We start from the raw sequence: 71139 nt of genomic DNA, 5'->3' as shown, positions 1-71139 counted from the left end.
AACATGAACAAGATCAGCATTATTTGAACTTAGAGTGTCCATTCATCTGTCTAACGTGACTTTCCTAATAATTTATACGCCTAAATTAACTCTCCCCACGTTATTGTGCAGTCGGCGTGTGAACCTGGACTGAACGTCATGTTGCTCACAATCCCCAACAGCAGCCACAATACCTTCATTCTGAAACAGGTAGCCATTCCCACCAGTTTCCACCCTACACAGAGAAAACCAGGCTGTCTTCTCGGAGATGGAAGGTGCCTTCTTGTGACTTCACACAAGACATATGGCTTCCCTCCTCACCACTCGAAAACCACGTTAAAGTCCCAAGTGTGCATCATAACAAACGGAGCCACGAGGAGCAACGTGGAGCAGACTGTCTGTGCAGCCCCTGCACCACTTGTTCATCATGTTAGAGCACCAGTTATGAGACAGTGAGGACTGTTGACGCTGAAGATAAGATTAGACAGTGGTTTGCTAGAAAAGCACAGCAGGAGAATCGACATTTCGAGCATAAGCCATTCATCAGGAATCAGCATCAATTATCTCATTCTGGGAATGGCCTCCTCCTGTTCCTGTGAACGCGACTCAAGGGACTGATGGCTTCTTCCTCGTCCGATTGGACAGGGCCAAGGACCTGATTGTGTTACCCCGGTTCCTGTCTGACAGCTCGATGTGCAGACAAGTGTGATGATGCTATAGCTTTAATAGGTCATTTTGTTCTAGTTTCTTTTACGAGAGAGATTGAATGACCGTTACCAAGCTGGCTAGTTAGGACCACTTGGGTAAACAACTAGTGAGACCTTAGGTTTATTTAAATGCGGATGGAGTGGGTGAGGTCAGGGCTCCAAGATTAGGATTTTTGCGTTTTGGTTTCTCAGTAACATCAGAATTAATTGGGGTCTCCACTGAGTTGAAAGCTTTAGTGAATGTCTCCTGGAGCTACTCTCTATGAATTTTCTCTGGGTGCTGTTTTTAAATCCTGAATTGGAGAAATATTTGTCTCATTCAGTGTCCGAATATTCCTTTTTGCCAAGGGCTGTGATCATGTGATTTTCCAGTATTGGAACAGTTCATTAGTAAAAGTTCCTAGATCTATTATTCTGTTAACTTGTTCAATATAATTACATTATTCTAAATTCTTCTTTCTTTGGTTATTGCACTTATCGTGTTTAAGTAAATGGTGTTATGCTTCACACCGAGTTGTTTGACCAGTCACATTGCATCTGGAACAGACACTTTCCATTTACTTTAAAATAAGAAAACATTAGAGTCTAGGTTACCGCCTTCAATTATTGTTGAGGGATCCTGGTGTGACCCATCATGCTAGAATCCTTCTCTTCCTGAGTAATATGTTGGAGGCACTGAATGAGCTGTCCTTGTTCTTCTCCAATAGTGTCAATGGGCTGAACGACTTCCTCATATTTCTGTGAAACCAGTGTGAGGTGCGGAATGAACTCTCATTTTACTGTGGCAATGTGCAGTATCAGTCATTCCTTTATTTGAATGTGTCGGACTCTTTAATAGCACAAGCCTCAATGGAGTCCATGTCTTGCTGCACATGGACACTGTCCAGTTCAGGAGCAGACGGGGGCGTCAAATTATTCAGAACATTGTGGAATCCTCAGTGACCATCCCCACTTCTGATCTTATGGTGTGGAGGGTGAGGGTGGGGAGACATTGACGAAGCAGCTGAAGGTGTTTGTGAAGAGGAAGCTACCCTCAGGATCTCCCTTAGAGGTGACCCAGGACTGAGATGATGAACATCTTCCTTTGTGCCATGTTTGACTCCAAGCACTGGAGAGTTTTCTCTGATTCCCATTAAGTTCACATTTGTTAAGCTCCTTGATGTCAACAGAAGCCTTGATATCAGGGCCAGTCAATTTTACCTGACCCCTTTTGTCAACTTCTTTTGTTCATTCAATGAGCTATGGTATAGGAGCAGCAAGGGTTTTCTTCAAACAGGATTTCTCTTCTCAAGAGTGTTCGACGAGCCAAATGACTGAATGTATTTAAAGAGGAGGTAGATGGGTATTGACCTGTCAGAGAGTTGAGGGCAATGAAGAATTGGGTATGAACGAGGATTTGAGACCAAGAGCAGATCAGTCATGATCTTAGTGAAGGGCAAGGCAGGTTTGGGGAGTGAACGAGATGCCCTGTGTCTGATGTTCTCACATTCTGTTGTTGGAAAGTTAGTGGGTGTTATTTACATGGATGTTCTGTTATTGAATGCTGCCATCAGGGAGACCAGAGGATTTCGCGAGCCAACGCTGGGTGAGGTATGGGGGCTGTATTCATAGTGAATTTGGGTCTCCAACATGACCAATAAATGGAGCACAAATTTCAGAGAGGGGAAGCTCTGTAAAGACAGATGAGGGGCCTCTTTCATACCCAGCTTTGGTTTTACAATTACATTTCTCAAATCACCTCAAAGCGTGTGTGACAGTCTTGAAGGGCCGAATGATCTCCTCCGTTTCTGTGCACCAGGTTATAGAAGTAAGTAGCCTCTAAATACTCCTGCCTAACAGGTTTAATGGCCTGAATGTAACAAAGGAACATGGGATTGAGGGACAGGAGAGAGCCATTAGATACATTGAACCTTCTCCACCAGGCACTAAGGTTGTGGCTGATCAGGTTGTGGTCTCAGCCCCACTTTCCTGTCTGCGTCCCATTATCCATGACTCAATTATCTGTCAAATATTTCACATACGTAACTTTCAATCAATGTGAACAGCGAGGCATGATAAACTTCTAGTGAAGAGGATTCGGATTTGCAAGGTACTTTCAGAATTTTTCGTTATCCCTCTTATAGAGTCAGAGTCATGCAGAGTAGAAACAGACCGGTTAGTCCAATCTGTTCACTCCGATCAGATATCAAATCTGATTTGGTCTTATTTGGCAGCATTTGGCCAATATCCTTTCCCTTTCAGATACTTTTTAAATGTGCGATTGTAACCGCCTTCACCACTTCCTCTGGTAGCACTTTATGTACACACACCACTCCCTGTGTGAAACATTTAACTTCAGGTCCCTTCTAAATCATTCGTCCTCTCCCCTTCAACCTATGCTCTCCTGTTCTGGGCTACCCTACACAGGGGAGCAGAACATGGCTGTTCAGAATAACACTCCAGGGGGAATCACCTCAAACTAATCAATCTCTCCCTAAAGTTCAAACCTCCAGTCTTGGGACATTCTTGTTAATCTTTTCTGAAGACGAGTGAGTTCGTACAGTGGCTCGGTAGTTCGTACTGTTGCCTCACAGCATCAAGGACATGACTTCAATTCCAGTCTCGGGCGACTATCTGCGTGGAGTTTGCATCTTTTCCCCTTGTCTGCGTGAGCATCTGATGGGTGCTCCCGTTTCCTCCCAAAGCTGTATAATTCAAGTGGATTGGTCAAATAGTCTATAGTGTTCAACGATTTCTACTTTAGGTGTGCTAGTAAGTGTAAGGGCATGGGAAGGTTACACTTTGGAATTTTGGTATGGACTTGTTGAGCCGAAGGCCTTGTTGCCACATTGTAGGGATTCTATAAAAATAAGCATGGTAACGATGACAGTAGAGTTTTGTTTTAGATCGTAAACGTTACTCTGATGAGGAATAATGAAGGAGAGAGAGTGCAATCGGCCGTTTCTTTTCGGGCAGATGACATTTTCTCTCTCTCTGAGTTGAATCACACAATAATGTCATTCTCTCCCAAACTGGACCATGTGAGGTCTCCTTGTACATTGTCCAAACTATGTCTCCATCACCTTCCCTGTTCCATGTCGGTGCATCATTGCTGCTGTCATACACAAAGCCATACCCTGAGCAGAAAATGGTCTCGGTCGATTTGAAGATATGTTTATATGTCCCTGCGTCATTAAAAAATAAACTGCTTAATGTATTCAGAATACATAGAACATAGAACAGTCCAGCACAGAACAGGCCCTTCAGCCCACGATGTTGTGTCAACCATTGATCCTCACGTATGCACCCTTAAATTTCTGTGACCATATTCATATCCAGCAGTCTCTTAAATGTCCCTAATGACCTTGCTTCCACAACTGCTGCTGGCAACGGATTCCATGCTCTCACAACTCTCTGTGTAAAGAACCCGCCTCTGATATCCCCTCTATGCTTCCCTCCAACCAGCTTAAAACTTTGACCTGAGAAATCGTCTCTGGCTATCAACTCTATCTATGCCTCTCATAATCTCGAATATCTCAATTAGGACCCCTCTCCTCCTCCTTTTCTCCAATGAAACAAGGCAGAGAGCAGTCAACCTCTCTTCATAAGGTAAGCCCTCCAGTCCAGGCAGCATCCTGGTAAATCTCCTCTGTACAGTCTCCAAAGCATCCACATCTCTGCTATAATAGGGTGACCAGAACTGGACACAGTATTCCAAGTGCATTCGAACCAAAGTTTTATAGAGCTGCAACAAGATCTCACGACTCTTAACCTCAATCCCCCTGTAAATGAAAGCCAAAACACCATATGATTTCTTAACAACCCTGTCCACTTGGGTGGCCATTTTAAGGGATGTATGTACCTGCACACCAAGATCTCTCTGTTCCTTTACAATGCCAAGAATCCTATCCTTAATCCTGTACTCAACTTTCAAATTCGAGCTTCAAAATGCATCACATTGCATTTATCCAGGTTGAACTCCATCTGCCAGCTCTCAGCCCATCTCTGATCCTGACAATATCCCGCCGCAGCCTACAACAGCCCTCTATACTGTCAACGACACCTCCAACCTTCATGTCATCTGCAAAGTTACTGACTCATTCTTCAATGCCCTCATCCAAGTCATCAAAAAAAAATTGCAAACAGTAGAGGCCCAAGGACAGAACCCTGTAGAACACCACTCACCACAGACTTCCTGGCAGAATATTTTCCGTCCACTCCCGCTCGCTTTCTTCTGTTGGCTAGCCAATTCTGTATCCAAACAGTTAACGCAGATACCGGTGTTAAAATAAATGTCTTGCTTTAACAAATACAGAAATTGCTGGAAAAGCTCGGCAGGTCTGTCAGCATCCAGATGTCTTTTACATGATGTAGTTGTACCAGCCTCCACCACTTCCTCTGGCAGCTCATTCCATATACACACCACCCTCTGTGTGAAAAGGTGCCCCTTAGGCCTCATCAAAATCTTTCCCTTCTCACTTTCCCATATGTCCTCTAGTTTTGGACGTCCCTAACCTGGGGAAAAACCTTGACTATAAACCCAATCCATGACCTTTCTGATTTTATAAACCTACACTGCTGTGAAATGTGACTTCAATCAACACGAATGGCTGTACTTTCAATAATCCCGGGCCTAAATGCTGAAATTCAAAATCGACAGCTGCTCGTTTCCATCAAGTCACAATTCTAAAACTAATTATAAGTTTAATCAGTTTGTTCAGATATATTAGGAGTCACTTCTGTGGGATTTACACCTAGATCTTTGTGCCCGGAGGTAGGGACACGAGCACCACACGGCAATACTCATAAAGCTGTAACATTATTCTCCTGTGTGTTTGTTTATCAGCCTATTATGACATGCTGTGACATACCTTTGCAACATGCAGGACATGAATCCACACCTTCTGGTCCAGAGCTAGGAACACTACCAAACAATTTCAGGAATTGGAATCAAACCCAGAGTCATGGCTCAGAGGCAGGGACACTACTCACGACACTACTATACTCAGATTTTGGGTCACATTTTAAGGGGCAGCGTTCAGCTCGGTGTGGATTTATTATAATCAGGTTACCATTACTGAACTACACAAAACGCTTTGTTTTGTTAAACAAGTGCAAGATCGAAATTAACTATGAACATCTTTAATCTGATTGTTGAATGTAAAGTGTAACTACTGGACTTGTGCCTCACTACACACTATACATTCAACAATCAGATATGCGAACAAATCAACGGAACACCCATGGGATCACCAATCTCGGGACTCATAGCAGAGGCAATTATGCAAAGGTTAGAACAAACAGCCCTACCACAAATTCAACCCAAACTCTGGGTCAGATATGTCGATGACACGTTTGTTATCATCAAAAACACGGAAATAGAAAAAACACACCGGATCATCAACGCCACACTCACAGGAATCCGATTCACGAGAGAAGTAGAAAAGGATAGCCAACTCCCATTCCTAGATGTGATAGTACAGAGAACACCGAACGGAGAATTCACCTCTAGGGTACACAGGAAAACAACACACACAGACCAAGTCCTAAACTATGAAAGTAACCACCCCAACACACACAAACGAAGCTGCATCAGGACACTATTCAAAAGAGCTACAACACACTGTAGTACACCAGAACTGCGAAAAGAGGAAGAGGAACACCTATACAAGGTATTCGCAAAAAACAGATACCCGCGCAACTTTATCAACAGATGCCTAAGAGATAGACCACGGAACGAGGACATGCCACAACCAAAAGGACTAGCCACACTACCTTACATCAGGAGCGTTTCAGAACTGACAGCCAGACTACTGCGACCCTTAGGACTCATAACGGCACACAAACCAACAGCCACGCTCAGACAACAACTTACTAGAACAAAGGAGCCAATACCCAACATGAGCAAAACTAATGTAGTTTATAAAATGCCATGCAAGGACTGCACAAAACACTATATAGGACAAACAGGAAGACAGCTAACAATCCGCATACATGAACACCAACTAGCCACGAAACGACACGACCAGCTATCCCTAGTAGCCACACACTCAGACAACAAGCAACATGAATTCGACTGGGAAAACACTGCTATTATAGGGCAAGCCAGACAGAGAACAGCCAGGGAATTCCTAGAGGCATGGCATTCATCCACAAACTCCATCAACAAACACATCGACCTGTACGCAATATACCAACCACTACAGCGGACAGCTGAAACTGACACCCGGAAGCGGCAAGGACAGACCACGAGAAATACCGGAAAAAACATCAAAGAAGCGCTTCGCAGGAGGCTCCACAGCACTGATGATGTCTCCTAGCCAGGGGACGAAACGTTTGCAACTAAAACTTCCAGCTCGGCGAACAGAACCACTACAACAAGCACCCGAGCTACAAATCTTCGCACAAACTTTGAACACTTCAGAGCCTTTGTGAAAATCAAAGCTGGAGTGTGCAGGCCTCCTGGAGAGGGGTGGGCACTTTAAAATTAAACGGGGAAGGTGAGGAGGTGGTAATATAACTCACTGGGCGAGGCGTGGCTGATGGATTTTAGTTTGGATTAATGCGAGGTATTGGATTTGGTAAATCAAACAAGAGTAGGACTTATACAATTAAACGTAGGGCCTTTGGCAGTGTTGTAGAACAGAGACCTTGGCCATCAGGAATAATTATTTAAAAGTTGCATCTCATATTGATAATATGATTAAGAAGGTGTTTTGCACACTTGTCTTCAATGGTCAGACCTTTGAGTATCGGAATTGGGAGATCATGTTGTACAGGACATTGTTGAGACCTCTCCTTGAATACTGAGTCCAATTTGGACATCCTGTCCTCTCATTCCATAGGCACATCACCCTCTGGGTGAAAGAGCTGCCCTTAGGTCACTTTTAAATTTTCCCCCTATTACCTTACAACTATGTCCTCTAGTTTTAGTCTCCACTACCCTTATAAAATACATTGTCTATTCACTTTGATATTATTATCTTGATATTATTAAGCTGGAGAGGATTCAGAAGAGTTTAACCTGGATGTTGCTGGAAGTGGAGGGATTGAGCTATAAGGAGATGCTGAATAGGCTGGGACATTTTTCACTGGAGAGTATGAGATGGAGGGGTAACTTTGCAGAGGTTTATAAAATGACTAGGAGTACAGATAAGCTGAAGGGCTGTTGTCTTTTCCCTAGAGTTGGGGATTCAAAACTGAGTGATATTTTAAGGTGCGAGGAAAAAAGATTTACAAAAGTCAGTGGAAGTTTTTAAGCTAGACAGAAGCTGGTTTGTGTGTGGAATGAACTTGCAGAGCAAGTGGTGAAAACAGGACAGTTACAACGTTTAAAGGATATTTAGATCAGTACATGTATAAGACATTAGTTTGGATGGTGCTGTGAGCAACTGCCCTCTCCTTCCCCCTCCCTCTCTCTGAATGAATCCTTGTTGGTTTTCACTCACTGCCAAAGCCGGTGCAGTAGCGCGGCGAGGCCAGCAGAGGGAGACATTGCATCACTTTCGGCACCACAGAGACTGCCAGACCTGCCCCACACAGAGACACACAGATACACACACAGCAATTATTGGGACACCGCATAGATCTCATCTGACAATTTCAACTAAACATAAATAAATGCTCAATTCGCCTTGTAAACTGTTAAAATATGAGTGATAGAGAACTCCCAAATTCCACTGTTTAAATAAAAACAAAAAATGTATTTTTTAACACTGAAAGTGCATTGAAAGACCCTCTATCTCTTAACTGCTCATGAACCGACTCCAGTTCGACAGCAATATGCTGCTTCTGGGTCTGCCATCCTCTCATATCACAGGAAATTCTAAGCTCTCAGTTCAGAGCAGCATTCAATCTCTCTTAAAGGTACAATACACACTTTCAACTTCATCACATTATACCCTAATGAATATAGATCAGTGGAACCTATCCGGATTTCTCTTGCTCTGTGGTTTGTCAATATTTCATCTACTCTGTCTAGTATATATCAGGATTTTTGTTGCTCCATTGACAGCATGTCATTATTCGACTCTGTCCGTGGGAATATATCAGTGTTTCACTTGCTCACACATGTGTGTGGGGGGCAGGATTTCAGTTGTTTCATGGGGACTGTGACACTATGACAATCTTAATGTTTGTAAATTGTACCAAACCTGCAAGAATTGTAAAGTCTATGGAGGACAGTGTGGAACTCTAACAAGACAGTGACACGCTGGTAGACGGGAATCAATGCAGAGCAGAGTGAGGTGATGCACTTTGGTATGAAAGACAAAGAAAGACAGTTTAAAACAGGCTGTGCCATTATAAAGGGGCTGCAGGAACAGAGAGCGCTGCGTGTATAGGAGCAGCAGCTTTCTTCGGTGGTTGGTGCTGTAAGAGATATACCTTGAGTGTGAGGGAGCAGAGAGAATACAGTGACCCTTATCCTGACAGAGCGGGGAAGGTTATTGAAACTTGTCCTGTATTGCTAGACAATTCTTCAGACCGCAGATACTGCACTGAGCTGGGTGGTGAGCTCAGACCATGCTCAGTGGTTCTGGTGATGTGACTCCCTCTGGGAAGAGAATGGTCATCAACTGTACTTGCCCATTCACCAAGTCCTCCGTGCCCCTGTCGACAAACCGTGGTGTAATTGGCCATTATCTGCCATGTTCGGGGTAAACTGAGCAGGGCAGCTCCAAGCTAAGAAAGCTCAACTGTGTCCCCATTGGTCTGTCAAAGATGGCACCAGTGCCAGGGGTCATGGAATATCCAGGGGCACCTGGGTGACTGTGAGTCCCTCCAGCCATGATCGCTGGGAGAATCGGGCTGGTATTGAATGAGAGGGACACGATGGTGGGGGTGGGGGGGGGGGGAGAGGTGGGGATGGCCAAAGCGTTGTGTTTGATAAGATAGCACCAGGAATCTAGCTTGGCCACGTACAGATAATATCTCTGTCACACTGAATGAAAATGGCACTGAGGCAAATTATTGTTCGAATCAGCCCAGTGAGTCATAGATTCTGTTGAAACTACACCCATTTACAAAGCTGTAGAACACATGCTCATCCAAAACTCTCCATCATTTCACCTCACACCAATCTCCCTTTTGCCCATTTTTCCTGGCTCATGTTACAGAATGTTATCGAAGTGTCTCCGTTTCAGCATTCTGAAAATTGGGAACACATCCGTCCATGACACTGTCTCTCAGTCTCCCCCTCTCTGTCTATACCCCAAACCCCTCCCATGTGATGATATTTAAACTGATTGCCCCGCCATCTCTGTCCGGCAGTGATGTTCACACCCACAGCACCCCTTGGTCATGGCACAACATAGATATGGATCTGTAAATGGGTGGGGGCTGTACGCCCTTTCACTTCCAGCATGGGCTGCAAGTTTCCCCTCACTGGGCAGGGATCTAACACAGTGTTACTGAACAATGCACTGGGAGGGGGGATGTACACAGTCTTACATGCTGGTTGGGTAACTGCTCCTGGTTTACAGATCGATGCAAAGGGGTGGTGTACCGTCCTACATGCTGAGAGGGTAACTGCGCCTGGTTTACAGAACAATGCAGTGGGGTGGAGTACACGGTCCTACATGCTGAGAGGGTAACTGCGCCTGGTCTACAGATCAATGCAGTGGGGGTGATGGACACATCTCTACATGCTGGGAGGGTAACTGCTCCTGGTTTACAGATCAATGCACTGGGGTGGGGTACACAGTCCTACATGCGGGATGGGTAACTGCTCCTGGGTTAAAGATCAATACACTGGGGTGATCTACACAGCACTACATGCTGGGAGGATAACTGCTCCTGGGTTTCAGATCAATGCATTGGGGTGATGTACGCAGTTCTACATGCTGGGAGGGTAACTGCTCCTGGGTTACAGATCAATGCACTGGTGCAGGGTACACAGTACGACATGCTGGGATGGTAATTGCACCTGGTTTACAGATCATTGCATTGGGGTGATGTACGCAGCTCGACATGTTGGAAGGGTAACTGCTTCTGGGTTACAGATCAATGTACTGGGGTGGTGCACACAGTCCTACATGCTGGGAGGGTAACTGCACCTGATTTACAGATTAATTCACCAGTTCGCTGTGCTGTGCAGACTATCTGGTTGAGGTTGATAGATAATGCAATGATGTGGGATGTGCAGCTCCCAGTGCTGGATGGATATTTGTACCAGGTTCACACTTTAGTGCTCTGCTGTGGTCTGCTGTGGTCTGGACAGCTCCCGGTACTGGACAGATATGTAGCCTGTGCACAGTACATCATGTTGGTGGGGTGGATGGGGGGAAAGTTGATGGACAGGTCACGGAGATCCATGGAACAATCTGTCCCCAACATTCTATAACTGACATTCCCCGGAATGTTGTGTCCCCGACATTCTGTAACTGTCATTCCCCGGAACGTTCTGTCCCTGACATTGTTTGTGAACGGCCGGACGTCAGGGAATTGAACAAACGATAAGATCCCGAGGGAAGCGATACCGTTCCAGGGAGAAGGAGACACTGTTCCAAAGGCCCCTCAGGCAGTTAAAGGGGTTAATACGTTTTCCCTGGGTTTATATTTCATCATGACACAGGATCGACCACAATATAAACAAAAATACAGGAAATACCCAAACTCCGTTTGCCTTCAGGAAACTGGGAGAGAATCTTTCAGGGCAGCATCATTCCCACCCTCCGTATTAGAAACTGGGAAGGAGTGGCCTGTGTCTGCTCTCGAGTGATCGAGTGTGCGGGAATGTTCTAGAAACTATTTGTCCGAATGGATGTGTCTCTGTGTTTGGGGAGGGAGTTTTTCTGGTGGTTTATGTCACATTTTTGTCAGTAATTCCGAACTTCCCATTTGTTATTCCAGCTCCAATTATTTTCATTAATCCCTGAATACAGGGACACATTTGAAAATGTCACTTGGTCCCCAATCAAACGGGTCCCTTTGCCTCCAGGCTGATGGATAATGGGTTTGTTTTCCTTCCTCACAGTTAACGTAGTGACCATCTACGTCCTGCTTTATAAAGATTGTGGATTGTCTCCATGTGTCAGACGTTACCTGGGGGCCATGGCAGCGGCGGATCTCCTGATCATTATCCTCGACCTGATCCTGAGACACATTCCCATTGTTTATCTGGAACAGTTTTATTCCCTGCTGTCCGTCCCCGTGTGTAATATCCACGCCGTCCTGCTTTATGCAGCCACTGACTGCTCTGTCTGGTTCACCGTCACTTTCACCTTTGATCGGTTTGTGGCCATTTGTTGCCAGAAGCTGAAAGGTAAATATTGCCGTGAGAAAATGGCGGCTGTGGTTCTGGGAGCAGTGACTGTGCTGAGCTGTTTAAAGAACATTTTCTGGTATTTTATGCTCACGGCTCGGTATCGGCTGCAGAACTGCCCCTGGTTTTGTGATGTAACAGACGCTGTTCGATTGTCCAGTGTCTGGGCCACAATCGAGTTCCTCCATCACATTCTAACCCCGTGTGTCCCATTTCTCCTGATTCTGCTGCTCAATGTTCTCACCGTCAGACACATTTTAGTGACCAGCAGAGCCCGCAGGAGACTCTACGATCACACCAATGGGGACCCTCAGTCTGACACAGAAATGAGAAACCGAAAAAAATCCATCATTTTACTGTTTGTTATCTCGGTCAATTTCATCCTGTTATGGTCAACGTTAATGCTGTATTCTATTTGGAGACGGATGTGATGGATTGGGTATCGGTCTGTGTATCTTGATCGCTTTGTGCGGGAATTGGGCTTCATGCTGCAGCTCCTCAGTTGCTGCACAAACACCGCAATTTATGCCGTGACCCAGAATAAGTTCAGGCAGCAGCTGAAGAATGTGCTGCAATATCCCTTCACCCAGATCCATCCATCAATCAAATTCCTTCATTAATCACACCATCCGGATTTTCTCATTTCTATTCAGTGCTTCAGCGATGGAGCAGCCTGTCGCTATGATAACAGACTGAGGGTAGCGCTGGTTTGTCCACCCTTACCAAAAGGGAAACATGTCAATGTTTCTCACAACTCAGGGGCCATTGAGAAAAAGCACCATCCCACTGACTGTATCCATCACTTCCATTTGTAACCATTAAAATGTTCATTAAAGCCTGCAGAGCAGCAGAGTGACCGATGTTGTTGTGTGTCTTTGTGTTGGAGAAGCTGAGCTGGAGAGAGACAGACTCAGCCCCAAGTCCTGGTCCTCAGGGAATGGGAGGGCACTGCGTCCTGAGCTCAGGAGCTCGGTTAAACTCCCTCTGTCCTTAATTTTCCTTCTGGGTCTCCCACACCAACTTGGCTGTCAGCAGAATTCCCTTTGCTCCCTTTCTCACTCTCCCTACATATATCCCTGCCACTCTAACACTGCACTGCTAATTCTCTCTCCTTTTCCCATTTACACACTCAATTCCAATGTCCTTGCCTTCCCCAATCTCATTCACTCTCTCTCCATCTTGCGATCATAACCACTCAACGTTACGTCTTCCTCAAATCCTTCGGTGCTGGGGGAACAGAAGAGTGTTGTCAATCTTCAGGCCGATGTTCGGGAAAAGATTGGGACGACATGTCAGGCCATTGCCAGGGCAACAGTGTGTAGCTTGGGTCAAACGCCATTGCTCGGGGACATATTGGGTGTGAGAACATGAGCCGTTACTAGGGGGTAACAGGTGGAGTGGCACCGTAGGCTGTGGCTGAGACTGGTGCAACAGGATATCACAAAGAGACCACATTGTGTGGGACATACTGTCTGTTACTCAGGGAATAGAATGGGGATGGAGTTAAACGCTATATATAGGGGATGAACTGGGTCGCTGTGCACAGGAAGGAGCTCAGTTTAAATGTGTGTGTGGAGTGCGATGGTGGGAGACTGCGTGGGCGTGTGAGTGTGATGCTGGGGGAGTGTGCAGGGGAGTGAACGGGACAATGGGAGTGTGCGAGGGAATGAGTCTGATGGTGGGGGAATGTGTGTGGGAGGGAGCGTGACGGTGGCCGATGAGTGGGGCAGCGTGTATGATGGTGGTGGTGTGTGTAGGGGTTAGTGTGTTGGTGGGAGTGGTGTGCGACAATGTGTGTGATGGTGGCGGAGTGTGTGGGGGTGAGCGTGACGGTGGGCGTGTTCTGGGGCAGTATGTGTGAGGGTGGTGGAGTGTGTGGGTGTGAACTTGAAGGTAGGGGTGGCGTGGGACAGTGCGTGTGATGGAGGTAGAGTGTGTAGGGATTGAGCTTCAGGATGGGTGTGATGTGGGGCAGTGTGTGTGACGGTGGTCGGGTGTGTGAGGGTGAGCTTGAGGGTGGGTGTGGTGTGGGCCAGTGTGTGAGAGGATGGTGGTTTGTGTGGTGGTGAGCGTGACGGAGGGGTGGTATGGGGCAGTGTATGTGTAGGTGGTGGAATGTGCGGGGTTGAGCGTGATGGTGGGGGTAGTGTGGGGCACTGTATGAGAGGGTAGTGGAGTGTGTGGGAGTGTCTTGACGGTGGGGGTGGTGTGGGGCAGTGTGTGTGATGGTGGTGGAGATTGTGGGGTTTAGAGTGACGATGGGGGTGGTGTTGGCAACTGTGATTGAGGGTGGTGGAGTGTGTGGATATGAGCGTGACTTAAGGGTGGTGTGGGGAAGTGTGTGTGATGGTGGTGGAGTGTGTGTGGGTGAGCGTGACAGTGGGGATGGTGAGGGCCAATGTGTGTAATGGTGAGCATTACGGTTTGGGTGTGGTGGGGCAGTGTGTGTGCGATGATGGTGGAATGTGTGGCGGTGAGCATAAAGGTGTGGGTGTGGTGGGACAGTGTGTGAGAGGGTGGTGGAGGGTGTGGGAGACAGCGTGACAGTGGAGTTGTGTGGAGCAGTGCGTGTGGTCGTGGTGGAGTGTGTGGGGGTGATCGTGGCAGTGAAAGTGGTGTGGGGCTGTGTGCGTGGGGTGGAGTTTTGGGGGTTAGCGTGATGGTGTGGAGCAGTGTGTGTGAGGGTGGTGGAGAGTGTGGAGGTGAGCGCGACGGTGGGGTGGGGTTGGGACAGTGTGTGTGAGGGAAGTGGAATGTGTGGGTGTTAGCGTGACGGTGTGGGTGGTGTGGGGCAGTGTGTGTAAGGGTGGTGGTGTGTGCGCGGGTGAGCGTGACTGTGAGGGTGGTTTGGGCAGTGTGTGTGAGGGTGTTGGAGTGTTTGGGGGTGAGGGCGGTGTGGGTCAGAGTGTGGGATGCTGGCGGAGTGTTTGGGGTGATCGTGACTGTGGGGGTGGTGTGAGGCTGTGTGTTAGAGTGTGGTGGAGTTTGTGGGGTTGAGAGTAGTGGTAGGGGTGGTGCGGGGCAGTGTATATGGTGGTGGTTGAGTGTGTGGGTGGTGTGGGGAAGTGTGTGCGAGGGTAGTGGAATGTACTGGGGTGAATGTGACTGTGAGGGTGGTATGGGTCAGAATGTGGGATGTTGGCGGAGTGTTTGGGGTGACCGTGACAGTGGGGTCTTGTGGAGGAGTGTGTGTGATGGTGGTAGAGTGTGTGGGGATGAGCCTGTCGTTGGGTGTGGTGTGGGGCAGTGTGTGTAATGGTTGTCGGGTGCGTGGGGGTGAGCGTGACGGTGAGGGGGGTTTGGGGCAGTCTGTGTGATAATGGTGGAGAGTGTGGGGGTGGGCGATACGGTGTGGGGGTGGTGGGGCAGTGTTTGTGATGGTGACGGAATGCTTGGGGTTGAGAGTGACGGTGGGGCTGTGTGGGGCAGTGCGTGTGTTCGTGGTGCAGTGTGTGGGGGTGAGCGTGATGGTGTGGGTGGTGTGTGGCAGTGTGTGTGAGGGTGATGGAGTGTGTGGGGGTGAGCGTTCCGATGAGTATGTGGTGGGGCAATGTTTGTGATGGTGGTGGGGTGTGTGGGGGTTACTTCGAGGGTGGGTGTGCTGTGGGGCAGTGTATGTGAGGGTGGTGGTGCGTGTGTGAGGGTCATGGAGTGTGTGGTGGTGAGCGTGACAGTGGCGTGGTGTGGGGCACGGTGTGTGTGATGGTGGTGGAGTGTGTGGGTGAGAGCGTGAGGGTGAGGGTGGTATGGGACACAGTGTGTGAGAGATTCGTGGTGTGTGGGGTTGAGCGTGACGGTGGGCGTGTTCTGGGGCAGTACGTGTGAGGATGGTGTAGTGTGAGAGTGTGAGCATGAAGTTAGGGGTAATGTGGGACAGTGTGTATGATGGTGGTGGAGTGTGTGTGGGTGAGCGTGACGATGGGTTTAATGAGTGGCAGAATGTATGATGGTGGTGGAGTGGGTGGGGGTGAGCGTGTCGGTGTGGTGGCGTGGAGCAGTGTGTGAGGTAATGGTGGAATGTGTGGGGGTGAACTTGAGGGTGGGTGTGGTGTGGGGCAGTATCTGTGATGGTAGTCGGGTGTGTTGGGGTGAGCTTGAGGGTGGGTGTGGTTTGTGGCAGTGTGTATGAGGTTGTTGGAGTGTGTGGGGGAGAGATTGATGGTGGGAGTGGTGCGGGGCAGTGTGTGAGAGGGTGGTGAAGTGCATTGGGGAGAGCGTGACAGTGGGGTTGGTGTGGGGCACGGTTTGTGAGATTGGTGGAGTGTGTGGTGGTGAGCATGACGGTGACGGTGGTGTGGACCAGTGCGTGAGGTGGTGGTGGAGTGTGTGGGGTGAGCGTGACTGTGATGGTGGTGTGGGGCAGTGTATGTGATCGTGGTGGAGTGTGTGGGGTGAGCGTCACAGTGGGGGTGGTGTGAAGCACGGTGTGAGAGGGTGGTGGAGTGCGTGGGTGTGAGCGTGATGGTGAGGTTGGTGTGGGGCTGTGTGTGTGATGGTGGTGGTGTGTGCGGGTGTGAGCGTGACGGTGAGGGTGGTGTGTGGCAGTGTGTGTGATGGTTGTGGAGTGTGTGGGATCTGAGCGCGACGGTGGGGGGTGTTCTGGGGCAATGGGTGTGATGGTGGTGGAGTGTGTAGGGTGAGCGTGTCGGTGTGGGTGGCGTGGGCCAGTGTGTGAGGAAATGCTGGAGTGTGTGGGGATGAGCTTGTGGGTGTGTGTGGTGAGGGGCAGTGTGTGTGATGATGGTGAAGTGTGTGGGGGTGAGCAAGACGGTGGGGTGGTTTGGGGTAGTGGGTGTGATAATGGTGGAGAGCGTGGGGGTGAGCATTACGGTATTGGTGTGGTGGGACAGTGGGTGTGAGGGTGGTGGAGTGCGTGGGTGAGAGCGTGACGGTGAGGTGGTGTGTGGCAGTGTGTGTGGTTGGTGGAGTGTATAGGGTGAGCGTGACAATGGGTGTTTTCTGGGGCAGAATGTGGTCCTGGGCAATGTCTGATGGAGGTGGAGTGTGTGTGGGTGAGCGTGTCTGTGGGGGTGGTGTGGGGCAGTGCGTGTGGTCATTGTGGAGTGTGGGGGTGAGCGTGGCAGTGAAAGTGGTGTGGGGCAGTGTGTGTGAGGATGGTGGAGTGTGTGGTGGAGAGCATGACGGTGGCAGAGGCATGGGGCAGTGTGTGTGAGGGTGGTAGAGAGTGTGGGGGTGAGCGTGACGGTGGCGGTGCAGCTTGGGACTGTGTGTGTGAGGGAAGTCGAATGCGTGGGTGTGAGCATGATGGTGTGGGTGGTCTGTGGTAGTGTGTGTGATGGTAGTGGCGTGTGTGGAGGTGAGCTTTTGGGTGGGGATGGGGTGGGGCAGTGTGCGTGTGTGGGTGGTGGAATGTGTGGGGGTGAGCGTGACCGTAGGAGTGACGTGGGGCAGTGTGGGTGAGGGTGGTTGTGTGTGAGGTGGTGGAGTGTGTGGGCAAGAGAGTGACTGCGACAGGGGCGTGGGGCAGTGTTTGTGACGGTGGTGGAGAATGCAGGACTGGGCATGATGTTGGGGGTGTTGTGGGGCAGTGTGTGTGATGGTGCTAGAGTTTGTTGGGGTGAGCATCATGGTGGGGGTGGTGTGGGGCAGTGTGTGAGAGGGTGGTGGAGTCGGTGGGTATGAGCGTGACTGTGCGGGTGGTGTGGAGGACTGTATGTGAGGGTTGTAGAATGTGTAAATGCATGTGTGACTGTGGGGGTGGTGTGACAATGTGCGTGTGATGGTGGACTGTGTGGAGGTGAGCGTGACTGTCGGAGTGGTGTGGGACACTGTATTAGTGTGTGGTGGAGTGTATGGGAGTGGGTGTGACAGTGGTGGTTTGGGGCAGTGTGTGTGTGTGATGGTGCTGGAGTATGTGGGTGTGAGCGTGATGGTGCGGGTTATGTGGAGCAGCGTGTGTGAGGGTGGTGGAGTGTGTGGGTGTGAGCGGGAGGGTGTGGGTGGTGTGGGGCAATGTGTGAGGGTTTGGTGGAGTGTGTGGGGGTGAGCAAGACTGTGGGGGAGGTGTTGGGCATTGTATGCGTTTGTGGTGGAGTGTGTGGTAGTGGGCGTGACGGTGGTGGTGGTGTGGGGCAGTGTGTGTGATGGTGCTTGCGTTTGTGGTTTTGAGCATAATGGTGCGGGTGGTGTGCGGAACTTTGTGTGACGGTAGCGGAATGTGTAAATGTGAGCGTGATGGTGAGGGTGGTGTGGCGCAGTGAGTGTGGTGGTGGAGTATGTGGGGGTGAGCGTGACAGTGGGGGTGATGTGTGGCAGTGTGTGTGTGATGGTGATGGAGTGTGTGGGTATGAGCGTGATGGTGCGGGTGATGTGGAGCAACGTGTGTGAGAGTGATGGAGTGTGTGGGTGTGAGCGGAAGGGTGTGGGTGGTGTGGGGCAATGTGTGAGGGTTTGGTGGAGTGTGTGGGGGTGACTGTGACTGTGGGGGTGGTGTGGGGCAGTGAGTGTGTGGTTAGTTGAGTGCGTGGAGGTGAACGTGATGGTGAGGGTGCCGTGGAGCAGTGTGTGTGAGGGTGGTGGAGAGTGTGTGGGTGAGCGGTGGGGGTGCTGGTGGGAGTGGTGTGGGGCAGAGTGTGAGAGTGTGGTGGAGTGTGTGGGAATGGGCGTAGTGTGGGGCAGTGTGTGTGATGGTGGTGGAGTGTGTGGGGGTCAGCGTGACGGAGAGGATCCTATGCGGCATTTTGTGTGAGGGTGGTTGAGCATGTGGGTATGAGCGTGACTGTGATCGTGGTGTCGGGAAGTGTGTGAGAGGGTGGTGGAATGTATGCAAGTGGGTGTGGGGCAGTGAATGTGAGGGTGATGGTGAGTGTGGGGGAGGGCGTGACGGTGGGTGTGAGCGTGACTGTGTGGCTGGTGTGGGGCAGTATGTTTGAGGGTGAGCGTGACGGTGGGGATGGTGTGGGGCAGTGTGGTTGAGGATGTTGGAGTGTGCGGTGGTTAGCGTGATGATGGAGATGCTGTGTGGCAGTGTGGATGAGGGTGGTGGAGTGTTTGGGGGTGAGTGTGAAGGTGGGGGTGGTGTGGGGCAGTGTTTGTGATGGTGGTGGAGTGTTTGGGAGCGAGCGTGAAGGTGGGGTGGTGTGGGGCAGTGTGCGTGAGGTTGGAGGAGTGTGTGGGGGTGAGTGTTACAGAGAGTATGTGGTGAGGCAGTGAGTGTGTGGGGGTGAGCGTGACAGTGAGGGCGGTTTGGGGCAGTGTGTGTGAGGGTGGTGGAGAGTGTGGGAGTGTGCGTGATGTTGGGGGTGTTGTGGGACAGTGTGTGTGATGGTGCTGGCGTTTGTGGGGGTGAGTATAATGGTGTGGGCAGTATGTGAGAGGGTGGTTGAGTCTGTGGTTATAAGGGTGACAATGAGGGTGGTGTGCGGAACTGTGTGTGAGATTGGTGGAATGTGTAAATGTGAGCGTGACGATGAGGGTGGTGTGGCGCAGTGCTTGTAATGGTGGAGTGTGTGGGGGATGAGCGTGACAGTGGGTTTGGTGTGGGGCACTGTGTGTGAGGGTGTGAGCGTGACAGTGGGGGTGATGTGGTGCAGTGTGTGTGTGATGGTGGTGGAGTGTGTGGGTGAGAGCGTGACAGGGAGGGTGGTGTGTGGCAGTGTGTGAGGTTGGTGGAGTATATGAGGTGAGCGTGACAATGGGTGTTTTCTGGGGCAGTATGTGTGAGGGTGGTGTAGTGTTTGGGTGTGAGCACGAAGGTAGGGGTTATGCGGGGCAGTGAGTATGATGGTGGTGGTGTGTGTGGGGTGAGTGCAATGGCGGGGGTGTTCTGGAGCAGTGGGTGTGACGGTGGTGGAGTGTGTGGTTGAGCGTGTTGGTGTGGGTGGAGTGGGGCAGTGTGTGAGGCAATGGTGGAGTGTGTGGGTGAGATCTTGAGGGTGGGTGTGGTGTGGGGCAGTATGTGTGATGGTGGTCGGCTGAGTGGGGGTGAGCGTGACGGTGAGGGTGTTTTGGGGCAGTGTGTGTGATAATGGTGGAGACTGTGGGGGTGAGCATTATGGTGTGGGTGTGGTGGGACAGTGTGTGTGAGGGTGGTGGATTGTGTGGTGGTGAGCGTGACAGTGGAGTTGCGTGGTGCAGTGCGTGTGGTCGTGGTGGTGTGTGTGGTGGTGAGCGTGACGGTGGGACATGGGACAGTGTGTGTGTGGGAAGTGGAATGTGTGATTGTGAGCGTGACGGTGTGGGTGGTGTGGGGCGGTGTGTGTGAGGGTGAGCATGATGGTGGGGATGGTGTGGGGCAGTGTGAGTGACGGTAGTGAAGTGTGTGGGGGTGAGCGTTAAGGTGAGTATGTGATTGGGCAGTGTGCGTGATGGTGTTGGAGTGTGTGGGAGTGAGCGTGATGTTGGGGGTGGTGTGAGGCAGTGTGTGTTATGATGGTGGAGTGTGTGGTGGTGAGCCTGATGATGAGGATGATGTGGGGCAGTGCATGTGATGATGGTGGAGAGTGTTAGGGTGAGCGTGACGGTGAGTGTGGTGTGCTGTGTGAGATGGTGGTGGAATGTGTGGGGGTGAGCTTGAGGGTGGGGGTGGTGTGGAGCAGTTTATGAGATTGTGGTGGAGTGTGTGTGGGTGAGCATAATGGTGGGGGAGATGTGGAGCAGTGTGCGTGTGTGTGCTGGAGTGTGTGGGTGTGGGCGGAAGGGTGTGGGTGGTGTGGGGCAGTGTGTGATGGTTTGATGGAATGTGTGGGCGTGAATGTGACTGTGGGGGTGGTATGGGGCAGAGTGTGTGATGGTGGTGCAGTGTGTGGGGGTGTGCGTGACGGTGAGGGTGGAGTGGGGCAGTGTGTGAGAGGGTGGTTGAATGTGTGGGTATGAGCGTACTGCGAAGGTGGTGTCGGGAAGTGTGTGTAAGGGTGGTGGAACACGTGGGGGTGAGCGTGAGCGTGACCGTGGGGGTGGTGAAGGGCACTGTGTGTGAGGGTGGTGGAGTGTGTGAGGGTGAGCATGATGTGGGGGTGGTGTGGGGCTGTGTGTGTGATGATGGTGGAGAGTGCGTGAGTGAGCATGAAGGTGAGGGTGGTCCGGGGCAGTATGTGTGATGGAGGTGGAGTGTGTGGGGGTGAGTTTGTCTGTAAGGGGGTGTGGGGCAGTTCATGTGGACGTGGTGTAGTGTGTGGCGGTGAGCGTGGCAGTGAAAGTGGTGTGGGGCAGTGTGTGTGATGGTGGTGGAGTGTGTGGTGGAGAGCATGACGGTGGCAGGGGCATGGGGCAGTGTGCATGAGGGTGGTGGAGAGTGTGGGGGTGAGCGTGACAGTGGGGTGGCAGCGCGGGACAGTGTGTGTGAGGGAAGTCAATGCGTGGGTGTGAGCATGATGGTGTGGGTGGTCTGGAGCAGTGTGTGTGATGGTGATGGTGTGTGTGGGGGTGAGCGTCACGGTGGGGGTGATGTAGGGCAGTGTGTGTGGGTGGTGGAATATGAGGGGGTGAGCGTGGCAGTAGGAGTGATGTGGGGCAGTGTGTGTGAGGGTGGTTGTGTGTGAGGTGGTGGAGTGTGTGGGGGAGAGAGTGACGGTGGTGGAGAGTGCGGGACTGGGCGTGATGTTGGGGGTGTTGTGGGGCAGTGTGTGTGATGGTGCTCGAGTTTGTTGGGGTGAGCTTCATGGTGGCGGTGGTGTGTGGGGGTGTGTGAGACGGTGGTTGAGTCGGTGGGTATGAGCATGACTGTGAGGGATGGTGTGGGGAACTGTGTGTGAGGGTGGCAGAATGTGTAAATGTGCTCGTGATGATGAGGGTGATGGGGCGCAGTGCGTGTGATGGTGGACTTTGTGGGGAGACCGTGACTGTTGGGGTGGAGTGGGGCACTGTATTAGTGTGTGGTGGAGTGTACCAGAGTGGGCGTGACGGTGGTGGTGGGTTGCGTCAGTGTGTGTGATGGTGGAGGAGTGTGTGGGGGTGAGCGTGAGGGTGGTGCGTGGCAATGTGGAAGAGGGTGGTTGAGTGTGTAGGGGTGAGCATTACAGTGGGGGTGTTGTGGGTCAGTGTGTGTGATGGTGCTGAGGTGTGTGCGTGTGAGCGTGAGGGTGCGGGTGATGTGGAGCAGCGTGTGTGAGGGTCGTGGATTGTGTGATGTTAGTGGGAGGGTGTGGGTGTTCTGGGGCAATATGTGAGTGTTTGGTGGAGTGTGTGGGGTGAGCGTGACTGTGGGGGAGGTGTTGGGCAGTGCGTGTGATGGTGGAGGAGTGTGTGGGGGTGAGCGTGAGTGTGTGTTGGGGCAGTGTGTAAGAGGGTGGTGGTGTGTGTGGGAGTGGGTGTGATATTGGGGTGTTGTGGGGCAGCGTGTGTGATGGTACTGGAGTTTGTGGTTTTGAGCGTAATGGTGGGGGTGGTGTGCGGACCTGTGTGTGACGGTGGTGGAATGTGTAAATGTGAGCGTGACGGTGAGGGTGGTGTGGCACAGTGAGTGTGACGGTGGAGTGTGTGGGGGTGAGCATGATAGTGGCGATGGTGTGGGGCTCTGTGTGTGAGGGTGTGAGCGTGGCAGTGGGGGTGATGTGTGGCAGTGTGTGTGTGTGATGGTGATGGAGTGTGTGGGTGTGAGCATGATGGTGCAGGTGATGTGGAGAAACGTGTGTGAGAGTGGTGGAGTGTGTGGGTGTGAACGGAAGGGTGTTGGTGGTGTGGGGAAATGTGTGAGGGTTTGGTGGAGTGTGTGGGGGTGATTGTGACTGTGGGGGTGGTGTGGGGCAGTGTGTGTGATGGTGGTGTAATGTGTGGGGTGAACGTGAGGGTGGTTTGGGGTAGTGTATATATTGGTAATCGAGTGTTTGCAGGCGAACGTGACGGTGAAGATGGTGTGGGGCAGTGTGTGTGAGGGTGGTGGATTGTTTGGGGGTGAGGGTGGAGTGGGGCAGAGTGTGGGATGTTGGCAGAGTGTTTGGAGTGAGCGTGACTGTAAGGTGGTGTGGGGCAGTGTATGTGATGGTGGTGGAGTTTTTCGGGGTGAGTGTGACGATGGGGGTCGTTAGGGCCAGTGTGTGAGGGTGGTTGAGTGTGTGGATATGAGCGTGACTGTGAGGGTCATGTGGGGAAGTGTGTGTGTGAGGGTCTTGGAATGTGTGGAGGTGATCGTGACCGTGGGGGTGGTGAGGGACACGGTGTGTGATGGTGGTGGAGTGTGTGGGTGTGAGCGTGAATGTGAGAGTGGTGTGGGGCAGTGTTCGTGATGGTGGTGGAGTGTGTGGGTTTTAGCGTGTCGGTGAGGATTGTGTGGAGCAGTGCGTGTCATGGTGCTGGAGTGTGTGGGCATGAGCGTGATGGCGGTGGTGGTGTGGGGCAGTGTGTGTGAAGGAGGTTTAGTGTGTGGGGGTGAGCGTGACAGTGGTGATAGTGTGGGGTACTGCGGGTGATGGTCATGGAGTGTGTGGTGGTGAGTGTGACAGTGGGGGTGGTGTGGGGCAGTGTTTGTGTTGGTGGTGGAGTGTGTGGGTGTGAGTGTGACGGTGGGGTGGTGTCTGGCACAGTATGAAAGTGTGGTGGAGTGTGGAGGAGTTTGTGGGCGTCAGCGTGACAGTGGGGGTGGTGTGGGACAGTGTGTGATGGTGGTTGAGTGTGTGGATATGAGCGTGACTGTGAGGGTTGTTGAGTGTGTGGATATGAGCGTGACTGTGAGGATGGTGTAGGGGAGTGTGTGCGATGGTGGTGGAGTGCGTGGGAGGGGGGTATGACAGATGGAGTAGTCTGGGACACTGTGTGTGAGGGTCATGGAGCGTGTGGGGTGAGTGTGACAGTGGGAGTGATGTGGATCAGTGTGTGTGAGAGGGTGGTGGAGTGTGTTGGAGTGGGCATAGTGTGGGGTAGTGTGTGTGATGGTGGTGGAGTGTGTGGGGGAGAGCTGGAGGGTGTTGTGTGGGTCAGTGTGTGTGAGCGTGGTGGTGTGTGTTAGGGTGAGCGTGACGGTGAGGGTGGTGTGGGGCAGTATGCGTGATGATGGTGGAGTCGGTGTGGGTGTGCGTGATGGTGGGTGTGGTGTGGGGCAGTGTGTGAGAGGGTGGTGGAGTGTGTGCAGCTGAGCGTAATGGTGGGGGTGTTGTGGGGCACCGTGCGAGTGTTGTGGAGTATGTGGGAGTGGGCGTGACGGTGGGGAAGGTGTGAGGCAGTGTGTGTGAGTTTCGTGTAGTTTGTGGGGGTGATCGTGACCGTGAGTGTGGTGAGGGGCAGTGTGTGTGATGGTGCTGGAGATTGTAGGATTAAGCATGATTGTGAGGGTGGCATGAGGCACGATGTGTAAGGGTGGTGGAGGTGTGTGGGGGTGAGCGTGTCCGTGAAGGTGGTGTGGGGCAGTGTGTGTGAGGATGGTGGAGTGTGTGGGGGTGAGCGTGACGGTGAGGGTGCTGCGGAGCAACGTGTGTGATGGTGGTGGAGTGTGTAGGTGTGAACGTGACAATGGAGTGGTGTGGGGCAGTGTGTGTGATGGTGGTTGAGATTGTGGGGTGGGCTTGTATTTGGGCAGTGTGTGAGAGATGGTGGTGGAGTGTGTGGGGGTGAGAGTGACGGTGTGGGTGTGGTGGGGCAGTGTGTGAGAGGGTGGTTGGGGGTGTGTGGGGTCAGCGTGACGGTGGGGTTGTGTGGGGCATTATTTGTGGTCGTGGTGCAGAATGTTGGGGTGATCGTGGCAGTGAGAGTGGTATGGGGCTCTGAGAGTGTGACGGGGTGGAGAGTTTGGAGGTGAGCTTGATGGTGTGGGTGATATGTGGCAGATTGTGTGAGGGTGGTGGAGAGTTTGGGGGTGAACTTGACAGTGGCGGGGACGTGGGACAGTGTGCGTGAGGGTGAGCGTGACGGTGAGGGTGGTGTGGGGCAGTGTGTGTGGGTGAGCATAATTGTGGGGTGTTGTGGGGCAGTGCGTGGGGTCGTGGTGGAGTGTGTGGGGGTGAGCATAGCAGTGAGAGTGGTGTGGGGCTGTGTGTGTGATGGGGTGGAGTGTGTGGGGGTGAGCGTGACTGTGAGGGTGGTTTGGGGCAGTGTATATGTTGGTGATCGAGTGTTTCCAGGCGAACGTGACGGTGAAGATGGTGTGGGGCAGTGTGTGTGAGGGTGGTGGAGTGTTTGGGGGTGAGGGTGGAGTGGGTCAGAGTGTGGGATGTTGGCAGAGTGTTTGGAGTGAACGTGACTGTAAGGTGGTGTGGGGCAGTGTATGTGATCGTGGTGGAGTTTGTGGGGGTGAGTGTGACGGTGGGGGTCGATTGGGGCAGTGTGTGAGGGTGGTTGAGTGTGTGGATATGAGCGTGACTGTGAGGGTCATGTGGGGAAGTGTGTGTGAGTGTCTTGGAATGTGTGGGGGTGATCGTGACCGTGGGGGTGGTGAGGGGCACGATTGTGATGGTGGTGGAGTGTGTGGGTGTGAGCATGAATGTGAGAGTGGTATGGGTCAGTGTTCGTGATGGTGCTGGAGTATGTGGGCATGAGCGTGACGGCAGTGGTGGTGTGGGGCAGTGTGTGTGTGATGGAGGTCGAGTAAGTGGTGGTGAACACGACGATGTGGGTGTGGTGGGGCAATGTGTGAGAGGGTGGTAGGGTGTGTGGGGGTGAATGTGATGGTGTGGGTGGTGTGGGGCAGTGTATGTGAGGGTGGTGGTGTGTGTGAGGGTGGTGGTGTCTGTGCGGGTAAGCGTGACTGTGTGTTTTGGTGATCGAGTGTTTGGAGGTGAGCGTGACAGTGAGGATGGTATGGGGCAGTGTGCGTGAGGTTGGTGGAATGTGGGGTGGAGAGCGTGAATGTGAGGATGGTGTGGACAGTGTGTGTGATGATGGTGGAGTGTGTGGGTGTGAGCGTGATGGTGGGTGTGCTTTGGGACAGAGTGTGTGTTGGTGGTGGAGTGCGTAGCGGTGAGCATGATGGTCTGGGTGGTGTGGGGCAGTGGGGGTAATGGTGGTGGAGTGTGTGTGGGTGAGCGTGTTGGTGTGGGTGGCGTGGGGCAGTGTGTGTGATGGTCACGGAATGTGTGGGGGTGAGCGTGATGGTGAGGGTGGTTTAGGGCTGTGCGTGTGATAATGGTAGAGAGTGTGGGGTGAGCGTGACGGTGAGGGTGGTGTGGGGCAGTGTGTGTGATGATGGTGGAGTGTGAAGTTATGAGCATGCAGGTAGGGGTAATGCGGGGCAGTGGGTGTGATGATGGTGGAGTGTGTAGGGGAGAGCTTGTGGGTGGGTGTGGCGTGGGGCAGTGTGTGTGTGTGATAGTGGTGGAATGTTTGGGGGTGAGCGTGACGCTGGGGGGTGTGGGGAAGTGTGTGTGATGGTAGTGCAGTGTGTGGGGGTGAGTTGAGGGTGGGTGTGGTGTGAGGTAGTGTGTGTGAGGCTGGTGCTGCGTGTTAGTGTGAGTGTGCCGGTGGGTGTGGTGTGGGGTAGAGTGTGAGGATTTGGTGGAGTGTGTTAGGTTGAGCGTGACTGTGGGGGTGGTGTGAAGCAGCCTGTGTGATGTTGGTGTAGTTTGTGGGGGTGAGCGCAACTGTGAGGGCGGTGTGGGGAAGTGTGTGTGAGGGTCGTGGAGTGTGTGGGGGTAAGCGTGAGGTGGGGGTGATGTGGAGCAGTGTGTGTGTGTGAGGGTGGTGGAGGGTGTGTGGGTGTGAGCGGGAGGGTGTGGGTGATGTCGGGCATTGGGTGACAGAGTGGTAGAGTGTGTGGGAGTGGGGGTGAGCTTGAGGGTAGGTGTGGTGTGGGGCAGTGTGTGTGATGGTGGCCGTTTGAGTGGGGTGAGAGTGTCGGTGAGGGTGGTGGAGTGTGTGGGGGTGAGCGTGTTGATGAGGGTGGTGTCGGGCAGTGCGTGTGTGGGTGGTGGAGTGTGTGGGAGTGAGCATGACGGTCTGGGTGGTGTGTGGCAGTGTGTGTGATGGTTGAGTGTGTGGGGGTGAGCATGTGGGTTTGGTTGGCGTGGGGTGCTGTGTGAGGTGATGGTGGAGTGTGTGAGGGTGAGTTTAAGGGTGGGTGTGGTGTGGGGCAGTGTGTCTGATGGTGGCTGTGTGAGTGGGGGTGAGCATGACGGTGAGGGTGGTGTGGGGCAGTGTGTGTGATGGTGGTAGAGTTTGTGAGGGTGAGCGAGACGGTGAGGGTGGTTTGGGGCTGTGTGTGATAATGGCGGAGAGTGTGGGGTTGGCGTGAGGTGCAGGTGGTGTGCGGCAGTGTGTGTGAGGTTGGTGGAGTGTATGGGGTTGAGCGTGACAGTTGGCGTGTTCTGCGGCAGTATGTGTGAGGGTGGTGTAGTGTGTGGGTGTGAACATGAGGGTAGGTGTGGCTTTGGGCAATGTGTCTGATGGTGGTCTGGTGAGTGGGGGTGAGCGTGACGGTGAGGGTGGTTTGGGGCATTGTGTGTGATAACAGTGGAGAGTGTGAGAGTGAGCATTCCAGTGTGGGAGTGGTGGGGCAGTGTGTGTGAGAGTGGTGGAGTGTGTGGTGGTGAACGTGACAGTGGGGGTGGTGTGGGGCAGTGTTGTGATGATGGTCGAGTGTGTGGGGGGTGAGTTGAGGGTGGCTGTGGAATGGGGCAGTGTGTGTGAGGCTGGTGGTGCATGTTAGGGTGAGCGTGCCAGTGGGTGTGGTGTGGGGTAGTGTGCGAGGGTTTCGTGGCATGTGTGGGGGTAAACGTGACTGTGGGGCTGGTGTGAGGCGGTCTGTGTGATGTTGGTGTAGTTTGTGGGGGTGAGCCTAACTGTGAAGGTAGTGTGTGGAAGTGTGTGTGAGGGAGGTGGAGTATGTGTGGGTGTGAGCGTGACTGTGAGGGTGGTGCTTGGCAGTGTGCATAATGGTGGTGGAGTGCGTGGGGGTGAGTGTGTCGGTGAGGGGGTTTTGGGGCAGAGTGTGTGTCAGTGGTGGAGTGTGTGAGGTTGGGCGTGAAGGTTAGGGTGCCGTGAAGCAGTGTGTGTGATAGTGGTGGAGTGTGTGGGTGTGAGCGTGACTGTGAGGGGTGTGCGTGGCAGTGTGCGTGGTGGTGGTGGAGTGTGTGGTTGTGAGCGTGATGGTTAGGGGAGTGTGGGGCACTGGGTGTGATGGTGGTGGAGTGTGTTGGGGTGAGCGTGGCATGGGGCAGTGTGTGAGGTAATGGTGGAGTGTGTGGGGGTGAGCTTGACGGTGGGTGTGTTGTGGGGCAGTGTGTGTGATGGAGGCCGTATGAGTGGGGGTGAGCATTGTGGTGAGGGTGGTGTGGGGCAGTGTGTGTGATGCTAGTAGAGTGTGTGGGGGTGAGCGAGACGGTGTGGCTGGTTTGGGGCTGTGTGTGTGATAATGATGTAGAGTGCAGGGGTGAGGGTGGTGTGGGGCAGTGTGTGTGATGGTGGTGGAGTGTGTGAGGGTGAGCGTGACCGTGACCGTGGTGTGGGGCAGTATGTGTGATGGTGGTGGAGTGTGTGGATGTCAGCACAACGGTTTGGGTGGCATGGGGCAGTGTGTGTGATGGTGGGGGAGTGTGTGGGGGTGAGCATGTAGGATTGGTTGGCATGCGGCAGCGTGTGAGGTAATGATGGAGAGTGTTGGGGTGAGCTTGAGTGTGGGTGTGTTGTGGGGCAGTGTGTCTGATAGTGGCCGTGTGAGTGGGGGTGAGCATGACGGTGAGGGTGGTGTGGGGTTGTGTGTGTGTTGGTGGTGGAGTGTGTCGGGGTGAGCGAGACGGTGAGGGTGGTTTGGGGCTGTGTGTGCGATAATGGTGGAGAGTGTGGGGGTGAGCGTGACAGTGAGGGTGGTGTGGGGAAGTGTGTTTGAGTTTGGTGGCGTGTATGGGGTTGAGTGTGACGGTGGGTGTGTTCTGCGGCAATAGGTGTGACGGTGTTGGAGTGAGTGTGAGGGGGTCAGGGCAACGGTGATGGAGGGAGTGTGAACGGGTCAGGTTGACAGTGATGGAGTGAGTGTGAGTGCGTCAGGGTGAGCGTAATGGAGCGATTGTGAGGGGGTCAGAGTTACGGTGATGGAGTGATTGTGAGGGGTATGGCTGACAGTGATAGAGTGAGTATGAGGTGGCCAGGGTAAGGGTGAGGTAGTGAATGTGAGGTGGCCAGAGTGAAGATGATGCAGCGAGTGTGAAGGGGTCAGGGTGACAGTGATGGAGTGTGTGAGAGTGGGTCAGAGCAACGGTGATGGAGTGAGTGTGAGGGGTTAGGGTAACGGTGATGGAGTGAGTGTGAGGCGGTCAGGTTGTCGGTGATGGAGTGAGTGTGAGGGGGTCAGGGTGACGCTGATCGAATGAGTGTGAGCGCGTCAGGGTGACGGTGATGGAGTGAGTGTGAGTGGGTGAGGGTGACAATGATGGAGTGAATGTAAGAGGGTCAGGGTGATGGTGATGGAGAGAGTGTGAGTGGGTCAGGTTAAGGGTGATGGAGTGAGTGTGAGGGGTTCAGTGTAACAGTGATGGAATGAGTATGAAGGGGTCATGGTGGGGGTGATGGAGTGGGAGTGAGGAGGTCTGGGTGACGGTGATGGAGTGTGAAAGGGTCAGGGTGATTGTGATGGAGTGAGTGTGAGGCGGTCAGTGTGACAGTGATGGAGTGAGTGTGAGGGGGTCAGGCTGACAGAGAGGAAGTCAGTTTGAGGGGTTAGGGTGAGGGTGATGGAGTGAGTCTGAGGGGGTCAGGGTGACAGTGATGGAGTGTGAGTCATTGGGTCAGGTTGTCGGTGATGGAGTGAGTGTGAGAGGGTTAGGGTGACGGTGATGGATTGAGTGTGAGGGGGTCAGTGTAACGGTGATGGAATGAGTGTGAGGGGGTCAGTGTGAAGGTGATGGGGTGAGTGTGAGGGGGTCAGGGTGAGGGTGATGGAGTGAGTAATAAGGGGTTAGGGTGACAGTATTGGAGTGACAATAGACAATAGGTGCAGGAGTAGGCCATTCGGCCCTTCGAGCCTGCACTGCCATTCAATATGATCATGGCTGATCATTCCTAATCAGTATCCGATTCCTGCCTTATCTCCATATCCCTTGATTCCACTATCTTTGAGAGCTCTATCCAACACTTTCTGAAATGAATCCAGAGACTGGGCCACCACTGCACTTTGGGGCAGAGCATTCCACACAGCCACCACTGTCCGGGTGAAGAAGTTTCTCCTCATCTCTGTCCTAAATGGTCTATCCCGTTTTTTTAAGCTGTGTCCTCTGGTTCGGCACTCACCCATCAGCGGAAACATGTTTCCTGCTGCCAGAGTGTCCAATTCTTTCATAATCTTATATGTCTCAATCAGATCAAACTCAAGGGTATACAAGCCCAGTCGCTTCAGGCTTTCAGTGTATGCTAATCACTCCATTCCAGGAATTGACCTCGTGAACCTACGCTGCACTCCCTCAATAGCCAGAATGTCTTTCCTCACATTTGGAGACCAGAACTACACACAGTACTCCAGGTGTGGTCTCAGAAGCACCTCTTTGCTTCTATACTCAATCTCTCTTGTTATGAAGGCCAGCATGCTATTAGCCTTCTTCACTATCTGCTGTAACTGCATGCTTGCCTTCATTGACTGGTGTACAAGAGCACCCAGATCTCTCTGTACTGCCCCTTTACCTAAATTAATTCCATTGAGGTAGTAATCTGCCTTCTTGTTCTTGCCCCGAAATTGGTAACCATACATTTATCCACGTTAAAGTGTATCTGCCATGCATCTGCCCACTCACCTAACTTGTCCAGGTCACCCTGTAATCTCCTAACATCCTCATCACATTTCACCCTGCCACCCAGTTTGGTATCATCAGCAAATTTGCTAATGTTATTGCTGATAGCATCTTCTATATCATTAACATATATTGTAAAAAGTTGCAGTCCCAGCACGGATCCCTGCGGTACCCCATTGGTCACTGCCTGCCATTCCGAAATGGAGCCGTTTATCACTACCCTTTGTTTCGTGTCAGCCAACCAATTTTCAATCCAATCTAGTACTTTGCCCCCAGTACCATGCGCCCTAAGTTTACTCACTAACCTGCTACGTAGTACTTTATCAAAAGCTTTCTGGAAGTCCAGGTACATTACATCTACTGGATCTCCCTCATCCATCTTCAGAGTTACATCCTCAAAAAATTCAAGAAGATTAGTCAAGCACGATTTCCCCTTCATAAATCCATGCTGACTCTGTCCTATCCTGTTACTACTATTCAGATGTGCCGTAATCTCATTACTTGTATAGACTCCAGCATCTTTCCCACCACTGAGGTCAGACGAACAGGTCTATAATTTCTTGCTTTCTCGCGGTAGACGTCCGGTACGTGGCCACCGCCATTCGACGCCTTAAAACGGCGGTGCTCGGACCCGATGTAGTGCACCAGTTGGAGGACGCTCAGGTGTGCGGAGGGAGCCCGTCTGCGCTCACCCCAACCCGGACGGAATTTCATATTGGCCCCAAGGTCCCGTACTTTCCGCGAGCGCGTGTGCCCCACAACCTGAGCCGCCTCCGGAATTTTAATTTTGTTTCTTATCAGGGGATTGAAAAGACGGGCCTTGTATCGACTGCTGCTGCATACCGTCCACCTCTTCTCCCTCATACACCGTCCCAACACGCCCTGGCGTGCTCATTTGCCTCCGGGCAGTGGGGATCCCCAGTGGAGGGCCCCTCTACGCAGGAGTCCTCCACCTTTCTCTCGGGGATCTGGGGTGGAGGGTGCTGCATGCACCAGTCCCCTGCAACCGCAGATTGCGGTGGTTTATGGACTCCCAGCCCAACTGCTTGTTCTGTGGTGCTGTGTAGTCCGTGGACCATATGTATATTGGGTGTGGGCGTTTGCACTCCCTCTTTGATTTCCTCAAAAACCTCCTCCTCTGCATTTGGTTGCACTTCAGTCCCACGCTCCTGATCTTCAGCCAACGGGTAAGGAGGAGGGAGGGCAGGTCTGAAGACCTCCTCGTGGTTTTGCTCCTGGGCCTGGCCAAATTGACCATAAACAGGTCCAGGCAGCGGCTGTGGAGGGGGTCGTGAGGGCCGACTGCCTGCCCCTCTACCGCGGTTATGTTAGAGCCCGGGTGTCCTTGGAGAAGGAGCACGCGGTATCCACCAAAAGCCTGGAGTTGTTCAGGGAGAGGTAGGTGCCACAGGGAGTGGAGTGCATCATTTCCCCCTCCAACTCTATTTTGATTTAGTCCCTGCCCTCCCCTTCACTTTTTGATCACACAGCATTGCCCTTTGATGTGAAGGGCACTGCTTGTCACTGGCCACTCGGGTGTTTCCTTTCTTCCTGGTGGTGGAAATTAAATAAAGATTTGTGCACTTTGTGTCCCTCACTGTGTCTTCACAACTGCACACACACACCATGGGCGCTGGAGAAAAAATAAGCACTACCGCAGTTAGGCGTTAGTGGGGGTGGGGGGGGGGGGGGGGGTGGGGGTTAATAAACAAAAGAGAAAAAAGAAAAAAACAACAGAAAAAATATATAAACTGGACATTATCACTGTTAGGTGGTAATGTGGGGGTCATATAAAAAACAATGAACAGATAAAAAAGGAAAAAATATATGGGGATGTATAAAAAAAGGTTTATATACACGTTCTTCATTAAAATGAAAAAAAAAGAAGAACATATTCCAGTGTGACAGCGATGGAGTTAGTGTGAGAGTGTCACGGTGACGGTGATGGAATGACTGTGAAAGGGTCAAGTTGTCAGTGATGGAGTGAGTGTAAGGGTTTCAGTGTGAGTGTGATGGAGTGAATGTGATGTGGCCAGGGTGAGGGTGATGGAGTGAGTGTGAGGGCCTCTGGGTGACGGTGATTGTGTCAGTGTGAGGGGGTCAGGGTAAGAGTGATGGAGTGATTGCGATGGGGTCTGGGTGATGGGGATTGAGTCAGTGTGAGGGCGTCAGGGTGACAGTATTGGAGTTAGTGTGAGGTGGCCAGGGAGAGGGAGATGGAGCGAGTGTGAGGGGACCAGGGTGACGATGATGAAGCGATGTGAGAGGTTGAGGGTGATGGTGATGGAGTGAGTATGAGGGGGTCAGGGTGATGTCAATGGAGTGAGAGTGAGGTCAGGGTGATGGTGGTGGAGTGAGTGTGAGGGAGTCATTGTGATTGATGGAGTGAGTATAAGGGGATCATGGTGACTGTGATGGAGTGATATGAGGTGGCCAGCGTGAGGGTGAGGTAGTGAATGTGAGGAGGCCAGCGTGAGGGTGATGGAGTGAGTGTGAGGGCCTCTGGGTGACGGTGATTGTGTCAGTATGAGGGGGTCAGGGTGACGGTGATGGAGTAAGTGTGAGGGGTCAGATTAAGCAGGTTGTAGGTAGTTTGAGTGGGTCAGGATTACAGTGATGAAGTGAGTGCGAGTGTATCAAGGTGATGGTGATGGAGTGAGTGTGAGGTGGTTAGGGTGACGCTGATGGAGTGAGTGTGAGGGGGTCAGGGCGATGCTGATGGAGTGTGTGTGAAAGTGTTAGGGGGATGGTGATGGAGTGAGTGTGAGTGGGTCAGTGTGACGGTGATGAAGTGAGTGCGAGTGTATCATGGTGATGGTGATGTAGTGAGTGTGAGGGGTTCAGGATGACAGTGAGGAGGTCAGTTTGTGGCGTCAGGGTGAGGATGATGGCGTGAGTGTGAGGGGGTCAGGGTGACAATGATGGAGTGATTGTGATGGGGTCTGGGTGATGAGAATGGAGTCAGTGTGAGGACGTCAGGGTGACAGTATTGGAGTGAATGGGAGGTGGCCAGGGTAGGGTGATGGAGCGAGTGTGAGTGGGTCAGGGTGACAGTTATGGTGTGAGTGTGAAAGGGTCAGGGTGATTGTGATGGAGTGAATGTGAGGGGGTTAGGGTGACGCTGATGGAGTGATGTGAGGGGGCCACCGTGACAGTGATGGTGTGAGTGTGAGGGGGACACTGTGACTGATGGAATGAGAGTGAGGGGGTCAGGTTTTCGGTGATAGAGTGAGTATGAGCTGGCCAGGGTGAGGTTGATGGAGTGAGTGTGAGTGGGTCAGGGTGACAGTGATGGAGTCAGTGTGAGAGGGTCAGGGTGACGGTGATGGAGCGAGTGCGAGAGGGTCAGGGTGAGGATAATGGAGTGAGTGTGAGAGAGTCAGGGTGATGTGATGGAATGAGTGTGAGAAGATCAGGGTGACGGTGATGGAGTTGGTGTGAAAGGGTCAGGGTGAGGATGATGGAGTGAGTCTGAGAGAGTCAGGGTGATGGTGATGGAGTGAGTGTGAGTGGATCAGGGTGACAGTGATGGACTGAGTGTGAAAGGTTCAGGGTGATGGTGAAGGAGTGAATGTGAAAGGATCAGGGTGAGGATGATGGAGTGAGTGTAATGGGGTCTGGTTGATGGGGATGGAGTGAGTGTGAGTGGGTCAGTTTGTCGGAGATGGAGTGAGTGTGAGGGGGTTAGAGTGATGGTGATGGAGCGAGAGCGAGAGGGTCAGGGTGACCGTGATGGAGTGAGTGTGAGAGGATCAGGGTAAGAATGATGGAGTGAGTGTGAGAGAGGCAGGGTGACGGTGATGGAGTGAGTGTGAGTGGGTCAGGGTGATGGTGATGGAGTGAGTGTGAAAGGTTCAGGGTGATGGTGATGGAGTGAGTGTGAGGCGGTCAGTGTGACAGTGATGGAGTGAGTGTGAGGGGGTCACTGTGACTGATGGAATGAGTGTGAGGGTGTCAAGTTGTCGGTGATAGAGTATCAGGTGACCAGAGTGAGGGTGAGCGAGTGAATGTGAAGTGGCCAGGGTAGGGGAGGTGGAGCGAGTGTGAGGGAGTCAGGGTGACAGTAATGGTGCGTGTGAGAGATGGCCTGGGCGACCGTGATGGAGAGAGTGTGAGGGGTTAGGGTGATGGTGATAGAGTGAGTGTGAGTGGGTCAGTTTGTCAGCGATTGAGTGAGTGTGAGGGCGTTAGTCTAACGGTGATTGAGCGAGTGCGAGAGGTTCAGGGTGACGGTGATGGATTGAGTGTGAGAGGATCAGGGTGAGGGTGAGATAGTGAATGTGTGGTGGCCAGGGTGAGGGTGATGGAGTGAGTTTGAGGGCCTCTGGATGACGGTGATTGCGTCAGTGTGAGGGGGTCAGGGTGACGGTGATGGAGTAAGTGTGAGGGGTCAGATTAAGCAGGTTGTAGGTAGTTTGAGTGGGTCAGGATTACAGTGATGAAGTGAGTGCGAGTGTATCAAGGTGATGGTGATGGAGTGAGTGTGAGGTGGTTAGGGTGACGCTGATGGAGTGAGTGTGAGGGGGTCAGGGCGATGCTGATGGAGTGAGTGTGAGTGGGTCAGGGTGACAGTGATGGAGTCTTTGTGAAAGTGTTAGGGGGATGGTGATGGAGAGAGTGTGAGTGGGTCAGGGTGATGATGATGGAGTGAGTATGAGGTTGTCAGTGTGTCAGTGATGGAGTGAGTGTGAGGGGGTCACTGTGACTGATGGAATGAGTGTGAGATGGTCAGGTTGTCGGTGATAGAATGAGTATGAGGTGGCCAGAGAGAGGGTGAGGGAGTGAATGTGAGGTGGCCAGGGTGAGGGTGATGGAGTGACTGTGGGGGGGTCAGGGTGACAGTGATGGAGCGTGTGAGACGGGGTCTGGGCAATGGTGATGGAGTGAGTGTGAGGGTGTTAGGGTGATTGTGATGGAGCGTGTGAGAGAGTGTCAGGGTGACAGTGATGGAGTGAGTGTGAGCGGATCAGGATGACAGTGATGGACTGAGTGTGAAAGGGTCAGGGTGATGGTGAAGGAGTGAGTGTGAAAGGATCAAGGTGAGGATGATGGAGTGAGTGTAATGGGGTCTGGATGATGTGGATGGAGTGAGTGTGAGTGGGTCAGTTTGTCGGAGATGGAGTGAGTGTGAAAGGGTTAGAGTGATGGTGATGGAGCGAGAGCGAGAGGGTCAGGGTGACCGTGATGGAGTGAGTGTGAGAGGATCAGGGTAAGGATGATGGAGTGAGTGTGAGAGAGTCAGGGTGACGGTGATGGAGTGAGTGTGAGTGGGTCAGGGTGATGGTGATGGTGATGGAGTGAGTGTGAAAGGTTCAGGGTGATGGTGATGGAGTGAGTGTGAGGCGGTCAGTGTGACAGTGATGGAGTGAGTGTGAGGGGGTCACTGTGACTGATGGAATGAGTGTGAGGGTGTCAAGTTGTCGGTGATAGAGTATCAGGTGACCAGACTGAGGGTGAGGGAGTGAATGTGAGGTGGCCAGGGTAGGGGAGATGGAGCGAGTTTCAGGGAGTCAGGGTGACAGTAATGGTGCGTGTCAGAGATGGCCTGGGCGACGGTGATGGAGAGAGTGTGAGGGGTTAGGGTGATGGTGACAGAGTGAGTGTGAGTGGGTCAGTTTGTCAGCGATTGAGTGAGTGTGAGGGCGTTAGTTTAACGGTGATTGAGCGAGTGCGAGAGGTTCAGGGTGACGGTGATGGATTGAGTGTGAGAGGGTCAGGGTGAGGGTGAGATAGTGAATGTGAGGTGGCCAGGGTGAGGGTGATGGAGAGACTTTGGGGGGTCAGGGTGACAGTGATGGAGCATGTGAGAGGGGGTCTGGGCAACGGTGATGGAGTGAGTGTGAGGGTGTTAGGGTGATGGTGATGGAGCGAGTGCGAGAGTGTCAGGGTGACAGTGATGGAGTGAGTGTGAAAGGGTCGGGGTGATGGTGACGGACTAAGTGTGAGATGGTCAGGGAGACGGTGATGGAGTGACTGTGAAAGGGTCAGGGTGATGGTGATGGAATGAGTGCGAGTGGGTCAGGTTGACAGACATGCGGCGACTGTGAAATCGTTGGGGTGATGGTGATGGAGTGAGTGTGAGTGTGTAAGGGTAACGGTGATGGGGTGATGTGAAATTGTCGGGATGATGATGATGGAGTGAGTGTGATTGTGATGGAGTGAGTGTGATGGGGCCTGGGTGATGGGGATGGAGTCAGTGTGAGGACGTGAGGGTGCCAGTGATAGAGTGAGCGTGAGTGGATCAGTTTGTCGATGATAGAGTGAGTGTGAGGGTGTTAGGGTGACGGTGATAGAGCGAGCGCGAGAGGGTCAGTGTGATGGTGATGGAGCATGTGAGAGGGGGTCAGGGTGACGGTGGTGGAGAGAGTGTGAGGGGGTTAGGGTGACGGTGATGGAGCAACTGCGAGAGTGTCAGGCTGACGTTGATGGAGTGAGTGTGAAAGTGTCAGGGTGAGGATGATGGAATGAATGTGAGTGGGTCAGGGTGACAGTGATGGAGCGAGTGTGAAAGGGTCGGGGTGATGGTGATGGAGTGAGTGTAAGAGGGTCAGGATGACGTTGATAGAGTGACTGTGAGGGGGTCAGAGTGATGGTGATGGAGTGAGTGTGAGGCGGTCAGTGTGATGGTGATAGACTGAGTGTAAGACTGTCAGGGTGACGGTGATTGAGTGAGTGTGAGGGGGTCAGATTAACCAGTTTGGAGTGAGTGTGAGTGATAAGGGTAACGGTGATGGGGCGATGAGAAATTGTCGGGGTGATGGTGATGGAGTGAGTGAGAAAGGGTCAGCGTGACAGTATTGGAGTGAGTGTGAGTGGGTCAGTTTGTCAGTGATGGAGTGAGTGTGAGGGGGTTAGAGTGATGGTGACAGAGTGAGTACGGGAGAGTCAGCGTGACAGTGATGGAGCGAGTGCAAGAGGGTCAATGTGATGGTGATGGAGCGTGTGAGAGAGGGTCAGGACGACGGTGATGGAGTGAGTGTGAGGGGGTTAGTGTGACGATGATGGAGCGCGTGTGAGTGGGTCAGGATGACAGTGATGGAGTGAGTGTCAGAGGGCCAGGGTGACGGTGATGGAGTGAGTGTGAAATGGTCAGGATGAGGATGATGGAGTGAGTGTGAGAGGATCAGGGTGATGGTGATGGAGTGTGTGTAAGTGTGTCAAGGTGGGGGTGATGGAGTGAGTGTGAGTGTGTCAGGGTGACATTGATGAAGTGAGTGTGAAAGGGTCAGGGTGATGGTGATGGAGGGAGTGCGAGAGGGTCAGGGTGATGGTGATTGAATGAGTGTGAGGGGGTCAGGGTGACATTGATGGAGTGACTGTGAGGGGGTCAGGGTGACGGTGATGGAGTGACTGTGAAAGTTTCAGGGTGATTGTGATGGAATAAGTGTGAGTGTGTCAGGTTGACAGTGATGGAGCGAGTGTGAATAGGTCGGGGTGATGGTGATGGAGTGAGTGTGAGAGCGTCAGGGTGACGGTGATAGAGTGACAGTGAGGGGCTCAGGGTGACGGTGATGGTGTGAGTGTGAGGCGGTCAGGGTGATGATGATAGAGTGAGTGTGAGGCGGTCAGGGTGATGATGATAGAGTGAGTGTGAGAGGGTCAGGGTGACAGTGATTGGTAGAGTGCGAGGGTGTCAGATTAACCAGTTTGGAGTGAGTGTGAATGTGTAAGGGTAATGGTGATGGGGTGATGTGAAATTGTCGGGGTGATGATGATGGAGTGAGTGTGATTATAATGGAGTGAGTGTGATTGTGATGGAGTGATTGTGATGGGCTCTGGGTGATGGGGATGGAGTTAGTGTGAGGACGTGAGGGTGACGGTGGTAAAGTGAGCGTGAGTGGATCAGTTTGGCGGCGATGGAGTGAGTGTGAGAGGGTTAGGGTGACGGTGATAGAGCGAGTGCGAGAGGGTCAGGGTGACGGTGGAGCATGTGAGAGGGGGTCAGGGTGACGGTGATGGAGAGAGTGTGAGGGGGATAGGGGGACGGTGATAGAGTGAGCGTGAGTGGATCAGTTTGTCAGCGATGGAGTGAGTGTGAGGGGGTTAGGGTGACAGTGATGAGCAACTGCGAGAGTGTCAGGCTGACGTTGATGGAGTGAGTGTCAGAGGATCAGGGTGTTGGCGATGGAGTGAGTGTGAAAGTGTCAGGCTGAGGATGATGGAAGGAGTGTAAGAGGGTCAGGGTGATGGTGATGGAGTGTGTGAGAGTGGGTCAGGTTTTGGGTGATGGAGTGAGAGTGTGTCAGGGTGACAATGAAGCAGTGAGTGTGAAAGGGTCACGGTGATGATGATGGAATGAGTGTGAGTGGGACAGGGTGGCAGTGATGGAGCTAATGTAAAAGGGTCGGGGTGATGGTGATGGTGTGAGTGTGAGTGGGTAAGGATGACGGTGATGGAACGAGTGCGAGAGGGTCAGGGTGATGGTGATGGAGTGAGTGTGAACGGGTCAGGGTGATGGTGATTGAATGAGTGTGACTGGGTCAGGGTGACATTGATGGAGTGAGTGCGAAAGTGTCGGAGTGATGTTGATGGAGTGAGTGTGAGTAGGTCAGTGTGACAGTGATAGAGTGACAGTGGGGGGTCAGGGTGACGGTGATGGAGTGAGTGTGAGGCGGTCAGGGTGATGATGATAGAGTGAGTGTGAGAGGGTCAGGGTGACGTTGATTGGGTGAGTGTGAGGTTGTCAGATGAACCAGTTTGGAGTGAGTGTGAGTGTGTAAGGGTAACGGTGACGGGGTGATGTGAAATTGTCGGGGTGATGATGGTGGAGTAAGTGTGATTGTGATGCAGTGAGTGTGATGGTGTCTGGGTGATGGGGATGGAGTCAGTGTAAGGACGTGAGGGTGATGGTGATAGAGTGAGCGTGAGTGGATCAGTTTGTAGGCGATGGAGTGAGTGTGAGGGTGTTAGGGTGACGGTGAAAAAGCGAGTGCAAGAGGGTTAGGTTAACGGTGATGGAGCGCGTGTGCGAGGGTCAGGGTGATGGTGATGGAGTGAGTGTGAAAGGGTCAGGGTGATGGTAATTGAATGAGTGTGAGTAGGTCAGGGTGACAGTGATATAGTGACTGTGAGGGGGTCAGGGTGACGGTGATGGAGTGAGTGTGAGGCAGTCAGGGTACTGGTAAAAGAGTAAGTGTTTTGAGGGTCAGGGTGACGGTGATTGAGTGAGTGTGAGTGGGTGAGGGTGATGGTGATGGTGACAGTGATAGAGTGACTGTGAGGGGGTCAGGGTGACGGTGATGGAGTGAGTGTGAGGCAGTCAGGGTACTGGTAAAAGAGTAAGTGTTTCGAGGGTCAGGGTGACGGTGATTGAGTGAGTGTGAGTGGGTGAGGGTGACAGTGATGGAGCGAGTGTGAAAGGGTCGGGGTGATGGTGATGGTGTGAGTGTAATTGGGTCAGTGTGACGGTGATAGAGTGACTGTGAGGAGGTCAGGGTAATGGTGATGGAATGAATGTGAGTGGGTCAGGTTGACAGTGATGGAGCGAGTGTGAAAGGGTCGGGGTGATGATGATGAAATGAGAGTGAGTGGGTCAGGATGACGGTGACAGAGTGACTGTGAGGGGGTCAGGGTGATGGTGATGGAGTGAGTGTGAGGCGGTCAGTGTTATGGTGATAGAGTGAGTGTGAGAGGGTCAGGGTGACGATGTTTGAGGGAGTGTGAGGGGGTCAGATTAACCAGTTTGGAGTGAGTGTGAGTGATAAGGGTAATGGTGATGGGTGATGTGGAATTGGGGTGATGGTTATGGAGTAAGTATGATAGGGTCAGGGTGATTGTGATGGAGTGAGTGTGATGGAGTCTGGGTGATGGGGTGGAGTCAGTGTGAGGGCGTCAGGGTGACAGTATTGGAGTGAGTGTGAGTGGGTCAGTTTGTCGGTGATGGAGTGAGTGTGCAGGGGTTAGAGTGATGGTGACGGAGCGAGTACGAGAGAGTCAGTGTGATGGTGATGGAGCGTGTGGGAGAGGGTCAATGTGACGGTGATGGAGCGTGTGAGAGGGGGTCAGGGCGGCGGTGATGGAGTGAGTGTGAGGGAGTTAGTGTGACGGTGATGGAGCGCGTGTGAGAGCGTCAGGTTGACGTTGATGGAGTGAGTGTGTGAGGATCAGGGTGACGGTGATGGGTGAGTGTGAAATGGTCAGGGTGAGGATGATGGAGTGAATGTAAGAGGATCAAGGTGATGGTGATGGAGTGTGTGTGAGTGGGTCAGTGTGGGGGTGATGGAGTGAGTGTGAGTAAGTCAGGGTGACATTGATGGAGTGAGTGTGAAAGGGTCAGGGTGATAGTGATGAAGTAAGTGTGAGAGGGTCAGGGTGACGGTGATGGAGTGAGTGCGAGAGGGTCAGGGTGATGGTGATGGAGTGAGTGTGAAAGGGTCAGGGTGACAGTGATTGAAGAGTGTGAGTGGGTCAGGGTGACAATGATGGAGTGAGTGCGAAAGGGTCCGTTTGCTGGCGATGGAGTAAGTGTGAGTGGGTCAGGGTGATAATGATGGAGTGAGTGTGAAAGGGTCGGGGTGATTGCGATGGATTGTGTGTGATGGGGTCTGGGTGATGGGGATGGAGTCAGTGTGAGGGCGTCAGGGTGACAATATTGGAGTGAGTGTGAGTGGGTCAGTTTGCCAGCGATGGAGTGAGTGTGAGGGGGTTAGGCTGACGGTGATGGAGCGAGTGCGAGAGGGTCAGGGTGACTCTGATGGAGTGAGTGTGAGAGGATGAGGGTGACAGTGATGGAGTCAGTGTGAAAGGGTCAGGGTGAGAATAATGGAGTGAGAGTGAGAGGGTCAGGGTGATGATGATGGAGTGAGTGTAAGTGGGTCAGGGTGGCAGTGATGGAGTGAGTGTGAAAGGGTCCGGGTGATGGTGATGGAGTGAATGTGAGTGTGTCAGGGTTCTAGTGATGGAGTGAGTGTGAGGCGGTCAGTGTGACTGATGGAATCAGTGTGAGGGAGTCAGGTTGTCGGTGATAGCGTGAGTTTGAGGTGGCCAGAGTGAGGGTGAGGGAGTGAATGTGAGGTGGCCAGGGTAAGGGTGATGGAGCGAGTGTGAGGTGATTATGGTGACAGTGATGGAGCGTGTGAGAGGTGGTCACAGCGACGGTGATGGAGAGAGTGTGAGGGGGTTAGTGTGACAGTGATAGAGTGAGTGTGAGTGGGTCAGTTTTTTGGCGATGGAGACAGGGTGGGGGGTTAGGTGACGGTGATGGAGCGAGTGTGGGAGTGTTAGGGTGATGGCGATGGAGTGAGTGTGAGAGGATCAGGGTGACGGTGATGGAATGATTGTGAAAGTGTTAGGGTGAAGATGATGGAGTGAGTGTGAGTGGGTCAGACTGATTGTGATGGAGTGAGTGTGAGGGGGTCCGGGTGATGATGTTGGAGTAGTGTGAGTAGGTCAGGGTGACAGTGATGGAGTGAGTGTGAGGGGGTCGGTGTGAGTGCGATGGAGTGAGTGTGAGGGGATCATGGTGACTGTGGTGGAGTGAGTATGAGGTGGCCAGGGTGAGGGTGTGGTCTGAATGTGAGGTGGCCAGGGTGATGGTGATGGAGTGAGTCGGAGTTCCTCTGGGTGACGGTGATTGTGTCAGTGTGAGAGGGTCAGGGTGATGGTGATGGAGTAAGTGTGTGGGGTCAGATTAACCAGGTTGGAGTGAATGTGAGTGGGTCACGGTGACAGTGATGAAGTGAGTGTGAGTGTATCACGCTGATGGTGATGTAGTGAGTGTGAGGGGTTCAGGGTGACAGTGAGGAAGTCCGTTTGAGGCGTCAGGGTGACTCTGATGGAGAGAGTGTGAGTTGGTCAGGGTGATGCCGATGGAGTAATTGTGAGTGGGTCAGGGTGACAGTTATGGAGTGAGTGTGAAAGTGTCAGGGTGATGGTGATAGAGTGAGTGTGAGTGGGTCAGGGTGACAGTGATGGAGTGAGAGTGAGGGGGTCAGTGTGAGTGCGATGGAGTGAGTGTGAGGGGATCATGGTGACTGTGGTGGAGTGAGTATGAGGTGGCCAGGGTGAGGGTGATGGAGTGAGTCGGAGTTCTTCTGGGTGACGGTGATTGTGTCAGTGTGAGAGGGTCAGGGTGACGATGATGGAGTAAGTGTGTGGGGTCAGATTAAACAGATTGGAGTGAATGTGAGTGGGTCACGGTGACAGTGATGAAGTGAGTGCGAGTGTATCACGCTGGTGGTGATGTAGTGAGTGTGAGGGGTTCAGGGTGACAGTGAGGATGTCAGTTTGAGGCGTCAGGGTGAGGGTGATGGCTTGAGTGTGAGGGGGTTAGGGTGACGCTGATGGAGAGAGTGTGAGGTGGTCAGGGTGATGCCAATGGAGTGAGTGTAGTGAGTCAAGGTGACAGTGATGGAGTGAGTGTGAGAGGGACAGGGTGATGGCGATGGAGTGAGTGTGAGTCGGTCAGTGTGACAGTGATGGAGTGAGTGTGAATGTGTTAGGGTGATGGTGATGGAGTGAGTGTGAGTGGGTCAAGGTGACAGTGATGTAATGAGTGCGAGGGGGTCAGGGTGACGGTGATAAAGTGAGTATGAGGTGGCCAGAGTGAGGTTGAGGGAGTGAGTGTGAGGTGGCTAGGGTGAGGGTGATGGAGCGAGTGTGAGGGGGTCAGGGTGACAGTAATGGAACGTGTGAGAGGGGGTCAGGGCGACAGTGATGGAGAAAGTGTGAGGGGGTTAGGGTGACGGTGATAGAGCGAGTGTGAGTAGGTCAGTTTGTCAGCGATGGAGTGAGTGTGAGTGGGTTAGGGTGACGGTGATGGAGCGAGTGCGAGAGGGTCAAGTGACAGTGATGAAGTGAGTGTGAAAGGATCAGGATGTCGGTGATGAATTAAGTGTGAAACGGTCGGGGTGATGGTGATGAAGTAAGTGTGAGAGGGTCAGGGTGACGGTGGTAGAGTGACTGTAAGGGTGTCAGGGTGACGGTGATGGAGCGAGTGCGAGAGGGTCCGAGTGACGGTGATGAAGTGAGTGTGAAAGGGTCCGGGTGATGGTGATGGAGTGAGTGTGAGAGGGTCCGGGTGACGGTGATGGAGTGAGTGTGAAAGGGTCCGGGTGATGGTGATGGAGTGAGTGTAAGAGGGTCAGGGTAACGGTGATAGAGTGACAGTGAGGGGGTCAGGGTGACGATGATGGAGTGAGTGTGAGTGTGAGGCGGTCAGGGTGATGGTGATAGAGTGAGTGTGAGAGGTTCAGGGTGACGGTGTTTGAGTGAGTGTGAGTGGGTCAGATTAACCAGGTGGAGTGAGTGTGATTGTGTAAGGGTGACGGTGATGCGGTGATGTGAAATTGTCGGGGTGATGCTGATGGAGTTAGTGTGAGTGCGTCAGGGTGAGTGTGATGGAGTGAGTGTGATGGGATCAGGATGAGGGTAATGGAGTGAGTGATAAGGGGTCAGGGTGAAAGTGATAGAGTGAATGTGAGGGGGTCAGGGTGACAGTGATGGTGTGATTGCGATGGGGTTTGGGTGGTGGGAATTGAGTTAGTTTGAGGGCGTCAGGGTGAAAGTATTGGAGGAAGTGTGAGGTGGCCAAGGTAAGGGTGATGGAGTGAGTGTGAGGGGTTTAGGGTGACGGTGATTCAGCGAGTGCGATAGGGTCAGGGTGACGCTGATGGAGTGAGTGTGAGAGGATCTGGGTGACGGTGGTGGAGTGAGTGTGAAAGGGTCAGGTGAGGATAGTGGAGTGAAATTGAGAGGGTTAGGGTGATGTTGATGGAGTGAGTGTGAAAGGGTCAGGGTGATATGATGGAGTAAGTGTGAGGTGGTCAGGGTGAGGGTGATGGATTGAGTGTGAGTGGGTCAGGGTGATAGTGAGGAAGTCAGTTTGAGGCGTCAGGGTGAGGGTGATGCAGTGAGTGTGTGGGCGCTAGGTTGTCGGTGATGAAGTGAGTGTGAGGGCGTCAGGGTTACCGTCATGGAGTGAGTTGAGCGGGTCTGTTTGTTGGTGATGGAGTGAGTCTGAGCGGGTTAGGGTGACGGTGATGGAGTTAGTGTGAGGCGGTCAGTGTGAGTGTGATTGTGTGAATGTGAGAGGTTCAGGGTGACGGTGATGAGGTGAGTGTGATAGGGTCTGGGTGATGGGAATGGAGTGAGTGTGAGGGGGTCAGCGTGGCGGGGATGGAGTGAGTGTGAGAAGGTCATGATGACAGTAATAGAATGAGTGTGAGGTCAGGGTGACGATGGTTGATTGAGTGTGAGGGGGTCACTGCGACTGATGGAGTGAGTGTCAGGCTGACTGTGGAGTGAGTGTGAGGGGTCAGGGTGATGGTAATGGAGTGAGTGTGAGGTGACTAGGGTGAGGGTGAGAGAGTATGTGTGGTGGCCAGGGTGAGGGTGATGGAGTGAGTGTGAGGGGGTCTGGGTGACAGTGATGGAGTGTGTGAGTGATGCTGCATTGCCAGAGTGTCAGGACTGAGAGTGTGATGGGCTCTCAAAGGGTCATTACTGAGGGACCGCCACATGGTCAGTGCATCAGTTCTGAGGAAGTGTTGTTTCAGAGAATCAGTACTGTGGGCGTGCTGAACTGTCAGAGGGTCAGTATTGAGGGAGTGCTGCACTGTCAGAGGGTCAGTACGGAGGGAGCGGTGCATTTTCAGAGGGTTAGTAGTGAGGGAGCACTACACTGTAAGATGGTCAGAACTAAAGGATCGCAGCACTGTCAAAGAGCTGCACTGTCAGAGGGTCAGTCCTGCGGGAGTGCTGTACTGTCAGAGGGTCAGTACTGGGGGGAGGGGTGCTGCATTGTTAGAGAGTCAGTACTGGGGGAGTGCAGTACTGTCAGAGAGTCAGTACTGAGGGACCAGTGCATTCTCAGAGGTTTAGTACTGAGGGAGCGTGACACTGTAATAATGTCAGAACTAAAGGAGCGTTGCACTGTCAAAGATCTGCACTGCCAGACGGTCAGTCCTGAGGGTGTAAAGCACTGTCTCATGGTCGGTATGGGGCAGTGCTACACTGTCAGACGGTCAGTACTGAGGAAGTACTGCACTGTGTGAGCGTCAGTACTGACGGAGTGCCGCACTGTCAGAGGGTCAGTGCTGAGGGACTGATGCATTGCCAGAAGGTCAGGACTGAAGGATCCCCGCACCGTCGGACAATCAGTAGTGAGGGGCTGTTGCATTACCAGAGGGCCATTTCTAAGGAGAACGACACTGTCAAAGGTTCAGTACTGAGGGAGCACCACACTGTCAGAGGTTCAGTCCAGAGGGAATGCTGCACTGTCTGAGGCTCTGTACTCAGAGATCAGTGCACCCATCAGTGGGTAAATACTGAATGAGCACCACACTGTCAGAGGGTCAGCACTGAGGGAGCACGCATATCAAACGGTCAGTACTGAGGGAGGACTACACAGTGTGAGTGTCAGTTCTGAGTGAGTGCTATTTCAGAGGGTCAGTACAGAGAGAGTGCTACACTGTCAGAGGGTCAGTACTGGGGGAGTGCTGCACTGTAAGAGGATCAGTACTGAGGGAGTGCTGCACAGTCAGACAGGCAGTACCGAGAGAGTGCTGCACTGTCAGAGAGTCAGTACCAAGAGAGTGCTGCACTATCAGCGGTTCAGTATTGAGGGAGAGCTGCACTGTCAGAGGGTCAATACTGAGGGGGAGCTGCACTGTCAGAGGGTCAATACTGCGGGAATGCTGCACTGTCAGAGTGTCAGTGCTGTGGGAGTGCATCACTCTCAGAGGATCAGTATGTAGGGAATGCAGCATTGTCAGAGGATGAGTAGGGAGGGTGGAGCAGCATTGTCAGGATGGAGGGATTGCTGTGCAGTGAGAGGGTCAGGAAAGATGAAGTGCACACTCTCTGAGGGTCAGTGCGAATGGATGGCCATGCTGTCAGAGTGCCGTACTGTGAGTGCTGCACTGTGAAGTGGTCAGTACTGAGGGAGCACCACAATATGTGTCAGACAGTCATCACTGAGTGATTGCTGCATTACCAGAGGGTCAGTACTGAGGGAGTGCTGCACTGTCAGAGGGTCAGTACTGAGGGAGTGCTGCACAGTCAGAGGGTCAGTACTGAAGGAGTGCTGCACTGTCAGAGGGTCAGTACTGAGGGAGTGTTGCACTGTCAGAGGATCAGTGCTGAGGGAGTGCTGCACTGTCAGAGTGTCAGCACTGTGGGAATGCTGCACGTCAGAGGGTCAGTCGTGTGGGATTGTATCACGATCAGAGGATCAGTGTAGAGGGGGTGCAGCATTGTCAGAGGATCAGTAGGGAGGGGGTGTAGCATTGTCAGAGAGTCAGGACGGAGGGATTGCTGTGCAGTGAGCTGGTCAGTAATGATGAAGTGCGCACTCTCTGAGGCCAGTGCTAATGAATGGCTATTCTGTCAGAGTTCTGCACTGTGAGAGGGTTACTACTGAAGGAGCGCTGGACAGTGCAAGGGTTAAAACTGAGGGAGCACCGCACTCTAATGTGGTTAGTACCCAGGGATCACCGCGCTGTGAGGTGGTCAGTACTGAGGGAGCGCCACACTATGTGTCGGGCAGTCAGTACTGAGTGATTGCTTCACTATCAGAGGGTCAGCACTGCGGGAGAGCTGCATTGTCGGAGGGTCTGTACGGAAGGAGTGCTGCACTGTCATAGGTCCAGTGCTGAGGGAGTGCTGCACTGTCAGAGGGTCAGTACTGAGGGAGTTCTGAACTGTCAGAGGGTCAGTACTGAGGGGGTGCTGCACTGTCAGAGTGTCAGTACTGAGGGAGAGCTGCACAGACAGAGGGTCAGTACTAAGAGAAAGCTACATTGTCGGAGGGTCTGTACAGAAGGAGTGCTGCACTGTCAGAGGGTCTGTACGGATCGAGTGCTACACTATCAGTGGGTCAGTGCTGAGGGAGTTTTGCACTGTCAGAGGGCCAGTACTGTGGGAGAGCGGCACTGTAAGAGGGTCAGTGCTGAGGGAGATCCGCACTGTAATAGGGTCAGAACAGAGAGAGTGCTACACTCTCAGAGGGTCAGTACTGAGGGAGTGCTGCACTGACAGAGTGTCAGTACTGAGGGAGTGCTGCACTGTCAGAGGGTCAGTACTGAGGGAGTGCTGCACTGACAGAGGGTCAGTGCTGAGGGAATTCAGCACTGTCAGAGGGTCAGTACTGAGGGCATGCTGCACTTTCAGAGGGTCAGTACTGAGGGAGTGCTGCACTGACAGAGTGTCAGTACTGAGGGAGTGCTGCACTGTCACAGGGTCAGTACTGAGGGAGTGCTGCACTGACAGAGGGTCAGTACTGAGTGAGAGCTGCACTGTCCGATGGTCAGTAATGAGGGAGCACTGTCCTGTCAAAGGGTCAGTACTGAGGGTGCGCCACACTGTGAGAGGGTCAGCACACAGGGATTGCTAGACTGTGAGAGGGTCAGTACTGCGGGAGTGCCGCACTGTCAGAGGGTCCGTACAAAGTGAATGATGATCTCTCAGATTGTCTGTACTGAGGGTGTGCTGCACTGACGGAGGGTCAGTACTGTGGGAGAGCTGCACTGTCAGATGGTCGGTATTGTGGGAGAGCTGCACTGTAAGTGGCTCAGTACTGCGGGAATGCTGTGCTGTCAGAGGGTCAGTACTGAGGGACCGCCGCACTGTGACAGTGTCAGTACTCAGAGAATGCTACACTGTGAGAGGGTCTTTACTGAGGGAGTGCTGCATTGTCAGAGGTCAGTACTGTGGGAGAGCTGTATTGTCGGAGAGTCTGTACAGAAGGAGTGCTGCACTGTCAGAGGGTCAGTACGGAGCAAATGTTGCACTGAGGGTCTGTATGGAGAGAGTGCTGCACTATCACAGGGTCAGTATTCAGGGGTTGCTGCACTGATGGAAGGTCAGTACTGTAGTAGAGCTGCACTGTCAGAGGGTCAGTACTGAGGGAGTGTTGCACTATCAGGGGGTCAGTATTGAGGGAGTGTTGCACAGTCAGAGGGCCAGTGCTGAGGGAGTGTTGCACGGTCAGAGGGTCAGTACCGAGGGAGTGTTGCACTGTCAGAGGGTCAGTAATGAAGGAGTGCTGCATTGCCAGAGCTCAGTACTGAGAGAGTGATGGACTGTCAAACGGTCATTACTGAGGGAGCGCTACACGGTCAGTGTGTCAATTCTGAGGGGGTGTTGTTTCAGAGAGTCAGCACTGAGGGCGTGCTGCACTGTCAGAGAGTCAGTACTGAGGGAGTGTTGGACTGTCAGAGGGTCAGTACTGAGGTGGTGTTGCACTGTCAGATGGTCAGTACTGAGGGAGGGCTGACTGTCAGAGGGTCATTACTGAGGGAGCGCTACACGGTCAGTGTGTCAATTCTGAGGGAGTGTTGTTTCAGAGAGTCAGCACTGAGGGCGTGCTGCACTGTCAGAGGGTAAGTGCTGAGGGAGTGCTACACTGCCAGAGGGTCAGTACTGAGGGAGTGTTGGACTGTTAGAGGGTCAGTACTGCGGGAATACTGCATGTCAGAGTGTCAGTACTGTGGGAGTGCACCACTATCATTGGATCAGTGTGGAGGGAGTGCAGCATTGTCAGAGGATCAGTGTGGAGGGAGTGCAGCATTGTCAGAGAGTCAGGACGGAGGGATTGCTGTGCAGTGAATGGGTCAGTAATGATGAAGTGCGCAATCTCTGAGGGTCAGTGCTAATGGATGGCCATTCTGTCAGAGTGCTGCACTGTGAGAGGGTTACAACTGAGGGAGTGCTGGACTGTGAACGGTCAGAACTGAGGGAGAACCGCACTCTGAGGGGATTAGTACTCAAGGATCACAGCCCTGTGAGGCGGTCAGTACTGGGGGAGCGCCACACTATGTGTTGGAGAGTCAGAATTGCGTGATTGCTGCACTGTCAGAGGGTGAGTACTGAGGGAGTGCTATACTGTAAGAGGGTCAGTACTGAGGGAATGTTGCACTGTCAGAGGGTCAGTACTGAGGGAGTGCTGCACTGACTGAGGATCAGTCCTGAAGGAGTGCTGCACTCTCTGAGGGTCTGTACTGTGGGAATGCTGCACTGTCGCAGGGTCAGTACTCATGGAGTGCTGCACTGACGGAAGGTCAGTACTGTAGGAGAGCTGCAATGTTGGAGGGTCAGTACTGAGGGAGTGCTGCACTGTCAGAGGTTCGAAGTGTCGGAGTCCTGCATTGTCGAAGGGTCTGTACAGAAGGAGTGCTGCACTGTCAGGGGGTCTGTACGGAGGGAATGCTGCACTGTCAGAAAGTTTGTACGGAGGGAGTGCTGCACTGTCGTAGGGTCAGTACTCAGGGATAACTGCACTGTCAGAGAGTCAGTACTGAGGGTGCACTGCACTGTCAGAGGGTTAGTACTGAGGGAGCACCGCACTGTGAGAGGGTCGGTAGTCAGAGATTGCTACACTGTCAGAGGGTCAGTTCTGAGGGAGTGCTGTACTGTCAGAGGGTCAGTTTGAGGGAGGACTGCACTGTCAGAGAGTCAGCACTGCGGGTGTGCTGTACTGTCGGAGGGCCAGTACTGTGGAAATGCTGCACTCTCAGAGGGTCATCACTGAGGGAGTGCTGCGCTATCAGGGGGTCAGTAATGGCGGATTGCCGCAATGTCAGAGGGTCAATCTGAGGGCAGTGCTGCACTGTGAAAAGGTCTGTACTGAGGGAGTGCTGCACTGTCCCAAGGTCAGTAGTGAGGGAGTGCTTCACTGTCAGAGGGTCAGTACTGTTGGGGAGCTGCACTGTCAGAGTGTCAGTACTGAGGAAGTGCTGCACTGTCCTAGGGTCTGTATTGTGGGAGAGCTGCAGTGTCAAAGGTCAGTTCTGAGGGAGAGCTGCACTGTCGGAGGGTCAGTACTGAGGAAGTGTAGCACTGTCATAGGGTCTGTATTGTGGGCGAGCTGCAGTGTCAAAGGTCAGTACTGAGGAAGTGTTGCATTGTCAGAAGGTGTGTATTGTGGGAGAGCTGCAGTGTCAGAAGGTCTGTACTGAAGGAGACCTGCACTGTCCTAGGGTCAGTAGTGAGAGAGAGCTGCACTGTCAAAGGTCAGTACTGAGGGAGAGCTGCACTGTCAGAGGGTCAGTACTGAGGGAGAGCTGCATTGTCGGAGGGTCTGCACAGAACGAGTGCTGCACTGTCAGATGGTGTGTACGGAGGGAATGCTGTACTGTCAGAGCGTCTGTACTGAGGGAGTGCTGCACTGTCAGAAGGTGTGTATTGTGGGAGAGCTGCAGTGTCAGAATGTCAGTACTGAGGGAGAGCTACACTGACAGAGGGTCAGTACTGCGGGAGCGCTGCATTGTCGGAGAGTCTGTACAGAAGGAGTGCTTCACTGTCAGAGGGTCTGTAGTGTGGGAGAGCTGCACTGTCAGACGGTCAGTACTGTGGGAGAGCTGCATTGTCGGAGGGTCTGTACAGGAGTGCGGCACTGCCAGAGGGTCAGTACTGAGGGTGCACTGTACTGTCAGAGGGTTAGTTCTGAGGGAGCGCCGCACTGTTGATGGGTCAATACTCAGGAATTGCTACACTATGAAAGGGTAAGTACTGAGGGAATGCTGCACTATCAGAGGGTCAGTACTGAGGGAGTGCTGTACTGTCAGTGTGTCAGTTTGAGGGAGGACTGTACTGTCAGAGAGTCAGCAGTGCGGGTGTGCCGTACTGTCGGAGGGTCTGTACTGTGGAAATGCTGCACTCTCAGAGGGTTATTACTGAGGGAGTGCTGCACGATCAGGGTGTCAGTAATGGAGCATTGTCGCAGTGTCAGACGGTCAATCTGAGGGCATTGCTGCACTGTGAAAAGGTCTGTACTGAGGGAGTGCTGCACTGTCACAAGGTCAGTACTGAGAGAGCGTTGCACTGTCAGAGGGTCAGAACTGAGGGAGTGCTGCACTGTCAGAGGGCCATGACTGAGGGAGTGCTGCACTGTCAGCACATCAGTCTGGGGGATACCTGCATTGTAAGAGAGTCAGTACTGAATCAGTATCACACTATCAGTTATGCTGAATGGCCTAATGTCTGCTCCCCTGTCTTGTGGTCTACGAGGAATATGTGGAATTGTTCAGTGCATTTCTGCCTCTGCTTCCAACAGACCCTGCTCAGCAATGATTCCCGCGTCCAGATTCAAGAGACTGTGTTCAAACAGACCGTCTTCATTTGGTTTGTGAACCTGAAGATGTACCACCCTCTTTTCACAGGGATCAAGTTTTCGTTTCGCGTGCCAACGCAAAGGGATATTTTCACGCTGCAGGGCTGAGATTTATTCCTCAGCTTCCGTCTGCTCATCCCAAGTGAATCCCACTGCCCCACACTCAGCACAGTCGTGTGTTCCTTATTTCTGAGCTTCCCAATGCTAATCCACATCCAGAATGACATCCCACACTCCTCCAAATCGTATCACAGGCTAATTGTCTGGGAAAGAGGAATGCTAAGTGAGGAAATAGAAATCTGAAAGGACTTTACAGTGACATTAAGGGTGAATTGGCAATGAGAGAAAGAGGATGTTGTGGAAGACAGTGAGAATTTGTGAATTGACCCAGAGGCTATAGTGAAAGGATGCATTTTGTCAGTGCTCATTGGGACAGGGTTGATATGAAATTGTGAAGATGGCTCTGTGACACAATTAAATGAATTCGCATATATAGAGAGACAGATGGTTCTGAGTGGTCTGGCCTTCTGAAAACCCAATAAATCTCCAAAGATGGTGGAAATGTATCTCAGTTTACCGAATGAGGTGATGGAAAAAGTAACAGGTACACTTGCAACCATTTTCAAATCCCCTCTGGCTACAGGACAGGTGTCGTCAGACTGACCATGTGGTACTGTTATTCAAGAAGGTGCATGGGATATACCATGCAGCTACAGGCCAGTCATGTAATATCGTGGGTGGGACATCTGTTCGAAGCAATTTTGGGAGATAGGATTAATCAGCATTGAAAGAGACTGGAGTTCATGAACAGCAGTCAGAATGGTTCTGTTAAGGGGAGGTCAGGTCTGATCAATAGGATTGCACTTTTTTAAGGAGGTGACCAGGCGTCTAAATAAGGCAAAGCCTTCCTGTCGTCTGCTTGGAGGTTAGTAAGGCTTTTATCAGATCCCATATTGGAAACTGATAATGAACATAAAAACTCAAGACCCAAGGAATTTGGCGCAGAATGCTGAGTGGCAGAAGCAGACAATTAGAAATTTCTGTCCGTTCATGTCTCATTGTTGGGGTGTTGCTGATGCAGTTGATAGAAAAGATTTAGGTTTTAATGGTGGAGGGTTAATCATTGGGTTCATGAATGAAATGAAGATTGGTTGGGTGATAAATACTGAAGATGATAGCCTTAGGTTACATAAGGATGTAGATGGCCTTGTCAGATGGACCGATCAGTGGCAACGGGTGAGGTGCCTGAAGACTGGAGGGTGATTAATGCGCCAACTTGCAGTGAGAGACTGAGAGGAACCTCGAGGAGATTTCACTTCTCACTAAGAGGCTGCAACTCCAATCCAAATCAGGCTGGTTCCCTCCGAGACTCACAGAAGAGTGCAGCACTCTACAGTTCAGGCACGAGTGGAGTCATAACCTCCAGTGTGTGGGCCAAGAGCTGGGAGGTACCGTTCAGAACATAAGACTATCCGAAATAGGGACAGGAGGAGACCATTCAGCCCCACGAGCCTGCTCTGCTATTCAATAGGATCGTGAATGATTTAGCATTTTATTTGGGAGCTGAAACCCGGAGAGTACAGAGACCGAGAATCAAATTATTCTGCCATAAGGAATCATCAGACAGGAGCTGGAACCCGAGAGAGTGAACACACACACATTGTGGGATTCAGGCTGTCTGTGGGAATTTTATCACAAGATACGAGCTCTACACTACGGAGAGACAAAGGGGCAAAATGCTTAGAGGGCAGCTGCACAGTCTGATCCCACCGATCTCACTGCTTCCCACTCCCATGGGAGCTCTTATTTATATTTCTATGTTCAGCTGTCTCTCCCACATATTTCCTTCAATGCCTATCTCGCAACATCCTTCATATCTCTGCCCTGTTGACATTTCCCTACAGATTCCCTTCCTACACGACTCTGCCCCTTTGTCACCCCATCATGTTTTTCAGGAATGCTTAATCATTCAACCTTCCACAAAACCAACACCGTGCTCATCTCTCTCTGCATCTTTCTCTTAGCACTGTGGGATCTTGCCTTTCTTGTCTGTAAATCATTCTCGTTGCACCGCAGCAGCAGCATCCCCCCCCCACCCCCACCCCACTCTCTCAGCTCAGCTGCTGCCGCAATTCCTCTCTCTCTCTCTGTCCTATATCTCTGCCTGGGTTTTCTCTCTTGCTGTCTATCTGACCTTCTCTCCCTGTCTTTGCCTCCCCTTTTTCACCTTGTATCTGTCTGACATTGTATTTCTCTTCCTGGGGTTTTACTCTCTCTCTCTCGCCCTTTCTCTCTCTGCCTCTCTCCCGCTCTTTTTCAGTTCTTCTCACTTTCTCTCCCTCCCTCTGCCTGCCCGTCTTTCTTTTATTCTTCCTCCTTTCTCACTGTCTGTCTATCCTTCTCTCTTTCTCTCTTGTAATTTCTCTCCCTCTTTCTCGCTGGGCCCCTCTGCTCTGTCCCAGTGACTGGGGAAGGGACATTGGGAAGAGTTTGTCTCTGTGTTGCTGGATGCTGTACAGTTAATGCGGGGGATCAACCTTTTCCTGGTCTCTCCCGAGTTTTACCCCGACTGCAGGGAGGGGGTGATTGTAAGGGACATAAAAGTCCTTTTCTCATTGAGTCTGAAATGAAGAAAAAGAGAAGGGGAGGGTGACAAAAAGAGAAAGAGAGACATGGAGAGAGTGGGGATGGAGAAATTGAGGAGAGAGAGAGATGGGCAGTGAGAAACAGCGAGAGGAAGAAGGACACATATGAAGGGAGAAGGACAGTGTGTGTGGCTGGGGAATGGTTGCAGAGTGGGATCTTTCTGTGCATGGCAGCAGTCAGTCAAAAGGTGTGTTAGTCTCTGCACCATGTCCTCCAGCCCAGGAGCTGTGGGTCTACATGGGAAGGGGGAAATTGGGAGACAAGGGGGGAGTGGGACAGACAGAGACAGGAGATTCTTTCATGGGGTTTTGGGGTTGGTGGAGAAAGGAGGGATGCTGTGAGAGACAGAGAGATTGAGGGAGGGACAGCATGAGATGCAAAGCCCGAGACAGGGTGGAAAAGAGGTGTTCAAAGTTTGTGAGAAGATTTGTAGCTCGGGTGCTCGTTTTTGTGGTTCTGTTCGCCGAGCTGGGAATTTGTGTTGCTGACGTTTCGTTCCCTGTCTAGGTGACATCCTCAGTGCTTGGGAGCCTCCTGTGTAGCCCTTTTGTGTTGGTTCCTCCAGCATTTATAGTGGTTTGTCTCTACCACTTTCGGTTGTCAGTTCCAGCTGTCCGCTGCAATGGCCGGTATATACCATCCAATGCAGCAGAGAGCTGGAACTGACAACCGGAAGCGGCAGAGCCAAACCACTATAAATGTCGGAGGAAACATCACAGAAGCGCTTCAAAGGAGGCTCCGAAGCATTGAGGATGTCACGTAGACAGGGGACGAAACGTGTGCAACACAAATTCCCAGCTCGGCGAACAGAACCAGAACACGGAGAAGAGGTCTCCACAGAAAGAATAGTCAGTGAGGTCCTTCGGGGGACAATCCTGAGGATCCTGAACAGGACCAAGATCATTTAATGGAGGAGGGGGAAATGGGCAGAAAGGACTCCATCTGTTATACAAGCCTTCTATAATTCTGAGACTGGTATCTTGCTGTGCATTAACACAGCCACAGGCCTGTCAGTCAACCCAGACTCATTTACTTGCGTGAGAAAGTGAGGACTGCAAAAGTTGGAGAGTCCGAGTTACAAAGTGTGGAGTTGCGGAAGCACAGCGGGTCAGCCAGGAGAGTCGATGGTTCAGGCCTGACCTGCTGGGCTTTTCCAGCTCCACACTTTTCCACTCATTTCCCTCTGCCCCAGGGAGTGGGGCTCACAGCAATGTTGGGGGCAGCAAAAATATTTGAGGGGGCTAATTTGGTAAGGCAATTATTTGGGAGAGAAAATATTTGGGAAAGGGGATAAATTTGGGAGGACAGTGAAAATGAAGTGCATAGTTGTTGTGGTTCTGCTCGCCGAGCTGGAAGTTTTTGCTGCAAACGTTTCGTTCCCTGGCTAGGGAACATCATCAGTGCTGTTGGAGCCTCGTGTGAAGCGCTGCTTTGATGTTTCTTCCGGAATTTATATTGGTTTGTTCTTGCCGCTTCCGGGTGTCAGTTTCAGCTGCAGTGATTTGTGTGTGGGGTCCAGGTCGATGTGTCTGTTGATGGAGTTTGGGGATGAATGCCATGCTTCTAGGAATTCTCTGGCTGTTCTCTGTCTGGCTTGTCCTATGATAGTGGTGTTTTCCCAGTCAAAATCATGTTGCTGGTTGTCTGAGTGTATGGCTACGAGAGATAGCTGGTCGTGTCGTTTTGAGGCTAGCTGATGTTCATGGATGCGGATTGTTAGCTGTCTTCCTGTTTGTCCTATATAGTGTTTTGTGCAGTCCTTGCATGGTATTTTGTAAACTACGTTAGTTTGGCTCATGCTGGGTATTGGGTCCTTTGTTCTAGTGAGTTGTTGTCTGAGCGTGGATGTTGGCTTGTGTGCTGTTATGAGTCCTAAGGGTCGCAGTAGTCTGGCTGTCAGTTCTGAGACGCTCCTGACGTATGGTAGAGTGGCTAGTCCTTTTGGTTGTGGCATGTCCTCGTTCCTCGGTCTATCTCTTAGGCATCTGGTGATAAAGTGGCTTGGGTATCCGTTTTTGGCGAATACCTTGTATAGATGTTCCTCTTCCTCTTTTCGCAGTTCTGGTGTACTGCAGTGTGTCGTGGCCCTTTTGAATAGTGTCCTGATGGAGCTTCGTTTGTGTGTGTTGGGGTGGTTACTTTCATAGTTTAAGACTTGGTCTGTGTGTGTTGGTTTCCTGTGTACCCTTGTGGTGAATTCTCCGTTGGGTGTTCTCTCTACTAACACGTCTAGGAATGGGAGTTGGCTATCCTTTTCCTCTTCTCCTGTGAATCGGATTCCTGTGAGTGTGGCGTTGATGAATCGGTGTGTTTTTTCTATATCTGTGTTTTTGATGATTACAAAGGTGTCATCAACATATCTGATCCAGAGTTTGGGTTGGATTTGTGGTATGGCTGTATGTTCTAACCTTTGCATAACTGTCTCTGCTATGAGTCCCGAGATTGGTGATCCCATGGGTGTTCCATTGATTTGTTCGTATATCTGATTGTTGAATGTAAAGTGTGTGGTGAGGCACAGGTCCAGTAGTTTAAGTATGCCGTCCTTGTTGATAGGTTCGGCCTCCTGTGTTCTGTTATGTATGTCCAGTAGGTTGGCTATTGTTTCTCTGGCTAGGGTTTTGTCAATTGAAGTGAACAGTGCCGTCACGTCGAATGATACCATGGTTTCTTCTTTGTCTATGTGTGTATTCCTGATGACGTCCAAGAATTCCTGTGTTGATTGTATGGAGTGTTTGGATCCGCTGACCAGGTGTTTCAGTTTTTGTTGTAGTTCTTTGGCCAGTTTGTATGCTGGTGTCCCTGGTAGTGATACTATGGGTCTGAGTGGGATGTCTGGTTTGTGTACTTTGGGTAGTCCATAGAATCTGGGGGTGTTGTTGCTTTCAGGTTTCATTCTTTGCTGGTCCGCTTTGGTTATCTGTCCGTTTTTTTGTAGATTCCTTAGTGTGTTGTTTATTCTATTGGTGAGTTGTGGTGTGGGGTCGGAATCCTTCATTTGATAGGTGTTGGTGTCTGGGAGTAATTGTTGTGCTTTACTGATGTAGTCTGATTTATCTAGGATGACCGTCATTCTGCCTTTATCTGCCGGTAGTATGATTATGTTTTTGTCATTTTTCAGTGCTTTCAGTGCTTCCCTCTCCTTGGTGTTGAGGTTATGTGTTTGTCGTTTTCTTATCATCATGGGTACTACCGTTTGTCTCACTGTTTGTTGTTTCTCTTCTGTCAGTCCATTGTTCCTGAGTGTGCTTTCTAGTGCTGCTAGGAAGTCTGCTGTGTTGGCATCCCTGTGGTTGTATTTGAGTCCCTTGGCCAGTATAGTTATTTCCATGTCTGTGAGCTGTCTGTGGGAGAGGTTTTTAACCCAGTTGTGTGTTGTAGTGTCCTCCTTTTTGTGTGTTAGTTTGTCCATTTTTTCTCTTGGTGCTGTTTTTTGCGGAGTGTTGTCCTGTTCTGTCCTATAGTGATAGCCTGTTCTATGGTCCGGGTCCATTCCTGAATTCCTAGAAGCATGGCATTCATCCCCAAACTCCATCAACAGACACATTGACCTGGACCCCACACACAAATCATTGCAGCTGAAACTGACACCCGGAAGCGGCAAGAACAAACCAATATAAATACCGGAAGAAACATCAAAGCAGCGCTTCACACGAGGCTCCAACAGCACTGATGATGTTCACTAGCCAGGGAACGAAACGTTTGCAGCAAAAACTTCCAGCTCGGCGAGCAGAACCACAACAACGGATACCCGAGCTACAAATCTTCAATCAGATTTTGAAGTGCATAGTATTTTTGAGGGGGTACAAAATTGGGTGATATCTGTCAGGTATGAAATAGCGAAAAACAGAAAGGAAGGGTGAGAAAAAAGAGACAGGGAGATGGAGAGAGTAGGGATGGAGAAGGGGATGGGAGAAAGATGGGCAGAGAGAGATAGGGAGAGGGAGAGAGTGAGCGAAAGATTGTGTGTGTGTGTGTGTGTGTGAGAGAGAGAGAGACAGACAGAAAGACGGGGGGGGACTGAGAGAGGGAGAGAAGGGGAAGTCAGACTGAGGCTGAGGAGTTAAAACATGGACAGACTGAAGAGGTGACACTTGTTATTCCAGTTGGTTCGAACACTCTCTCTCAATGGATTTTCACATTCCCTCTCTCCCATGCCCCTGGGTTTTGCTTCAGCCTCTCTCTCTCTCTCTCTCTCTCTCTCTCTCTCTCTCTCTCTCTCTCTCTCTCTCTCTATGGTTCTGCTTCTAGGTCTGCGAAACTGTTTTCTCTCGCCCCCTCTCTCTCTGGATGGTCGGATGGTCTCTGTCACTTGCCATGCTGGTATCCTCAGAAGGCCTCCAGAGATTCAAGCTATCAGTCTGCAAATAAATCCTGTTTTTGTTCATTTCTGGATGGTTTTCAGGAACTTTCTATCATTCTGGCCAATTAGGAGAATCCGTTAATACTTTGAAGCATTGCCAATCATTTGGATGGCTTTTTGCTGTTAGTTTCTTTGTGTAGCAGGACCCGGTGCCTTCCTGTCTGGGCCCTCCTTTGTTTGGCCGATACATCTGTCCAGAATACCTATTGCCTTTTACATTATACTGTGTTGGCGCTGTGCCTGGTGTGCGGGTTTTGTGATTTGAAAGATTCACTTGGCCAATAAATCTTGGCTGTCTATCTGTGGATTAGCCGGGAGGTTGTGACATTTCCCCCAACCCATCCACTTGAATGGAAAGAAAAGAAACTTATGCAATAAACTACAAATCTCATTTTAAAAGCTGGTTATGCTTGTTGTCAGAGTAGTCAGTTGTCTGTGCAAAAGCCACTGTGTACGTTTTCCAAACCAATGGTCTTATAGCTTCACTTGGAGGTCGCCACTGATGATGCAACCTAGCCAGGTAACGAAACGTCTGGATATCAAACCTATCAGCGAGCAAACCTACACCCTAAGTCTTATAGCTGATAAGTGATATCATAAAATCTTGACAGAACAGAATCAGACCGTTCGGCCCATTGAGTCCACAATGACCCTCTGAAGAGAATGCAACTCAGACCCACTCCCCCAATGATATCCCTGAAACCCTACATTTCCTATGGATATTCCAGCTCTCCCGAATATCCCTTGACACAATGGGCAGTTGAACATGGCCAATCTGTCGTAATGGCAACTATGGGTAGGAAATCAACACTGGCCCAGCCAGGAACAATCAAATGCTGCAAATGAATGAAACTAAGGTGATCACCCAGCGAGTTCCATCTACCTTCCAACCCCTTGGGTTGTGTCCAGGCATTATTGACCATGATCGTACCCATGCGTTGCAGCCTGCAACCCTAACCACCGGTATCCCGAGATATATCAAGGTGACTGCGGTTAGGACCACAGCCAATGTGAGAGGAGCCGAATTCTTGGATAATAGGCTATGGGAATGTCATGGTATGACCTTCTCCGTCACATTTATGTAAGTATGGTTCTTGTCAATGTTCGCTCTATCTCCACAGTAAGTGGGAGGAAATCATGTTAGCCCATCCAAATACCTTTGTTTATACAACTCAGAGTCAGAGTATGTCACACTGTGTCTCGGAGAGAGTCAAAGAGTTGACACAGTATGTCTCAGAAAGTATCAGTGAGAGTAAGAGAGTGTCAGAGAGAGTCAGAAAGTGTCACAGAGTGTCTCTGAGATTGTCACTGAGTGTCACAGTGTATGACAGTCTGTCAGAGAGTGTTATAACGTGCCTTAGAGAGTGTCAGAGAGAGTCAGTGAGTGTCAAAGTCTGTCAGAAAGAGGGCACACCGGACCACATTCTGTCAGAGAGTGATACGCTTTGTCTCAGAGAGTCAGAGAGTGTCGAAGTGTTTCACAGTGTGTCCCGAGAGACAGAGAGTGTCACAGTGTGTCTCAGAGTGCAGGGTGTCACAGTGCGTCAGAGACTGTCACAGTGTTTCAGAGAGAGAGTCAGAGAGTGTCACACTGTATCTCAGAGAGTCAGCGAGTATCAAAGTGTGTCTCAGAGTGTCCGAGAGAGGCAGAAAGTGTCATAGTGTATCACAGTCTTTCTGAGAGTGTCACAGTCTGTCTCAGATAGTGTCAGAGTGTCACAGTGTGTCACAGTCTGTCAGAGAGTGTCACAGTGTTTCGCAGACAGTGACAGAGAGAGTCAGAGAGTGTCACAGTGTGTAAGAGAGTGGCACAGTATGTCTCAGAGAGCGACAGAGATTATCACAGTGTCTTAGAGTGGGATACAGTATTTCTCTGAGAGTGTTGGAAAGTGTCACAGTGTCTTAGAGAGTGTCACAGTGTGTCAGAGATCGTCACAAAGGGTCAGAGGGAGAGAGTCAGAGAGGGTCACAGTGTGTTTCAGAGAGTGTCAAAAACTGTCACAGTGTCTCAGAGAATGTCATCGTGTGTCAGAGAGAGTCACAGTCTGTCCGATAGTGTCATATTGGTTCACACAAATTGTCACAGTCTGTCGCAGTCTGTCAGAGAGTGTCACAGTGTTTCTCAGAGAGTGTCAGTGAGGGTCAGAGAGTGTCACAGTGTGTCTCAGAGTGTCAGAGAGAGTCAGAGTGTGTCAGTAAGAGAAAGAGAGTGTCAGAGTCTGTCAGAGAGTGTGACAGTGTGTCAGAGAATGTCACAGTGTGTCACAGAGGATGTCACAGTCTGTCAGAGAGTATCACAGTGTGTTTCAGAGAGAGTCAGAGAGTGCCACAGAGTGTCTTAGTTGGAAATGACATCTTAGTTGGTGTTCATAGATGCGGGTTGTTAGCTGTCTTTCTGTTTGTCCTTTGTAGTGTTTTGTGCAGTCCTTGCATGGGACCTTTGAACCCGATACCCAGCATGAGCAAAACCTACGTAGTGTACAAAATACCATGCAAGCACTGCACAAAACACTACATAGGACAAACAGGAAGACAGCTAACAACCCGCATCCACGAACACCAACTAGCCACGAAACGACACGACCAGCTATCCCTAGTAGCCACACACTCAGATGACAAACAACACGAATTCGATTGGGACAACACCACTATTATAGGGCAGGCCAAACAGAAAACAGCCAGGGAATTCCTCGAGGCATGGCACTCATCCACAAATTCTATCAACAGACACATCGACCTAGACCCTATATAGTGGCCACTGCAGCGGACAGCAACTGACAACCGGAAGCGGCAGATTCAAACCAGTATAAATGCCGGAGGAATCAGCACAGAAGCGCTTCACAGGAGGCTCCCAAGCACTGAAGATGTCACCTAGAAAGGGGACGAAACGTTTGCAACAAAATCTCCCAGCTCGGCGAACAGAACCACAACAACGAGCACCCGAGCTACAAATCTTCTCACAAACTTTGAAATTGTCTTTACTATTCATCCTGCACTGACTATGAGTTTTGATGTGCGTATTCATTTTATGGGATATTAATTGATACTGGTACCTCAAAAACAAGTTTTTCAAGTCAGCAGAGTCATCAGGGCCTGAATATCATTGGCACCTAACTGTGAAAAGAGAAAGGTTTGTCTGTTCTGTCTGTGGGAAAATATCTCCAAGATTTTTCTCAAGCAAAAATCAGAGAGATGGACAAATTTGTGGTAGGATCACCCTTGGGTGTGTGCTCTGTTCTGGGCCCTGCAGCTGAAGAAGGAGATATTGGCCTGAGAGGGAGCACAGTTTTATCCAAATTATACCTCCTCTCTTTGCAGGATCTGTCAGGTTTAGTCCCTAATCAACCACTTCGTGATGCTAACCTATAAACTCCTTATTTTCAATTTCCTGCAAACTATACAATGCAATTCATTATGGACTGGAACTCCAGTAATTTTTCATGTGGAATTTTCCAGATTCTGAAACTGTCCATTCATCCAGAAACTGCTGAGGTCCATTTTAACCCTGGTTACAAAGGGCTGAACTGAAAGATGAGATGCTGTTCCTGTGCTCCCATTGAGATGCATTGGAACAATACAGGAGGCTGAGGGCAGTGTACGTGTGAGCAGACAGTGAAAATAACAGGGCTGCACTGTGAGTGCTGCTTGGCTCAATGAGAGTGTTTTGCAGTTGGGTGCAAACAGAGCGAGGAGAGACAGGGAGAAGGTGAAGCAGAAACCCAGTTTTAGTTCATGCTATTCAGACATTCACATGGTCCCAATGGGAACAGACGTTTTGTAAATGATACCTGCGGAGTATTTTTAACAGCTTTTAAAGTAAACTTGTGGGCGGCACGGTGGCACAGTGGTTAGCACTGCTGCCTCACAGCGCCTGAGACCCGGGTTCAATTCCCGACTCAGGCGGCAGACTGTGTGGAGTTTGCACGTTCTCCCCGTGTCTGCGTGGGTTTCCTCCCGGTGCTCCGGTTTCCTCCCACAGTCCAAAGATGTGCGGGTCAGGTGAATTGGCCATGCTAAATTGCCCGTAGTGTTAGGTAAAGGGGTAAATGTAGGGGTATGGGTGGGTTGCGCTTCGGCGGGTCGGTGTGGACTTGTTGGGCCGAAGGGCCTGTTTCCACACTGTAAGTAATCTAATCTAATCTAAACATGTCAGCTGAAGTAAAGATTGGGGCTTGATATTATAATGGAAATGTTTGAAGTGAAGGAAGGTTGCTAACTCATTGAAATTCTCTTAATGGGAGTAACTAGCTGCATGTAGAGAGACGTTGTAACAGGAGACCTCAGACCCGAAGCGGGCTCCTCTTGTACAATGTGGGAAATAAGGGACACTTCCAGTGATTTTCAGATCTGGAGCTGTGAGTGGACTCTATGTGGAGCCTCTGCAATACCTAGGGTAATGGCCAGCACACTCAGTAAGTTAAGAAAGGGAATGGATGACCATCAGATCAAGTCACAGGCTCAGGAAGAAAATGCAGACGTCTGCAGTGGTTATCCTCTTGTCAACCAGATAGACCGCTTGGGATTCTGAAGGGGCGAGAATGGGTGGGGTGGCCTCTCAGGGAAATCAGCAACAGACAGGTTCATGACGCCACAGATAGCTCTACTGCACAGAATGGGAGGAAAGAGAGTGACAGGGGATTCAATAGTCAGGAGTACAGACAGGCACTTCTGTGGCCACAGACATTAATCCAGGATGGTATGTTCCCCCATGGTGCCAGGATCGGCAATAGCATGGATAGGCTATAGGACATTGTGGAGCTGGAGGGTAAAAAAACCAGTGGTGGTGAAATCCTCTCACTATGAAGACCATGTATCATTTACATTTTCCACTGCTTCCTACTCCTGTCTTCTTCGAAAAGAGGGGATCACGGAATATAATGTGGTCAGAGTCTCGGGAATTATACTGTTGAACACAATGCCCCCATCTTATTCATATTGGTCATCAAGAGCACATTCCTGTTGTGATCATCAAATAAATTTGATATTAGAATAGATGATACATGATTGGTGAATGTTTTGGAGAGGAAGGGGAGCAGAGAGGTTTGGTAGGAAATTCTGGAGCTCGGGGTGCAAGAGTCTGAGTTCAAAATGGGCTATCCTCATGGCTGGAATTGCAGAAAGGCACTTAGCACAGAAATTTGTGGGGCTCGACATTACAGAGATAGGGAGGATTGTGAGATTGGAGGATGTTCCAGAGATGCTTGTGATAGCAGAAAAGTGAGGGTTCTGAGGCTGGAGAGGAATTAAGGATAAGGAAGAGTTGTAAAGCTACATGAGGTGACAGTGATCGGGAGAGTTGTGAGCACGGAGACACCTAGAGTTAGTCTTAAATTTGTACAGCATGGAAACAGACTCTGTGGTCGAACCAATCCATGTCGACTATAACTCCACCTGAACTAATCTCACTTGCCTCTGTTTGGCTCATATCCCTCCAAATATTGCCTATTTACTTATACAAATTGTTTTGTTTTAAATATTGCAATTGTATTCACAGCTACCAATTCCTGTGGATGTTCACTCTACAAGCGCAAAACTAAAACAAAACTCATGTCTTTTTAAAATCTTTGCCATATCTTCAAAAAAATGTATGTACCCGTGTCTTGAATCCCCCTCCCATGCAGCCATTCATCGTACCTGCACACTCAGTGATTCGATAAACCTCTAATAAAGTCACCCCTCAACCTCCTGAGCTTCAGTGAAAGAAAGGCCAGCATATCCAGCCTCTCCTTCCAACACCATCCCTCGATTCATGGCAATATCCGAGGAAATATCTTCTGAACCTTCTCCAATTTCATAACAACCCTCCTATAACAGGGGGACCAAAGCTGGACAAAGTGAAAAGGCCTCACAAACATCGTGTAAGACTTCATGGGAGTGTCCCAACTCCTATACATAAAGGTCTGAGCAATGATGGTAAGGGTGCTAAACACCTACTTAACAACCCTGTCTACATGTGACACAAACTGCAAAGACCTGAACGGTAGGTCACTTTGTTCCATACCATTACTCACGGCCTTACTTTTAATTAATGAGACTAAAGGAGATGTTTGCTTCATCAAAATATAATATTTTACATTTATTCAAATGAAACTCTATCTGCCACATTTCAGCCAATTCACCCAATTGATCAGGATCCCTCTGTATTTGTAGATAAGCTTTTGTTACCGTCCACAGTTTTTGATGTCATCCATAAGCAAACCATACTTTGCATATTCTTATTCAAATCATCTAAACGCATGGCAAAAAATGGACCCAGCGCTGATTCTTGGTGAACACTGCTAGTTACTGGGCTCCACTATTACTCTGTCTCCTACTGTTAAGCAAAATTGGTCTCCAGTTGGCAAGTTTTTCCTGATTCCCATGTGATAGAACTTTACAACATAGTCTCCCATGCAGAACCGTAACAAAGGCTTTTCTAATTTCAAAATAAACAATGTCTACTGCTCTGCCCTCATTGATCTTCTTGGTTATTACCTTAAAAAAATTCAAGTCAAGTATGCGAGGCACCGTCTTACTTAACTATTTTGACTGCACCTAATCATTCCTTAACTCTCCAAATACATGTAAATCCTATCCTTCAAAATCACTTCCAACAGCTTACCTACCACTGAGGTCACACTCGAGAGGTCTACAGTTCCTCAGCGTCGCCTGATATCCCTGCACAAACAAAGGTACATTAACTAGTTTCCAGTCCTCAGGCACCTTACCCGTCGTTATCGATTGTACAAATATTTCTCCATGGTGTGCGCAATTTCCTCCCACCCAAACTGTTCCCATCCTATCACTTCAGTCACTTGCCCTGACTGATGAGCCAAGAAATGGTCAGGCGTTGCTTGCTTTCTGATAGCACCGTTTACATATTGATAGAGAACATTTCTGAAATAATTTAACACATTCTTTACCAACCAAACCTTTCACACTATCCTAGTCCCAGTCAATGTTTGCAAAAGTAAATCACTTACTATTACAACCTTATTGTTGTGACTTTATATCTGAGATCTCTCTGTATATTTGTTCCGTATATTGTCCCTGATTATTGCAGAGTCTCCGGTGCCATTGGACCAAGGTGATCCTTCTTTTAAGTTTGAAAACACAGCTTTGTTTTTTTTTAAAAAAAGAGCTCTCCTCTGCGATTTAAATATAAATTTCTTTTTGTTTATTCGCTCAGTGAATGTGAGTCTTTACCCTGAGGGCAGTTGAGAGTTAACCACATTGCTGTGGGTCTGGAGTCACATGTTGGCCTAACCACCTAAGGATGACAGTTTCCTTCCACATGAGTGAACCAGATGTTTTTTTTCTAACAATCGACAACAGTTTCACGGTCATAATTAGCCTTTTCATTCTAAATTTTATTGAATTCAGATGCCACCATCATCTCATCCTAATCCTTGGAACATTGCTCATATTACTCATCTAGCAAGATACAATTTGGCCATTGTCTCCTTTTTCAGCAATGTATTTTTTTAAAGAAAGTTCCATGGGATATTATAGAAATTACAGAGGAATCACTCAGGGATGAATAGGACTAGCAGCTTAATGTTCCAGGGTATAGATGTTATCGCAAGGATCGAAAGGGGGAAACAGAACGGAGGAGTGGCATCTTTGATTAGGGATAACGTCAGAGATGGACTTCGAGAGGATATTCTTGGGAGGACATCCAGGCAAGTTTCTTGGGTGGCATTGAGAAATAAGAAAGGGATGATCATCTTACTGGGATTGTATTATAGACCACCTGCCAATAGTCAGCATGGAATTGAGACACAATTTCACCAGGAGACCTCCGTTATCTGTAAGAATCATATGGTTGCAATGATAAGTGGTTTTAACGTTATCAACCTTGGAGTGCTGGAGTGTTAAGGGCTTGAATGGAAAGGCATTTGTTCAGTGTGTAGAAGAACATTTCTGATTCAGTTTGTAGGATGTACCTACAAGAGAAGGAACAAAACTTGACCTGTTTTCCTTATTTATTCACAGGATGAGGCTGTCACTGGCTCGGCCAGCATTTATTGCTGCGTTTACCCAGAGGGCAGTTACGAATCAACCACGTTGCTATAGGTTTGGAGTCACATGCAGGCCAGACAAGGTAAGGCACTTTTCTGAACTAGATGTGTTTTCCACACAATTGACAATGGAGTCATTGTCGTCACTAGATTATTTTTTTCCAGATATTTATTGAATTCGCATTCCACTATCTGCCGTGATGGGATTCAAACCCGGGACCCCAGAATGATATCTGGGTCTCTGGATTAACTATCTAGCGATAATTTCACTCCGTCATCACTGCCTCTTAGGAAGCGAGGCAGGGTGAGTGACTGAGGCATCAGTGAGGCAGCACATCAGCACCAAAGATCCCACAGTATTGTGGCACAGTGGTTAGCGCTGCTGCCTCAGCACCAGGGACTAGGGTTTGGTTCCAGCCTCTGGCGACAATCTGTATTGGAGTTGTCACATTCTCCCCAGTGTCTGTGAGGGTTTCTTCCGGTTATTCCAGTTTCCTCCCACAGTCCAAAGATGTGTAAGTTAGTTGGATGAATCATATTAAATTTCCCATAGTGTCCAGATGCAGTTTATGAGGTTTTGGGATGTGCAGGCAAATCTCTGCCTGATATGAAAAGATCCTTTTGGGATCTTGGACAGAGATCAGAGGGAGGTGTAGCCGCAAGTTTTACATCTCCCATGGCGGCAAGGGAAGGTCAAGGGTGTGAAGGGTGGTTTGGAGGGAGGGTGTTTCTACGGAATCTCTACGGAATGCAGAGAGGGGTGGCGAGGGAAACGTGTCTCTGGTGGTGGGATCTGACTTTAGGAACCACAAATAACAGAGGTTAATGTGCTGTATCTAGACATTAGTGGAGGGGAAGGTGAAGACCGCAGGATTATATTCATTATTGTAGCTAGAGGTGTTGGGTAAATGCGAAGGTGCGGGAAGTGGTGGGTATGTGCTGGAAGGGCATTGTTGACAAGGTCGGACGAAAATTACGATCCTTGAAGTAAGCCTTTCTGGGATGTCCTGGAGTGGAATTGCTTCTCCTGGGAGCAGACGCGGCTGAGACAGAAGAATTATGAGAAAGTGATCACTTTTTTAAAGGGGTATACTCGAGGGAAATCAGGAGAGCAAAAAGGAGACATGAAATAGCTTCAGGAAATGGTTCACGTAGAATCCAATGAGAATAAACACATATATCACAGACAAAAGATTAACTAGACCAGATAATAGGACCCCTTAAAGATCAACAAGTCTGTCTATGGAACCACAGAGGGTGGGAAAGATATGCAAATATTTGACATCATTTTTTTTACTGGAGAAGGGTATGGATGCTCGAGAGTTTGGTGAAACTTGAAAAGTGTCTATGTTACAGAGGAGGTGGTACTGGAAGTCTTAAATCGCATCATGGTGGATAAAGCCCTGGGACCTGATCAGGTGTTTCCTGAAACTTTCTGTAAATCTAGGGAATTAATTGTTGGGCCTCTCCTGAGATATTTGTATCGTTGATAGCGACAGGTGAGGTGCCATTATTTTTAAAAGTTGGTCAGGAGAGGCCATGGAACAAGAGAACAGTGAGCCTGAAGTCAGTGGCCAGCAAGTTGTTGGAAGGGATTATGAGGGACAGGATATCCATCTATTTGGAAAAAATAAGGAATGATGAGGGAGGGTCAATGTGGATTAGTACGTGCACAATCATGTCTCACTAACTTGACTGAGTGTTTTGAAATGACAAAGAAAATTGATGAAGCCAGTCTGTCCACGGTGTCTATTTGGGCACAAGTTTCCACAAAGTAATCTGGTTAGCAAGGTTAGATAACATGGAATGCTGGGAGAACAAGCCATTTGGATGCAAAACTGGCTTGAAGGTAGGAGGCAGAGGGTGGTGATGGAGTGTTGCTTTGCAGACTGGCGGCCTGTGAGCAGCAGTGTGCTACAAGGATGGATATTGGGTCCTTAAATAAATGACGTGGATGTGAATAAATGAGGTATGGTCAATGGGTTTTCAGAAAACACCAAAATTGGAGGTGTAGTGGACAGTGAAGAAGGTTAGTTTAGAATACAACAGGATCATGATCTTATGGGCCATTGGAGGAAGGATTAGCAGATGGAGTTGAATTTAGGTAAATGTGAGCTGTTCTGTTTTGGAAAGGCAAATCAGGGTATGACTTATACACTTCCTGGTAAGGTCTTGGGGAGCGTTGCTGAACAAAGAGAATTTGGAGTGCAGGTTCATAGTTCCTTGAAAGTAGAGTCACAGGTAGGCAAGGGAGTGAATGCAGTGTTTGATACACTCTCTGTTATTGGTCAATGCATTGCATAGAGATGCTGTGATGTCATATTGTGGTTGTACAGGACGTTGATTAAGGCTCTTCTGGAATTCTGCTTTCAGTTCATGCGGTTTGAGCTATTGGGAAAGGCTGAATAGGCTGGGACTATTTTCGCTGGAGAGTTAAATACTGAGTGGTGATCTTAAAAAGGTTTATAAAATGATGAAGGGCATGGATAATATGAACAGTCAAGGAAGTTTTCCCAAGTTCGGTGGGTACAGGCTTAAGGTGAGATGGAAAAGATTTAAAAGGGATCTAAGGGGCATCTTGTTCGTGTTGAGGGCCGTGCATGTATGGAATGAACTGCCAGATGAAGGGGTGGAGGCTATTAAACTTACAACACTTCAAAGGCATCCGATTCGGTACATGAAGAGGCAGAATTTAGAGGGATAAGAGTTAGATGCTGGCAAATGAGACTCCATTAACGCTCTCCGTTATTGGTTAATGCATTGAATACAGAAGCTGGGACGTCATATTGTGGTTGGACAGGACATTGATTAAGCCACCTCTGGAATTCTGTTTCCAGTTTGAATTTCCCTGTTCTGGGAAGGATGTTGTGAAACGTGAAACTGTTTGGACAAGATTTACAAAAACATTGCAAATATTAGAGGGTTTGGGCGACAGGAAGAGGCTGAATATGTTGGGGCCATTTTCCCTGGAGAGTCAAAGACTAAGAGGTGAACTTATGGAGATTTATAAAATCACGAGGGGCGTGGATTAGGTCAACAGTCGGGGTCCTTTTTCCTCAGGTTAGGTGGGTCCAAAACAAGATCACATAGGTTTAAGTTGAGAGGGCAAAGATTTAAAAGGCATTTAAGGGGCAACGTTGTCAAGCTGAGCGTGGAGTGTGGATGGAATGAGCTGCCAGATGAAATTGTGGAAGCTGATAAAATGATAACATTTAAAAGGCATCCGAATGGGTACATGAATAGGAAGGGTTTCGATGGATACAGGTCAATAGCTGATAAGTGGGACTCCATTGGTTTAGTATTGCTAGCTGGCATGGACGAATTGAACTAAAGGTCTGGTTCTATGCTGTACATCTCTTTGACATTAATAAATTTGGATGCGTTTCTCTTTTGTTGAGAGCTAGCAGAAGCACAGATAATTGTCCTTGTAACTGAGAAGGTGAAGCAATGCTTTCGACCAGGTGCAGATTTGGTTCCAAGGCATTGCATTTGCAGAGAGAGAGAGAGAGAGAGAGAGAGAGAGAGAGAGAGAGACAGAGAGAGAGAGAGAGAGAGAGGAATTGTTAACAGTGTCAAAATTTTTAGTTACTACTATCAAATAATTGGCAAATAATGCAAGGTGAAAATGTGAACAGTATTTTACTCAGTACGTTCTGAGCATCTGGAATAGTCTGAACGGCAGCTGGACACAGATTCAGCAGTTATTCTCAAACAGATTTGAAATTTTACTTTTTCAAGAAAGATTTGGGGGCTGAGAACTAATGGTAGGAGAATTGAGACAGATTTGCAGCATTTCCAGAGGGAGAATCTACAGCCCCCAATGGGCTAAATAGCCCCCAGTCCCTGTACGCTGTGAAACTGCCCCATTCACTGTGAATGATGAGACTCATGCCATGGCAGACAAAGGGAGGATACCACCAAACTCATCACCATGGACCTGGCTGTTTGATGGCAGCTCCAGACTAATGAGAGGAGAATCTGTGTGGTCTGTGAGGAGAATGAGGGGTGTGGCCAGCAAGACGACACATGACCAAGCAGCTATGCAGGTGCAGTGTCACTGTGTGGGAGGACTCAATGAGTGTGAAGGGTTTGGGTGAGACAGCAGAGGCTGCTCGACCAGAATTACAAACTCCCAGTAAATTAAAACCAAAAGAACTGCGGATGTAAATCGGAAACAACTACCAGCAGGTTCCGGAAATCCTCAGCAGGTGTAGCAGCATTTGGGAGGAGAAATCAAAGTTAACATTTCAGAAACGGTGACCCTTCCTCAGAACTGATGGTACCGAGGGAAAAATGGTTTATACACAGAAAGTCGGATGTGGGGAAGATGTAAGGAGTAAGGTATAGGTGGGAATAGAGCAAGAAGAACGGTTGGATAAAGGAGTGTATAACTATCTGGCAGGGCAGGATGACTAGCTGTTAATGGAGACTGTTAGTAGATAACCATAGGTAGTGTGTAATGACAGGCTGTGAGAACAAGGCCTGGTGTGTGGATAGTGGCCTCAGACAAGGGGTTGTTAACCTGTTGTTAGCCACTAATAGTCTCCATTGTAAGCT

The sequence above is a fragment of the Hemiscyllium ocellatum genome, chromosome 8 (genome assembly GCF_020745735.1).
Source record: "Hemiscyllium ocellatum isolate sHemOce1 chromosome 8, sHemOce1.pat.X.cur, whole genome shotgun sequence".
Lineage (NCBI taxonomy): Eukaryota > Metazoa > Chordata > Chondrichthyes > Orectolobiformes > Hemiscylliidae > Hemiscyllium > Hemiscyllium ocellatum.
The sequence above is the reverse complement of the archived record's forward strand: the minus strand, read 5'-3'. Positions refer to the sequence as shown.